This window comes from Sceloporus occidentalis, unplaced genomic scaffold (genome assembly GCF_023333645.1).
Source record: "Sceloporus occidentalis isolate IW3139 unplaced genomic scaffold, rSceOcc1.0.p SCAF_1, whole genome shotgun sequence".
NCBI lineage: Eukaryota > Metazoa > Chordata > Lepidosauria > Squamata > Phrynosomatidae > Sceloporus > Sceloporus occidentalis.
Genome location: NW_028316981.1, coordinates 201,505,397 through 201,577,485, shown reverse-complemented (window position 1 = coordinate 201,577,485; position 72,089 = coordinate 201,505,397). Strand labels below are relative to the sequence as shown.

General features: G+C 41.0%; 1 protein-coding gene across 3 annotated transcripts; it reads right to left on the bottom strand.

Annotated features, from left to right (window-relative positions):
• Positions 1–27,706: 27,706 nt before the first annotated feature.
• KLF4 (KLF transcription factor 4) lies at positions 27,707–39,363 on the bottom strand. Of its 3 annotated transcripts, XM_089488616.1 has the most exons (5): positions 38,696–39,363; positions 37,760–37,910; positions 32,586–33,516; positions 32,328–32,492; positions 27,707–29,304 (listed from the first exon to the last, which is right to left on the bottom strand). In XM_089488616.1, exons 1-5 carry the CDS (start codon positions 38,698–38,700, stop codon positions 29,129–29,131), a joined length of 1,428 nt encoding a protein of 475 aa, XP_089344742.1. In that variant the 5' UTR covers positions 38,701–39,363; the 3' UTR covers positions 27,707–29,128. The 3 variants fall into 3 exon arrangements, with proteins under 3 accessions (XP_089344742.1, XP_089344740.1, XP_089344741.1); XM_089488614.1 differs by having other exon boundaries at positions 32,328–33,516; XM_089488615.1 differs by having other exon boundaries at positions 32,328–33,513.
• Positions 39,364–72,089: the final 32,726 nt, after the last annotated feature.

The window sequence follows — 72,089 nt, the reverse complement described above, 5'->3', positions numbered from 1 at the left end:
TAAACCTGTCTGAATAAACCTTGGAAGGCTTTCTCCCATTTTCACACCAAAGAGAACAACAGAAACATCATTGTGTCCATCTATGGGTTACTTCCAGTAGGTGGTGCTGGAGGATTGCTGCTCTGCCCCACAGGAGTTCTGCTATGGACTTCTAAAGATTGCCTTGCATCTTGCCTGCCATGTTTTTTAATATACAGCTTGGAAGATGTGAGTTATAAGCAAAGTTACCTTTGCAACTAGTTACTTTTCAGGTAACAAGGGTATTGCAACATTGCATTTCAAAAGCAACAAAATGAGTAGGAAGGAATGAACTTTATAGGTTCAGTGAGTAACAATGTCTAGTTATTTTCAAGCTACTTTTAAAGAATATTTTAAGACATTTTAGAGACTCGCTTATCCGAAATGCTTGGGACCAGATGTTTTGGAGATTTTTTTAAAAATTGGAATACCTGCATTTGCATATATGTCCATAATGAGATATATTGGAATGGGAACCAAATCTACACACAGAATTCATTTATGTTTCATATCCACCTTATTTTGTTACTGTTGTATACCTTCAAGTCGTTTCCAATGTACGACAATCCTATCACGGGATTTTCTTGGCAAGATTTCTTCAGAGGGAGTTTTCCATTGCCATCCTCTGAGGTTGAGAGAGTCTGGCTTGTCCATAGTAACTCAGTGGGTTTCATGGCCGAGCTGGGAATGAAACCCTGGTCTCCGTATGCATATACAGTAGCCTTTTAATAATTTTGTGTATGAAACAAAGTTTGTGTATACTGAACCATCCGAAAGCAAAGGTGTCACTACCTCAGCCACTAATGAAAAAGTTTTGGGTTTGGGAGTATTTTGGATTTTGGAATCTTGATAAGGAAACCTCAATCTGTAGTTTAACAGGACTTTTTCAATTTTTATGCTAGTGTTATCAATTCCAAGTGAAGCTGCACCCAAAAGGAATAGAAAATAATGGGGGGGGGGGGGGGAGAGAAATAACAAGCAGCAGACTGAGCAATGAAGAAAGTTACCTTCCTGCTTCTTTCTTCTTTTCCCTCTCTCCCCCTTAATGATTTGATTTTGATTGCTCTTTAAATTCATCTATTTTTTTAGTGAGCTTGTTTTAATTCATTTTACAGATAGCCACCTTCAGGTGGGGTATAAATCCAATCCAATAAACCAATAAATTCATCCATTCATTCCAGCAGGGCTCGGATCCTAGTGTTTTTGCCATTTGAAAAAAAATTGCAGGTCAGAGAATTCTAAAAGGCTTGCACTGAATGTCCTTTTATTCTGAAGACAGCTTCAAGTGACTTTACTGGATCCCCTGTTTTTATCTGGAGTGAATCTGAAAGGTCTTTTCAGGTGAAATACTTGAAAGAATTTTGAGAAGCGCCATCAGAGCTTCAAAAATGCTAGCATAATTTCCCATGGGACTTTATCACTCCTATCGCTGTTGCTCAGGTTATGGCCAATTTTCTGTGTGAACAAAGAGTTCAAACTTGCCTTTGAAAAAGGAAATTCAGAGAGAACCATTTTTGGTAAAATAAAATGTTTTGCATGGAGGAACTTTTACTCAGGTACCTATTTATGAAAGTATACATATACATGAGGCAGCAGAGCTCTCTGACAGACCAGGCTGAATACTTCACCAAACTATAAATCCCAGGATTGTACAGGATGGAGCCATGACAGTTAAAGAGATATCAAACTGCTTTATTTCTGCAGTGTGGATTAGCTCACAGTGTGCTCTAAGGTTCAGAAACAAAACTCTTTTGAGCTATAATCCCATGCACACTGGGAATAAGCCACACTTGAACACAGTGGGACTTAATGCTGAATAAATACGCACAGGGTTTCACTGCACACATTATGCTACTTTTTTAAAATGCCTTCATGTGGACTCCAACTTGCGGAAACTCTTTCATAGGATGTTCTTGGCAAGATTTTTTCAGAGGAGGTTTGCTACTGCCTTCCCATAAGGCTGAGAGTTTGATTTGCCCATGGCCACTCTGTGGGTTTCTGTGGCTAAATATTAATTACAATTAATATTTTCTTTGTTAACAATACTCCAAAGGGCAGTATAGAGTTATTCTAACATTTGGCCCCAGTTCTTATTCAGCATTTAACCTTTGGGCTGACCAAGCAGTCTAGTTCCTTCTGAACCTGTAAGTTCCTGTGGTGCTTGGTCATAGTAATAGACAATTGGATGGGCAAAAGTAGATGACAATTTGATTCTTTTTCACAAGTGGTTTTCCCCATGGCTCTGCAGCTTAACGTGTGTGACCCTCAAGATATTCTTGGCCTCCCATCCTCTTTAGTAATACCTAGTCTGGCCAGTGATAAGGGATGATGAGGAGTAATACTCGACCAGTATCTGGAGGGCTGCTTGTTCTCCACCCTTGTTTTATTCAAACTTTCTCAATCACTCCCCATTTTTATAAATATAAAACTTCCTTTCAAATCTGCCTCTTGTCATTTTTAACTGCTGACAAGTTGATTTTGACTTATGGTGACCCTTATGAATGAGATAAGTCCCACTGTCGTGAGGTCTTGCAAACTCAAGGTTGTGGCATGCATGACTGAGTCTATCCATCTGCAATGCAGTCTTCCTTCTACCTCACCAAGCATTATTTTCTTTTCTAGTGAGTTGATTCACTAGAGTCTTCTTATGATATAGCCAACGTAGGATAGTCTTGGCTTGTAGGGAGAGTTCAGGCTTGATTTGCTCTAATAGCCATTGATTTGTCTTTTAACAGTCCATGGTATCCATAGAACTCTTCACCACCACTATATTTCAAATGAGTTGATTTTCTTCCTATCAGCTTTCTTCACTGTCCAGCTTTCACAACTATACATAGAAATGGGAAATACAATGGCATGGACAATTCTGACTTTAGTATTTAGTGATATTTCTTTGCACTTCAGGATCTTGTCTAGTTCCTTCATAGCTGTCTTTCCAAGTCCTAGTCTTCTAGGACTTGCCTCTGCTAGCACTTGTATCTGAAATGTGAAATAGCACAACTGAAAACAAAAGGAAGTATTTATGAATTTAGAAAAAAACAGCAACCTTTTCTTCATCCCCAACATCCCATGAACTAAAGTGTCATAGGAACAATAGCAGTGTAATTATTTTCCTGGCTTCTTATTTTTTTAAAAAACAACAACCACAATATGGAAATATATTTGAAAACTATACATGTCTTTGTATGTGCCTTCAAGCTGTCAGTTGACGTATGGTGACCCAAAGAATTTCATAGGATTTTCTTAGGCAAAGAATACCCTGAGCTAGTTTTGCCAGTTTGCGCTAATGGGAGCTTATTGATGGGTTTTGCCACACTTCCAAGCATGGTTAGGTGCAGGCTAACCATGCTTCCAGGACAAGGCAGCAACAAGAGGGAGACAGTGTCATGCAATACTTACCTGTATTACCAAAGCCCCTATTATCAATCATTTATGGTGGTTTAAAAGTGGCATGTGATAAAGTCCCTAGTTAGACTATCTCCCCTTCCAAAGCTGAATCCTGTCTGTGAAAGCCTTATTCTTTTTCGCTTTTCTGTTTCACTCCGCAGAGGAATTCTGCATCATATATGAATGCATATAAATACCTTGCATGTACTTATGTATATCTGAATACATTTTCTGGCTGGACATTTATAAATGCATGTATATGCTAAAGGAACATCTGTTCTTGGAATTTAATGTATCAGAAGTGATCACTCCTACAACTCATATTAAGGAAAGATGACATGAAATAGCAGGCAGTTGAGTTTTTACAATCTGCAAACAGCTGTGTGCATTTTGTGATGGGGGAAGAGAGCCTCAGATATGCAAATGCATTCTCTTAAAATATGCAAGTTCTTTTCTTCTCCTCTATGGGGGAGGCCTGAGGTGAATGCAGACAGTCTCTGTTATCAGATATACAAAAGTAGAAATTTCATATGGCTAAAATCGGTTGTGTTATCAGCGCTCAGCTCCAAAATATGCCTGCTTTTCCCCCCAAATTAAGTCAAGTCGATCATTAGATACAGGATTGCTTGAAGGAGATCAGGGTGCAAGGAAGACAACATTCCCACCCACCTCTTGCCAATGAAGAAGGGTGTGACAAGGACTTGCAACAGGAGTTCTGCTCTGATAGTCTCAGCATTGCTAGTGGGCAGGACTGTGGAGGAGACATCCTTTTCTTTGTGCCCTGACCAGACGTTGAATGGACCTACTTCACTTGATTTGGCTGTTGGAGCTTAAAGACGGACCAGGGTGTCACTTAGGCAATTTTCCACGACAACTATGTAGTATTAGTGAAGCCAGACCATTGTGCATCCATAGCTCAGGTTTATGTATCCGTAACTGTAATCCTGAATACCAGTTAATGTGAGTTACCCTCTACAGACTCATGCAACCAGATGTGTGTGATTGCAACTCCCATCATTCCCAGCCTTGACCATGATGGCTGGGGTGATGGAAGTTGCAATCTCCATGTATCTAGAAGGCACCAAGTTGGGGGAGGCTGGAATATATCATGATTAATTTTTAGGCACTGACGAAGTGGGGTAGTGATAAGGACACTGCCCTTGCACATTTGGTGGAAAGTGCAACCAAACAATTGGTACATAGATTGCTGTACATAAGAAGCATTCTTCCTTTGACTTTATGCAGTGAAGTTTCCCATTCCCATGAAATAGCTGTGTTCATACTGCTGTGTATTATTATTATTATTATTACTATTATGATGATTATTAATTTATATTCTGCTTTCCCCCAAAACTGGGAGTCAAAGTGGCTCACAATTTAAAAGAACAATACAATGAAAAGCACACAAAGAGCATTAAAACAGAATGAAACCATTATGCTTAAGCTTCTTAGCTAGGGTTTCCTGAGAATGCACAGAGGTTGGGCGCAACACTGGTGATGGCAAGAGAGCCAGTGGCCATGGCTCTGTTCAGTGAATGCAAATACAGCCCTTAAGCTTACTACTTGGTGTTACTGCTGTTGTGTGCCTTCAAGTCACTTCTGACCTATGATGACTCTACTGTGAACCTATCACAAGGTTTTCTTTGTTCAGAGAGGGTTTGTTCAGAAGGGATTTGCCTTTGCCTTTCTCTAGGGCTGAGAGAATGTGACTTGCCCAAGGTCACCCTGTGGTTTCCTATGGCCAAGTGAGGATTGGAACCTTGGTCTTGAGAATCATAGGCCAGAGCTCTCATATTTGCTTAGTACTACTGATTTTATTCCTACTCCATCTTTTTCTCCAAAACTTGGAAAGAAGGCTGCTTAAAAATTAAAATGATTACAATATAATTAAAACTATTACTAAAAATATTACCTGTGTTAAAAACAAGAAAGTTTGCAATGTATGCCAGATGCACACACACCCATTGACCAAAGGGAATTTGTGACTTTGATATGCTTTAGCATCAGCAACAGAAACCAGGCTGAAAGAATCAACATTTTAACTATTAAGTAGTTCAACTGCAATGATGATGACAATGATGAAATCATTAGCAGCACTGAGGAAAACCACAGTGCAACAAGCATTAAACATAATTCTTGAAAGTACTCTGAAAAAATAAGATTTTTAGATATTTTAGTAAGATAGCAAGGAGGAGACAGTACAAGTTGCTTTCCTGAAGAAGAAGAAAATCTCAAAAGGGCAAAAACTGTGTGAAAAATTTTAAACTCTCAGAAATCTTACATTCTCTTGTACTGGGGAGAACATTACTGAAGATGCCAGCCACAGATGCTGGCGAAACGTCAGGAAGAAACTCTTCTAGAACATGGCCACATAGCCCAAAAAAACCCACAAAAAACTATTATTGAAATTATTTGTTCTTGTATGTCCCATAACCCAGTGGTTCTCAAAAGGTGAGGCCCATCTTCCAGGGGGTGTGAGAGTTGTTAAAGGGGTGTGTGAGACTTGGAGGTCCTGATCCTTTCTTCTCCTCCTCTTCCCAAACCTTTTTATGTGTAAAATTTACACATGCATTCAGTTAAATATTGAATTCGCTTAAAAACAACTGTTCTAAATTGAACAATGTTATTTCCTAACAAAATGTTTATTCACACATACACATATACACACATGAATGTTAAAATGAAAATGCACACATTAAAAAAACAAAATCTTTTTATTTGTATAAACCTGTTCACATGTAAAAGGGAGTCCAAGGGTAAAATGTTTGAATACCACTGCCATAATCCCCACCACTCACAGACTCTTGCAGAGAAAGAAATAAACTTAGTCAGGCATTCCATTAAGCAGATACAATATCGTAAACTGACTTATGATATCCTAACTGGTGGGGATTCACATTTGCACTCATGAACGAGCAAATGTGACTCCCCAAAACTGATCTTTGCAGTGTGGCAGCCCCATGTGTTTCTGAAGCGCTGGCGATCAGAGTACGGCAAAAAGATATCCACAACATGTTCCTGGTCACAAAGGGCTTTGGGACAAATAATTAAGGCAGAAGCCCAAAGGTGGGCTCTGTTTTCAAGGCACCCTGTGACCAGGAGTATGCTTCAGACGCCACTTCCTAGCGCTCTGATCTTGTGTTCTCGGAATGGTGTCTCAATTTAGAAGAGAATGCACTTGCACATTCTTATACAATTTGGATAATGAGGTGTTATGTGAGTGCATATTTGGATACAATCTCTGCCCAGGGAAAATAAATGTTTTGTGCGAAGGTGACCTGTGCTGTGTGTTTACATCAGAGTGGTAATTTAGATGCAAAGGGAATTCCAGCCTCTGCCCACTCATGTAATTAAGGAATTGTTAGATTCCTCAACAAATGCCTAAGGCCCAGCAGAGCAATGCCGACAGAACTGACTGAGATGTACAACAGCATGGAGCAGCATGGAGATAGTAGGGAAAAAATTCTGAGCGGTGGGATTAAATGGCTGAGAGAGGATATGCATTTGATTTCTGTTGGCTGCCTGGCTGCTTTTCATTAGACAACTCTGTTGACAGTCCCAAGATATCAGAAAGACATCTGATCCATGGGTTCAGGACATGATGTAACACTTCTGAGTTCAAATATCAGTTTTGTCACAACGTCTGTTGACAAGATGCCAGTTGATACCAGGATGGAAAGTGAAAATACATTGAAATGTAATTTAAAGAGAGAGAGAGAGAGAGTGTTGGTGTGCAAATTCAGAATGCCATTTGCACTTCAGGTGCAAATGTATCTTCAATGCTACCCTTATCCCACAGTTTTCAGAGGGTGGGAAAGAAATGAAAGCTTGTGTTTTTGAGAAGTAAAAAAAACCAAACCCACAAAAACTGGTTTACAAAATTGCTTATAAAAACCAGTGCAGAATCAAGCTCTTGTTTAGAAAGGATGGGTGAAAAGGAACATTTTGCATGCTGCACAATCAAGTCTCCCAATCTTAAGTTCTTTTAACTTGGGATATGGGGCAAGTTTTTTAACTATGACATTGCACTGAGCCTTGTGATCTTCACTGCAATCTGAAGGAGAACAGTAATTTAGCATGCTTCAAGTATGACTCAAATCGGATGGGTTCTACAAATTGATCCTGGACCATGTGAGGCCAGGCCAAGACATTTTGCAGCCTGAGATGAAGAAGGCACTTCCTCTGCCATTTGACATACAGATGGCTTGGTAGCAGATTGTTACTTCAACCCGGTCAAAGGGAGACTGTCCCCCAATGCAGCTAAGACATCAAGGGGCTCAGCATCGAGGACAAGTGTCTCCTCACCAGCATCTGCTGTCTAAGGTGATCACCTCACTTGCAATAGAAGAGTTGGTCCTTGCTCCAGTTCATAAAGGAAATATGTACCCAGATGTTTCTACAACTGGTTTTGATATGTTTTCCACCCACTGATTTTCTTTCGCTCTATTCTAGGAATAGTTAAATGGATGAAGAATCACTGAACTCTCATGCAGCCTATGTGACACCATATAGAGAAGAGATGGGCTTGAAGGACACATTAGCTATGAGAATGCCCCCCACACTACATCTCTGCACAAAACAATTCAATTTTTTTTGTCCTGAAATATCTTTTAGAGTTCATGGTGGCATTTTTGCCACGTTTTTGCACCCCCGGGGCCATTTTAAACCAGGAAAGCCCCCCCTCCCAAACAAGTGATTAGAAGTTGCTTCCTATTCAATGCCTTGAACCTGGAGGACCCTGAGAGTTATAAAAATATCCCTGGGGGGCCCACTTATCACCCATAGGCTCGCCCCTCATATAGAGTATCATCTCATGTAACAGGCATCTTCAGAGTTAACTTGCAAGAAAGATGCTACCTAAACATTAGGAAGAACTTATTGAAAGTAAGAGCTGTTCCACAGTAGAACAGACTGCCTTGGAGAGTGGTGGATTCTTCTTCTTTGGAGGTCTTTAAATAGAGGTTGGATGACTATCTCTTGAGAGTTCTCTATGGTGTGTCCTGAATGGCAGGGGTTGGAGTAGATGGCCCTTGTGGTCCCTTCCTTGACTTCCATAAATACAATTCTGAGAATTCCCTCACTGACACTTCTTTTTTCATGCTTCTGTGCATCCTTTAAAAAAGAAGAATTACGATGGCACTTGGGCTTATTGAGACTGAGTTCACTTTTTCTGCTGTTCATCTTAGGATGCCTTCTTTTTGGGGCAATGAATACTTAAGTGTATGCATTTCACCCACAGCTTGGGAGAGTTACTTTTGGGACTACAGTTCCCAGCCTCCTGCAGCCAGCAAGGACACCAGATATTAAACGTCATGCTGATGGTGATTCTGGGAGTCATAGTGTAAAAAAGTAAATTTTACAAGTAGTTCTGTTTCAATAAAAAAACAAGCATGCCAAATGCATAGATTCCTTTTTGGAAATGCTAGCAGACCTATTTGAAGTAGGTGAATAGGTGGAAGTATTAAAAAAATCCACGGTCTCACACACATTTGCACATTCATGGCATAATGGGGACACACACGAGCAAACAGGGAGACCTGCATGGATGCAGCACACCTTTTTGTTTTCCAAATTTGAACTGAGAAGAGTCCGTAAGAAAACCTAACGGCTGTGAAGTGAGTGAGGAAAAAAATGCTCTTGGATTGCTTTTAATCAGAAAAAGAAATAATTCCTGGCCTAATTATACTTGGGATGATTTGGATTTGCTCCATCTACCTCATTTTCCCAGGCTCAAATCAACGGTAATCTTCACATTTATTCCAGATGTCTGTTTTACCTGACTAGTTTAATTTAATTTAGTAATGAACCGTTCAAATAGCCTACAGTCAAGAGAGCTAAGAAGTCATCACTTCTTGAGTTAATTGGTCATCTAGATGTAGGCTGTCAGCCACAAACTCAGATAAAACATAACAGCTTTGCTGAATCACACTTTGTACCTATCTAACCCAACAGTGGTCAGCTAGATGCTTTTTGGAAAACCTCAAAGGAGGGAAGGAAAGCAACAGTCCCTGTGGGAGGCCAATGGTTCCCATGGTAGGCCTCAGTGACTCTGCTTTGGCTTCAGTTCATATTTTAAAGCAGCTGTCTAAACTATTATCTCCATAACAGGCTCAGCAAAACAGATTCAGGCTGCATCCACACTATAGAAGTAATGCAGTTCTACACTGCCATGGCTCAATGCTATGGAGTGCTGGGATTTGTAGTTTTGTGAGATAGTTAGCCTTCTCTATCAGAGAGCTCTGGTGCCACAACAAACTACAAATCCCAGTATTCCTTAGCATGGAGCCACAACAGTTAAAGTGGTGTCATACTGCATTATTTCTGCAGTAGAGATGCAACCTCATAGTGACAGCTATGCTGCTACTGAATATTGGGGTTCCATTAAAGTTTATGGCTAATAGCTGTCAATAGACAATTTCCATGTGAGTTGGGTGTAAATATTTTAAGCCCATAGTCATTATGATAGATTGTGGACAACACAGTCCAAAGGACATTAATTCTGTCCTTTCACAGTCGTTCCTTTCACAGAAATACAGAATACACTTATTTGGGGGTAAGGCCACTGAATATGGCAAAATGTATTTCTGAGTTAACATGTATAGCATTGCAGTGCTAATGACCTTTCTGTTTTAACAAGATTTTTGTGTGGTATAGTGGTTTGAGAGTTGGACTCTGGAAGCTCAGGGGTCAAATTCCTGTTTGGCCATGGAAATCCACTGTCTGGCCTTGAACAAGTTCCACTCTCTCAGCCTGAGAGGAAGGCGAACCTCCTCTGAACAAAACTTGCCAAGAAAACTGCATTCTCTTACGGGTTGCCACAACTCAGAAATTACTTGAAGGCACACAAGTGTAAAGTCTACTACATTTAAAAGTTTTAAGACATCTGCTTGGAAATTGGTTAGATTGTCATGTTGCTTTTCAACAGGATTGTTTTCATACTTTTAATTTCGTACATAATTTTGTATGCGATTGATCTGGAAAAGCAAGGGGAATGCTAGTGCTAATACAGCAATAATAGCAGCGCATTATTACTACAACTCCTAAAAACATGAGATTTCTTTCATAAAGCCCTGAAATTAACTGTAGTTTGCCATTCAGGAACAATCCTTTACTCCCCTACTCCAGACTAAGGATCATTTGGTACACAGAATTTCCACCTATGGAAGCGTGCATAGGATTTCATGATATGTGTCAGAAGGAGCCACTTGCTCCTAAATGAACTTGCATAGCAGTTAAGATTATTGGTAAGGTGGCTACAGAGTAAGGACCTTTTCTGTGGTCGCACCTTATTTATTCATTTGTTCTCCGGGGTTGTTGCTGCTGTGTGCCTTCAAGTAGTTTCTGAATTATGGCAACCCTAAGGTGAACCTATCATGAGGTTTTCTGAGGCTGAGAGTGTGTAACTTGCCCAAGGTCACCCAGTCAGTTTCCATGGCTAAGTGTGGACTCAATCCCTGGCCCCCAGAATCATAGTCCACTACTCAAACCACTACACTGTGCTAGCTCCCTTGTACTCACTTTGTAAGCCGATAAATTAAACAAAATATACTTATCTTATTTTTCTGTGTATTTAGCAGCAATGGAATCACTGAATTTTTAAAAAGTTCACGATTAGTGTGTTCTACTCAGTTTTCATACTGATATACAACAATGAAAAGGTGGCCAATTCGTACCCACTGTGCCTCAAAAGTGCAGTTTGGTTTGGATTTTCCCCCCACAAGAGACATGGCTACATTTACATCCCACCTTCACCTTGAATCTATCCCCTCAACTTTCTGCACATTTTAAAAGTTGCAAAAGATGTTTTGCAAATGACAGATTTGTATTAAGTGATGGTATAAGCACTGTGCGATAGCAGCCCAACATGCTTGAAAATGGTATATTCACTTCTTTCCAAAGTTCGCTCTAGCAGATAAAGATTCCCAAGGTATTTTCAAAGAACCTCTAATAGACTTATCTTTATCTTCATACACATTTACAGTGTTCTATGTTTAGTGTTTCCTGGTATTCTGAAAGAAAGAAACTGCACGATGTGGGGAATAAGCTATCTTTTTACAGATAGGTAAATATATAGATGGAGAGCCAGCATGGTGCAGCGGTTTGAATGTTGGACTACAGCTCTGGAGAACAGAATCTGATTCCCCACTTGAGCATAAAAACTCACTGGGTGACCGTGGGCAAGTCACACTTTCTCAGCCTCAGAAGATGGCAATGCCAACCCCCCTCGAAGAAACTTGCCAAGAAAACCCTATGATAGGTTCACATTAGGCTTGTCTTATAATGACTTGGAGGCATAGAAAAATAATAACAACAACAGAGAGAGAGAGAGAGAGAGCAGGAGAGATAGAGAGAAATACAATCACAGATATATCATATATTCATATATATGTGTGTGATATATATATGTTTCCATATCTATTCCCTATATCTATATGTGTATTTGCATCTATCTACCTAGCTATATGGCTGATCCAATTCTTGTTCCACTTTCTTGTATGCCAATGAAACAGGACAATGAAAAGGCCAGTGGAAAAACGCCAAGCATGAAGTCACATCACATTGGCAGGAGACATGCAAAGATGCTAGAGGTTAGTAGCAACCATGTGCTTAAGGTAAAGGCATAATTTGGTATAGAGGTAAGCCACAAAGTTTTTTTGATTGTTATTATTTTGGCTTTGGAGTAAGGTATAACTGTTATCAGATGGAAATCTCTTTCTGTGATCTCTACCCCCCAAGCAAAAAGAGAAGGAGAAGGCAAATACATATATTAATTAATACACAATCTTAACAATGATCTTGCGTGAGACAGTTTCCAAGGGTACAAAGCCTCTTCTGTAGGTTTTACATTATGAACATGGGAACTTGGTCAAAGCAAACGTTAGTAGGGGGAAAAAAGCTGTTTACCAAAGGAAAGGCTGTTAAACATCTTATACAGAAGGCTGTATTGTTATCACAGATCAATAAAATGAGAGGAACAGGGACAACAGTGCAGCTGTAAATACCAAAACATGACCAGAGGTCACTGTTTGAGTTGCCATTTGTGGGTAGTATCTTCTGATGATTTTCATAGTTTTAGGAGTTCAGCTGCCTTAAGCAGTTTAAATGCTTGCACACCTCTTGTAGTGGAAGTGATTAAAATACTCTGAACACTAAGACTGAAAATTGCTGTTAAGAGATCAGTTTACTACCATGGGTAGGAAATAAGAGAAAGATGAATGACTCAATCTGAGTATTTGGCACAGATTGCACAAAAAAGCATAGTCTGGGCAAGTGACAAAATCCTATCATGCTTAATGAAGGCAAACATTTTTCAAAGTGGCTTATCAATTCATGAGTGCTGGCTCTGGTCAATTCTATTGGAGTGAAGACAGCAGGGGAGAGAAAGGAGAAACTGCCAAGATTATCATGTCTTCTACATCCAGATATTAAACAATGAGAAAAGGGTAATCCACTCACATAGTCGCCAAATGATAAATTCCTGTGCCCAGGAACTTTTGGCAAACAAAGTCTGCATCATAAAAGCTCTCACTTGTGGAGAGAAGGAAGCAGCAGAAGATCCATATCCTCTGTCATTCAGGGCACTTTCACACCACAAAAAGATAGCACTATGGCTGTGGCCACACTGCAGCATTAATGCAGTTTGGTGGCACTTTATCTGTCATGGCTCAATCCTATGGTATCCTGGCATTTGTAGTTTGTTGTGGTATCTTGAACTGTCATGACTGCATCGTATGGAATCCTAGGATTTGCAGTTTAGTGAGGGCCGTTTAGATTCGCTTGGCCCTGAAACCCACTGGGTGACTTTGGGCAAGGGAATGAACGTTTCATAAGAAAAAGGAACTTCCAGGACAAATTAAAATGATACTCATTTTGGGGATGAAGAGATTACTGAAAAGCACGTTAAAAGCAGAAAATGGTAAGGAGACAAGGGAGATTATTGCCCAAAGCTTCCCTCCTGAAGCTGTTGCTCCTTTTTAAACACTCAGAATAGTGACGATTCTTTTCACATTACCACACAATTACATGGTAATTGTGATAACTGGTTGGCGAAACATTTTATTGCACTACTGTTCTATTTACTCACCAGCTATCAAAGATTAAATAAGTAAAGTAGTCTAGCTTCATTGGGAGTGGAATGTGTTTAAATCCCCTTTCTCCTGCCCAAGATGAAATGACTGCCTACTCAGGAGTCAGAAGTCTTGCTTTCATTGGGAATGGGGTATGTGCAGTGAAACTGGTTTAAATCCCCTTCTCTCTGAATTGCCCCTAAATGACCTATGGCACATACTTCAATAAGGGGTTAACTGCATGACTGACAGCGATTCATGGGATTTTCCCATTCATTAAAAGCAGTGGCAGAAGCACAGATTGACTATAGGATACCTACTGCCTAGCCATGACATACTTAGATAAGATTGGGCAATTACAGTTACAATCCCGCTTCTATCCCACTGTTTAAGAAAAATACTATAATCTCTAAACTTCACATACTGTGAGATGGTAACTGTTTATTCGTTGTTGTTGTTGTTTTAAAGTCCAATGTGTTTTTGGCTTCAATGAGAAAAGGCCTTCTTCAGGGGCCTTCAGCAAATCACTGGAGTTGGGAACACTCCAAAACACAGGACCATTGAATATGAAAAGCTTTATACTGAGTTATATTTCATTTAATAAAGCAGATGTGTTTTGGGGCTTTAATTTTTTAACAGAAAATTTAGGTTCTTAATATATTTCAGCAAACGTTTTAATCAAAATGAACAGTATGAGAATTTGAATGAAAACAGCTAGGTTAGGTAAGCCTTGCATAAATAAAACGTACTGAACCTTCTAGGGAGCATTTGAAGGCTTCTTCCAAAAATGTATTCAGACCTTTTCATTCACCAGTCTCCACTTTTGTTATTATTTCCATTTTGGTACTCAAATGTATGGCTCTGTACTTACTGCACATGCTGGGTGTACCTTTGGTTTCTCCAACCCTCCTTCACCATCCTCCTAGTGCCAATGCCATTTTGAAAAGTCCTTCTAAACAGAGAATGAAGATTGAAAGGTGGCTGAGGCATATAAAGACATTGTAAAAAGGATCTTCATGGTCATAGGCCTGTATATGCAAATTTGGAAACCATCACTTGTCACAGGAGCCATGCTGGCACATTGGTTAAATGCTGGTCCTGCAGCCACAAAGTTGTTAGTTCAATCTTGGAGGGCTCCAAACTCAACTCAGCCTTCCATCCTTATGTAGGTTGGTAAAAGTAGTACCCAGCTTATTAGGGACTTATTGGCTTACATGTTATAAACTGCTTAGAGAGTACTAGTTCACTGATAAGCAGTACAGAAATTTGCTATTGCTATTGATCTAGAATCTAGATCTAGAAATACAATCCAAATTTACTGTGGAAATGTAAAACCATGGATGATAGTGAGCCCTATTTAAATGAATGACTTCTGGCAGAAGCTGATCATAGATCTGTACTGGGGGAGCCTAGAGATTTCTAGATAGAACACCTTTCTAGGCATTTCTAGATCCTCCAGCACAACTCTATGGTCACCTTCTACCAGATGCATAGTACAGAACATAGTTGTGACATATGTGATGGCTACTTCCATGTCTCTAGAAGCCTCCAGATGCAAGTAGATGGTCTTGGTCTTGTCATGATTGCTTTTGCCATCCTACAAGGCCTGCTGTTTCCTGGGAGGAGAAATGAAGTTGCAAACAAGGTAACTCAGAGTTCCTTCCTTCCTTCCTTCCTTCCTCCCTCGCTGCCAGAAGTCGGGCACTGCAGGAGCAAGAGTGAGTGGGCAGCAGTGCTGACACTATTTATTGCAACATTTGGAAGGAGCTTTCTGTTCATCCTTAAGCATGACACTATTTTTGAGACAGAATCATACCAATGACCTCCCCAGTTTCCAGTGTGTTATAGCAGCAACCCTCCTCTTTGTGAGGGAAAGTGGATTTTCTGAGTGGGTTGCAAGTTGTCACAAAATATACACTTGTCCTGAAATAGGAGGGGATTCTGTCATCTCCTAATGTAAAGAGGCTGCTATTTTGTTGAATGTCTGAAAACTCAATAGCAAAGAACTTGAATAACAGGATTTAGCAAGCCTCTGCATGCATTGAAAACAAGCTTGCTGAGTCCAAAACAAAAATTATGCAAAAAGGAAAAAAAAAAAAAAACAGACAACATCCCAGTTGCAGCTAGGTGCCTCAGTCGATAGAGCACTTTTTTGTTGTTGCCGTTATTACCTTGGCAATGTTTTTAAAACTTTAAAAACCCCTTGTAGTCTAGTTCTTTGTATTTGTTTTTTTTTACAAGAACTTTAACTGCTCATTAACAATCCCACATATTCATTTATGAACTCATGTTTCTCCAACAAAATGGGGGCTGTAGGTTCATGAGGCTTCCTACTTAGGAATCCCATCAAAATTTATCTGATGTCCTGGATCTTCCTTCCAGTCTTTCTACATACATTTCTCTTTTTCTAAGTGGTAATTCCTTCAAGAGGAATTTCTTCAAGAGGAGCACTCCGTATTACATGGAATATTTGGCTGTTGCGACAGGTTTCCCAAGGGGGCTGGAACGGCCCCAAATTCATTGCAATGTGGAAAGCCACCTGCAACATTTGCACACAAGCTCACTGATGTTATCCTTGGCCAGGCTTCAATTTATGATCTGACAAAATGTGGTGTGCATGCATTTGTACCACACTAGTTTTTAATTTCTAGTAGATTGCTGCCAGTGAGAACATGCATTCATTTTACTGAAATACCCTCCAACATTTCACAGATGAAAACTGGGAGATATGTAGCCAAGAAACATTAGAAGGGATCAAGATGACAAAAGTTAATGTTGATGAACACACAAATTAAGAGAGGCTGCAGTAGTTTTGCTTTTGCCAGAGCCTACTGGGAAATGTAAGATTCTCCTCTTTTCTCCCTCTTCAGAGTTAACTCAATGCACATTACTTTTGCAATTTGAATTCAGTTTGCAGGAACTGTAATAAGCTGAGGATGCCGGGGGGAAGTGGGAGGAAGAAAGAGAAGCTGGGGCATTTTAAAACAGCTGAAAAAAGTGGGCCAACAGAGGAATAATAAGAACTGTCGCTGCCAAAGCTGGACAGTTGGAGGGTGTAAGTGTGCAGGCTAGATCTGAAATCCCATGATGGGATGCAAACTTTGGTAACTTTCTTGAGTATCTCTGCCATTATTGTTAAGGCCTCTTGTTTATGCATTACACAATTCTGTAGTATCAGTAATAGTATATTTAATAGAGTGAGAGCCATTTTGAACATTTGATCAGCTGGCACTGGTGTTGGCTTCAAGGGAGCACTTGTTAATGCTCTTTTGCCATACTCAGGGGAAGAGCAACAAAATTCTGGGAAAAAGGGACAGGACACTGGTTAAAATGTCTGTATGGGGGAATATAAGGGGTGGAGGAGTCTGAAAGTGGGACACACTTTATGGAATATCCATGGCACCTCCAAGCTACGTTTGTAAATATTAACATTACGTTATTATTTATCTATTTCTATCCCCAGTATAAATGCATAAATAATGGATATTGGAATTGGAGCACAAGCAAGCTGTGCAAATTAAAACATAGTTAAACACATTTACAAAAAGAGAAGTAAATGTAGAGAGTGATTGTTAAAATACAGTTAAGCAATGAATTAAAACTCTTTTAAACAAACCCATTACAAGAGAAGAGATGAAAATCAGCAAAACAGCACATCATTAAAAACCGTTTAAGTATACCCTGAAAACCCTCTTATAGTCAATTCCTAAAAACTTGTCCAAACAGAAAAGGCTTCATATACAAAAAGGTCAGTAAGGAGGAAGCCATCGTACTTCAGCATTGCAAAGCTTAGGAGGATCCACCAAGGAGGCTTTCTCCTGTGCTCCCATTTGACATACCTGGGAAGGTACCTGGGACTGACACAAGGGCCTTCCTCCAAAGATCTTACAGCGTAGACAAATATTCACATTCGACTGCACCATCAGCTATGTAACCCTTGCCTCCAAGGGTTTCCTCCTTGTCCAGGCAAGAAAAGTGTATCAAAATAGGTTCTGTTTCTATTTTTGGCCACAGATGATTGACTTTTGTGGACCTTTGCCATCTTGCTTTAAGCAGATGAATTTTGAAAGCGCTGAAACCCTGTTTGTTTTCAGTTATAACTTTTCAGATCTCTATAATTTTATGATGCACGCATCTTCCCCTGCCCCTGAAAAATGGGTACAAAATAATTTGTACATACCAGAAATAGGAGGAGGCAGTAGTTAAAGGACTGAAATAAACACCAGTCCAAAAAAGATACAATTCATTATATGAACAATTTCCCAATTTTTACTGTGTTGTGACAATATATGGCTCTCCTTTTTGCCCCCAAGAATACTTTTGACTGCTGGAAGTCAACAGCAAGATTAATATTGTTCCCTGTCCTCAGAGGCTTAAAGTGCCACATAATGAGACGTGAAGCTTTAAATAAATATAACAACAGTAATAAATAGAGATAACAATAAATATAACATGAGGTTTAAGGTCTTATGCTTGTCGACAACAGAATTTTCCAATCTGGTCAAAGAAAGTATTGGCCTGAAGTTTTGTTTAGGTCAGCATGTTTTATTTAGGCTTTTTTGGGGAGGTAAGATGGTCCACAATTTTGCTTTCCTTGTTTCTAATAAATTAACTTTATGTTAACCATGATAAGGGAGAATCCTTGAAATAGCAATAGCATTTACATTTCTGTATTGCTTCTTACTGAATTAGTCTCTAAGCGGTTTACATGTAGATTAATTGCCCCCAACAAACTGGGTACCGAATTAATGTCTGAATTAAAATCATATTCCTTTTATGCTCTACTATTAGATTTGTATTCCATGAAGATAGATAGATAGATAGATAGATAGATAGATAGATAGATAGACAGACAGACAGACAGACAGATTCTTTCCTTCCTGTGTTAGTTTAGAGATGCCTTTAAATTTGCAGTCTTCTCTAGAAAAAACCTTTGGACTTTTGTCTTTCTGGTTTTCATTGTAGTCTTACAAATGATTTGAAATGTGAGCATGACTTATCCATGGAAGTACATCATTTTCACCCATTTAAACAACTTTCAGTGTTTCAATGTCTTCAGCATCTTGTTGGCATGATAAAAGAGAGAGGTGCTATGCAGATAGATGTTGATGGCAGTCCCTTGTATACAGATTAGAAAGTGGTTTGTAAACTAAACAGTTTCATATGTGTTGTCACAATAATCCTGATAACAGTTAGGTAAGATAGATCAGTACTATGTGTACATTATAGATGGGAGCAGGAGGTGAGCTGAACAAAGGATGTTCTCCGAATCTGCCTAGTGAGTTTATTATTGCAGTACATAAGGAACTGGAGAAACACGACTCATTTTGATAAATATCTAACATTTATGGCATTCTTATGGAAACATTAAAAACTGGTAATATTCTTACCTAAAGACAACATGCTAAAACAGGGGTGAGGAACTTGTGTGATTCCAGCTCCCTTCAACCCTTGCCAAGATCAGGGATGATGGGAGATGTGGTCTAGAAAGACCCCCTAATGGTGCCAGGTAAAGACAAGAAAAGCACCATATCAGCTTTCACTTAGATGTGGCAAGTTACATCTTTTTTGTAAGGGAAATCATTTTTAGGTAAGTGTTAGTTTCCTGCTCTTGAATATAATCAATATTTAATTGCTGCAAAGAGCATTTATTGGACTTTTGAAAATACTCTATAATATCTATAGCCATAATAACAATCAAGGACCATCATTCTTCTTTCTATTCCTTTTAAAATCAAGCTTGTTGTATCTTTGCAATTATACCTAATGTATGTGAAGTCGAAGGCTTTCTTGGCTGGCATCCATAGTTTTTTGTTGAGTTTTCGGGCTACGTGGCCATGTTCTACCTAATATAATTGATTTGACTGGACCTAGTAAATGGGTTCTTTCTCTTTTTATATATATTAGAAACTTTGTAACACAACAACAATTTGGTTGTATAGGTCCTGGCGTCCGAGGACAGCTCCATTCTTGAGTAGCTGTCATTTGTTGGTTAAAAAGCACCAAACAAAACAAAACACAAATCCTTCCAGCAATTAGGCCTGTTATTTCATTTATCCTTGCAAGCCCTAGTAGTGTTTCCCTGCTTATTGTACTCCTGTGCTGATTCACTCTTTTGTTCTTTACCCGTGTTAAAGTAGAATTAGAGGCAGTGAGTGATTCACACTGGCTTAATTAAGTCTTTTTGGTTCATGTCAATAGCAGCAGGAATCCATCTTCTTGAGAGTAACAGAGCTACTAGGAAAGAAGCTGATCTGATTAAGACTTAGCATTCTGCCTGGCAGGGAAGAGCCAAAGGCGCTTAAGCCGAGTTACAAATAATTAAATTGTTTTAATACGTATGGGATTCCTCTCCAGGCTTTGTACCAGACACACAGAAAAGGTTAATGAAGAGCAATGCTATTCATTGCCTTGGGTTTATTTTTTAGTAAATTGCCACTTCATTAAAAAGAAAGAAAAAAAACGTTGGCACTTTCTAAACAGACATGTGCCATCCTGCAATGAAGACCTCACCTGTCCTTGCAAAGTGTGCGCTCTGTGTGCGTGTGTCCGTGTGTGCATGTGTTCTTGCTTTCTAGTGGCTGTTTATGTGGTTTAGCAATACTTTCTAACCTGGATGTGTCAGAGATATGAAAACTGTACTTTAAAACTAGCCATTGATACAGATGGGTTGAGTTCAAGGCAGCGAATTCGTATCACTTAATCAGCTAAAAACTTACTGATTTTAAAAGTTATTTTAAATGTAAGCTTTTTTAAAACAGCAGATGGCAGACCTTGTTTCTTCCACATACGAGATACCAACTCCACACAGATATTTGACTATAATTTATTTAACTGAGTAACAGCTCTGGTTATATTTTGTTTAATTTCTAGCCCATTCCTTCCCAAGGGTTTGGGAATAGCAAAAGAGCAAAACAGCAAAATCCAGCACCATTAAAAGATGCTTACTTTTGACATAACCCTTGTTATTGATTGCCACTCCAGAGAATTTTTAGAGGTTGTCCAAAAAGAATTTAAGCTTGAATTACCTTCAAGATTCCTTCCTTCCTTCCTTCCTTCCCTCCCTATCTCTCTCTCTTTCTTTTTCCTTCCTTCCTTCTTTTATTTGTTCCACCTTTTACCTAATGATAGGATTCAAGGCAGCTCACAATTTATTAAAAACAGTACATATTAAAAGCTATACAAAAATATAAATATAAAAGTTATTTAAAAAAAACCCTAAATTATCTATAAAGATAAATTTATTAAACTACATTTAAGCTCATATAAAAACGATCGAAGCAGCACACTACACATTAAAAGCCTATCCCAGTCAATTTCTAAAAGCCTGAACGAATAAGAATGTTTTTTTTTTAAGCTTGCTGGCAGTGAGTAAGGCTAAACATCCCCTAAATCGCTCCTTTGAGGACTGAAGAAAAATATTGTGGTGATGATGGTGGGGGAAGAACTCTTATTTGGGGGCAATGCTCCTTCCCATATGCATTTAGCAGGAACTGAAAAAACCATTTTTGACTACCTGAGTGAAAGGAAGGCTAGCCATTTGACTAGCCTCTCTTTGCCCAGCTTTGTCTCTGAGGGTTTTCTGAAATGCCTTGGATTCCAAGCTGCTTAGTTCCACTCCTGAGCCTCCATCCTTTGATGGCTGCAGCATCATTTTTTTCCTTGAAACACCTTGCTTTTGAGTCTTTCCCCACTTGCAGATGGAGGCATTCAGCAATTTATACAAACATATACTGTATAGTGTATGTGCATGTGTATGTGTGTGTATACACACAGACAACATATACAATAACACACACACACACACACACACACACACACACACACACACACACATATACACACACAGAGGTCCCGAACAGACAGGCCAAAATAAAACTGCTTTGGGTCACTTTGGAGGTATGCTGTTTAAATGGTATATGCATCGTAAGAGGCCGGAAGCTGTGCTCCAGTCCTTAGGACTGGAGCATGGCTTTGGCATGGCTTCCGCCCTCTTAGGACGCATGCATCATTTAAAAAGCATACCTCCAAAGTGACCCAAAGCAGCTTTATTTTGGCCTGTCTGTTTGGGCCCATACATACAAACATATATAGTTGAACCAGCCCTTCTCCCCCAACAATCTTCCTTAGCAAGCTCTTTGATATCAAGGACCTGAACACCAGGGTAATTTTTTTTTGCCCTTTAAAGTTTTTGTGCATCAACATAATGTGATACTCTCCGCTGTCCCAATATGATGTGTTTGCTCTGCCGATGTATTGTTATTTTACCTCTATTGACGATGTTTTTGCTCCAGGAGCCACTGCATATAATAATGGAACAGGTGGCTAACACAGCAAGTTATTTTTAGCTACGCTTGCCTTTCAAACGACAACTGCTTGTTGTGATATTCTTCTACCTTTCTCAAAGACCTCCTAAAGAACGAGGCTTCCCTCTGTAGGGGCCTCCCTTGGAAGGTCTGTTTCTACGCACATTAAGGAGTGTTAGCTGGCACTCACCCAAAACTATGTGCAATAATGCTATTTTTTAAAAAATAACTTTAAAGACACAGTGGAGTACTTAATGTATAGTGAACTTATTGGGGATGCATTTCCCCTTTTTAACCAAGTCACATTCTGTACCAGAAGTATGAAGAATCAAAGAAGAAAAGGCCCTAAATAGAGCAAAGATTTATTTTTTTCACACTGGGAAAAAATGAAATCAAAGGACGGCTTCTGTGCAGATAGAAAATTAGGGCATAACACAGCAGGCAGATAATGATGCACATATCGTTTGCATTAACAACCAGCTGTCATCAAATTAAAAAAAAGAAAGAGAAAGAGACTTGAAGTAAACTGCTTTAATGTCATAAGCAAGAATCCACTTGCAGTTTTCGAGAGCATCAAAAAAAAAAAAAAAAAAAAAAAAGCCAAGATATCAGCATCTCATCCAACCGCACATTTGAGCTAGTTCATTCACCTGGATTTTAATAGCCAACTGTCTTATATTATGAAATTATTTAAATATTTGCAACATTTGGTGCCAGCACATCATCTTTAGATAAATGAAGGGATTTTCTGCAGATCGGATGGCTTTGAAGGGGCCCCCTAGCTACCCAAAGGCACTCTTGACGTAATGGCCTCAGAACAGGGTGAGGTGGGTTTGCACTTCAAAGTACCCTGATCTTTAAAGCTGAATCCTGTAGCACGCTTACCTAGGAGTTATCTCCATTAAATGCCACAGGATTTAATCCGTGTGTAGGAGCATTCTTGCACAGCAAATGTCTTTGGGAAGGTTTCTCTCAATCTCGCCCATTTCACAAGATGATTGTCAGGATAAAAGGAGATCACTGTCTTCACGATGAAAATATTCCTCCTCCTATGTGAACAGAATAGAATGGAATGTGATTCAGAAAGGCGTGAGGATCTGTAGTTAGAAAGGGTTTTTCACTGAAGAAGATATGGTCCAAATTCCACCAGAAAGAACAGAGGTATGGAAGATCTGGACCTCCCAATATTGTTGGATTGCAGCTGCCAGTATTCCTGAGCCTCACCTATACTAGGCAAACCACAAGCTCTCAGCCTCAGGGGAAGGCAACGGCAAACCTCCTCTGAACAAATCTTGCCAAGAAAACCCCATGATAGGTTCATCTTAGGGTCGTCATAAATCAGAAACAACTTGAAGGCACACAGCACACAAATATTGACTAGAAGTAATTGGAATTGCCCCTTCATTTCTATCTAACCCACGGCGTCCAGTCCCTTTTAATGTAAATCTCCTCCTCCAGGATTGTGATCCTATCGTCAGATTAAAAACAGCAACATTTTAGCAGCTGCGGCTCGAATAAGGGTAGTAGTTAAGCCCTGAGTTTTAAGCTGCCCAATTACACAGGCTTACTTAAAAAAGGAGAATTTAGTTGTTTTATTTGCATCTTAAGCCCTTTTAGCTATACTAATTCCATTTGTTTTACTATTACAGCCATATTTTAGAATCAAGATTGTTTTGGGTATTAGTATTAGCAAGCTTTTTTTCCAGATTATGTTTGATGGAATGTATTGTATTTTCTTTCTTGTAACTGCAATGGCCATTGCCTCATTGCAAATAAATATTGACTTGACTGGGGAATTACAGTCCAATAACACCTGGTTGGCCACATTTGCTGTTCTTGTTGTTAACTGCCCTTGAGCTGATCCAGACTAATGGTGACCCCGTGGATGAGACATCTCCAAGACTACCGATCCTCCACTGCTCTCCTTAGGTCCTGCAATTTCATGCCCGTAAGCTCCTTGATATAGTCCATCCATCTAGCTTGTGGCCTTCCACTCTTTTTACTTTCCTCCACTTTTCCTAGCATTATTGTCTTTTCCAATGAGTCATTCTTTCTCATGACATGACCAAAGTATAACCTCAACTATATCATCTTGGCTTCCAGGGAGATTTCCAGCCTGATCTGTTCTAGAAGCCATTTGTTTTTCTTTTTGGCTGTCCATGGTATCCTCAACATTCTTGTCCAACACATTTTGAATGAACTGATCTTTCTCTTATCTTCTTTCTTCACTGTCCAGCTCTTGCATCTGTACACAGTAATAGGGAAAACAACGGCTTGTACGATTCCCCATCCCTTAATTTCTGAAGGGAAGGGAAAGAAAGTAGTGTTTGGAGGCATCCTTAGTTTGGCAAGAATTGCTTCTAAGTGGCCTTCCAATGCATGGTGAGAGAACCAGTCTGTGATGAAGCAAAGAGAATGGTGGAAGGAGAGAGATATAATGTAGAAACAATTACCATTGGGTTCCCTCAAGTGCAGTGTAAATCCAAAATGTTGTAAATCCAATATTCCTTCAGGCTGATCACATTGGAACGTTTCAAACACTGGTTCAGTCATCTGTCTTCCCTCTTCTCTCTGCTTGAAGGCAGGCTGCTTTTGTGTTACCTATTTATTTATGTTGCACTGCTAAATTTACACATGAGGAACATGGTGGAATTTACCAAGTAAATAGAACTGCTGATACTAACTTCTTATTAATATCACATACATTAAACATGTGTCCCTTATACCAGAGCAATTTCTTTCCTCAACATAACACCAGGGTTTTTTTTAGAGCATTTTTTTCTAGCTGCACAAATGCCCCACCAGGAATCTGACACACACGAAAACAAACAAAAAAAAGTGTCCTTTTCTGCTTGGTCATATATCATATTAATAGGGTTTTCTCCTTATGACTCAGTACTTCTTATCAAGTACATAATGGCAATTCATTTGCAACCATGACAAAGTTCTTCTCTGTGCTGCCTTCTCCAATTTTTGCTGCCCAACTGACACCTCTCAAACAATTTTCATACAAGTCATAATGATCCTTGCGTGCTTGTAATGTTTACTTAAGGATTTCTTCATGCTTGTTTGTGGTTGTTGTGTGCCTTCAAGTCGCTTCTGACTTACAGCAACCCCAAGCCTATCATGAAGCTTTCTTGGAAAGATTTATTCAGAGGTGGTTTGCCATTGCCTTCCCATAAGGCTGAGAGCATGTGACTTGCTCATGGTTACTCAGTGAGTTTCATGGCCATGTAGGAAATCAAATCCTGGTCTCCAGAGATATCATCCAACACTCAAACCACTACACCATGTTGGCTCTTCTGCATGCTCATCCTGTTATCGATTTCCTTTCAAATACCTTGTCTTCTGTGCATAATGTATGTTTGATGTCGCTGTGGTGTGCCTTAAAAACATTTCCAACTTACACCGATCTTAAGGCAAACTTATGATGGGATTTTCTGGGGCTGAGAGTGTGTGACCTGCCCAAGATCACCCAGTGGGTTTCCATGGCCAGGCAGAGAATCGAACTCTGATCTCTAGAGATGTAGTACAACGCTCAAACTATACCACACTGGCTCTTGTCTGGTTATATGCCCACCCTAGTTTTTCTACTTACTTATTTTGTATGCCACTTTCCCCTCTGTTTCCAAATTGGCATGTTCCACAAATATTCACTCGTTGGTACAAATCTCCCTTCAGTTATGAAATGGTCAATGCCTGCACACTTTCTTAATTATATGGACCCTTCTTCACAAAGTGGTGAATGTATATAGCATGTTTTTTACATTGTATGACACCTGGAAATCCCAATATAAAAGCTAGGATGCAAATATTTTAATAACTGAATAGTGTCTAAGATAAAATGGAATAGCCTTGATTTTCTGGAGGATGATTACAAGAGCAAAACACAGTTTAAAATTACATTAATCTTCAATAAGCTAATTTTCAAAAGACTGTCTGCTTACTGCAACTACTATTTCTTTCTTTCTTTTTTTAAAATCCGCTCTCCAAGTAAATGCTCTCTTCAGACCAGGAAAACTACACTACTAAAAAGCAAAAGTATTTGCAAATCCAAATCCACTTTGGTGGCTGCTGTGAAGCTCAGCCAAATAGATCATATTCAAATAAAACATAAATGTCAGATGGTAGAGCATTCCTATAGCACACTTGAAATGATGGCATTTCTACTGAGTCTTGCTTTATCAGCAACTGGGAAATATGATCTGAACCTCTCAAGAAAATCAATCCCCTGCTTGTATGTACCTGTACATGCAAGAAAGAAGCCTTTTAAAGAAGTTAAACCTTTCTGGTGGTAACGTATTGTAGACCTGGTTCTATAAAGAATCCTGAAATCAATCTTTAGTTTGACAAGATCTTACTTGGGAGCTAGGATGACAAAGTAGCTTAGAGACAGAGCTGTTGCAATATGGGGAAAACTTAGTTCATATGTCCTTTCAAATACTCACAATCCACTACAAGTGGTTTCTGGAAGTGCATTCAACTCATCCACTTTCTGTAAAATGTGTGTGTGTTTGTGTGCGTGCATATACATACATATATACATATATATTAAAAGACTGTCTTATAGGTTTGTCAGGTCTGACATGTCAAAGGCCGAACATGTCAAATGCTCAAGTAATATTAACTTAGCAATATGTAGAAAGATCTTGTAGCACCTTTGACACCAATTGAAAGAAAGAAGTTGGCAGCATGAGCATTCATAGACTTAAGACTACTTCCTCAGATGCATTTGGCACAACTAGGCCATGTCAGCCGTCTTGGGGACATTTGGTAATTATAATTTGGTTGGATAATCAGCATTAAGACACCTACTGGAACATGGCTTTCTTCTCTCCTCTCCACAACAGTTAATACATTTGACAGGCTTATGCTAGAGTAATTGAAAAATTGTGGGTATGGAATCAAGCCATATTATATACAGAAATATGTATTTGTAAATATTCTACCTCTACCAGAAAACTATAATTTTCTTGTATTTTTTTTTTAATGTAGACCTTCAAGGCAGCTATGCCATACCTTCCAACTGTCCCAATTTGGCTGGTACAGTCCTGATTGATCCTGTGCTATTTTAGCTGCTTTTAAAAAGTCCCAGTTTCTTTCTTCTCCTCCCACATTGTCCTGTTTACTTCAATTGCTGCAAATGGAGTGCCAAAAGAGTTTGCACTCAATTAACGTAATAAGGGGGCAAGGAAGGGGGCAGAAATGCCCTCCTCTGTAGGCTTAGGCAAATGCAACTGCTGCAACTAGCTTATGTTCCCTTTCTTCTTAGTAACCTTTGACATGTAGACCACACTCTGATGTTCATGGGCCACACTCTGAAATGTTAAAGGATGTACTATGTTGGCTTAGTTCCTACAACTATATAATTATGTTATAGAGAAAGTCCTGTAGCTGATGGCCAGCCCATGAGTTTCCTAGATACATCTGGCTTGTCACTATTAGAAACAGAATAGTGGGCCCTTTGTTTGGATTCACAAAACATTAGAAGGAAAAGATTAGTTTTCTCTCTCTCCTCCCCACAAACCAGATGCGGTAACAGCAATTACGCAACATTTATGACATTTGCTTGTATTTGATAACCTGGAAACAAAGCTGACTGAGTTCTGTAGTGCTTCCTTATAGTGAGCATACTTAGAATCACAGTCTAGAGCAAATTATATGTTATACTTCACTGAATTTAGTGGCCGTGGCAGATGAATAGTTATACAGGAATGTGCTGTGAGTGCTAAAACAACAACACAATAAGCAAGAGGAGGAGAAGAAAACAACAACTGCAGGTCTTTAAACATTATAAGTTCTAAGGCCAAACATAAATGCTCACATAAATTATGGATGCAATACATAATACAATGCAGGAAGAGGAGCTGGAAAAAGCCATTCAGATAAAATAGGTTTATTTAAAAGTTATTTTCAGCGAAGTGACTATGCAAAATACAAACTCTGACAAAATGTTCATTTTTCACTTCATAGTTTACAAATATACAAAATAGAAGTCTCCTTAAATTTATATTACATATTTATTAAGTAAAGAACTATATAGAAAAAAACACATTTGTTCTGCTTAAGGCATATTTGGGAATAAACAATTGTACAAATTATTGCACATTGAAACCACAGTGCATTACAGACTGTCTGCATAGAAGATTAAAAAAGAGACACAAACACAAATAAACCAGGTTTATTAACCTGACTTAGGTCATCATTAAATGTAGATCGGAAGACAAATGTATTTCCTTGTCAAATATGCAGCAGTTTGAGAACTTTGGCTTCCTTTTTTTTTTGGTACCTTAAGAACCAAAAGTCATTCAGCACCATTAGAATAAGACTTTTAACCACATCTCTGTACCTGAATTTCTTCTTCCCCATCTGACAAAAGTTCAGTAATGGCTTTTGGAAGGAAAAAGAAATTGCAAGCCTACAACGTGTTTACAATATTGCATTGAAAAGAAATCTTAAGGGAATTTGGGGTGAAGACAGATGCCGCACGTTAAGAGCAGTAACAGTACATTTTCTTCAGCCAAGGTGCAAACCAGGCTTATATCGGGCTTCAGGATTTGCATGGTGGAACTACCTTCTTGTATGTCAAATGGTGAATTTGGCTTCAAACACTATCTCCCCCTGTTTCTTTAAAGGCTGCAGCTTCCCTTTATTTTATTTCCTTTTCATTTAAGTAGAACTATGTTCTCTTGTTCATTCTTCCTCTTAAAAACAAGAGTTTTAAAAACTGTTGCAAAATGGCTTGAGGAATTTTATTTGGTGGAGGGGTGGTGGCAGCCAGCAAAAAGTTGTGTTTGAGCTCATCATGATCATTAGCCAAATAGTACTAGCTTTTGCTAGTAGCCTAATTTATTTTAAGCTTTGGAGACGAAAAAGCACGAGGACTGAATGTGATGAAGACGCTTCTAAAGTAGGCACACTGCTCTACAAACATTACACCTGCCTTCACCCATCGTCTCCCTACGTAATCTCCCACTGTCCCCTCCCCTCAACAGTTTATTTTAACCCTGATATCCTTGACTTCCAGTCAATCCTTGGCATTCTGTAGTCCAGAAAAGATTCAAGTTAAGATTTATTTTTTTAGTTTAAAAAAAATGGAATGATGATACAAGATCCAGTCATTGTTGTTCCCCTACTTTTTTGGGGGGGAGAAAACAAATAGTCCCATGATTGTTGTTGTTTTCTTTTTAATTGTCCATTTATTTCCATACTTTCAAATTTTCATTTTGGAAGACTTCTTTGTAGTGCTTTAAGTGGAGTTCTCCCCTTTTGTGGAAGACAGTCTTTTGTGCTGTCAAATACTGAATATCTCATGGCAGTAAAGGAAAATATAAGTTCATTGTGTCCTTCTCAAAAGTGTCTCTTCATATGTAAGGCAAGGTGGTCAGACCTGGAAAATGCTCTGTCACACCTTTGGCACTGGAATGGGCGGTGGCCCGTGTGTTTTCTGTAGTGACGCGTGAGTTCATCAGAGCGGGCAAATTTCCAGCCGCAACCTTCCCAGTCACAGTGATAGGGCTTCTCGCCTAGAAATAAAGAACCACATCAATTATGTCTGCATTTTTCTCAGATACTGGGACAATCATCACTACACGCAAGCGCCTATTTTAGTCATTAGCAAGACAGAGTTCGTCAAATGATTAGCTTTCTCTTACTATAGCTGTACATTCTAGTTTGGATGCATACAAGAAGTTGGATGGAAAAGTTAGAAAAATCTCACATTGGCTTCTTTTACTGGAAACACAAATTGCCCCCCCCCCCTTCCAGAGTGCTGAAGGTAGCATGATAAGAGTATAATTTCCCATGATGTGCATACACCTATCCCACAATCATTTCTATTCACTGGTTTTACAGGTTTCTGAAAAACCTGTCAAACTTGTTTGATCAGAGAGCACAGCATAAAAGAAAATAAATGTATATGCTAGATTTGTAAGTATGTACAGAAGCCATTTGCCTAGCCACCTATGGCTAAGACGAATTGCCTCTGGACAACCAGGAAAGACGACTTTACAAATATGGGTTCTCTTTTTGGCTACAAATAACTAGGACAGGAACATTTTTGAGGGGTACTAGAATTCATGGATTTATCTGCACAACTTTTGTTCACTACAGGCAATAGATCAACTTGCACAAATTATTGCCTACTGCCAGCCTGTATACATTTACAGGATTAACGCATCTAGAAGTTTTTTGACAACATTTCTATTGGCTGCACATACATTATGATTAAACATGAATCCAGTGATTTCTGAAGAGAGCTCAGGAAAGATAAAGTGGCATGTAAATATTCAAATTGCAAAGATAATCTGAACTGAATCGATCGGAGAGAAAGTGAATACACAGCTATAGAACTAGCAAAAGGTTATTCACTGAACATTGTTACAGCTGCACTTTTCAGGGAATGAGAGAAACCTCCGAAAGCTTTTCTTCACTATCAAACAAGAATGGACACCTTTCTTACTTTTTTTTTAAAGAAAGAATATCAAAGTCCAAACTTTGAATTCCATTTTGGGAGAAAGGCAGGATATAAATCCAATGAATAAATAAAACTTTGTTAACCTCAGCGATACTAACACGGATATCTCTTTGCAAACTGCTCAGTGAGAAAGTTCACTTTCCTAAGCCATTTGAAGAGACTGACAGTTTCATTTGTAGTAACAGAAGCTTCAAAGACAGTAACAACTTGATTTTCAATGCCCTACCGGAGCCTCTGTACTCATATGTAGGTGGAAATGTTTACAGCTAGGATGTCAGATCCTTCAGAACTTTTACAAGGCAATACAAAGCTTTCCAGCTTAAAAGTAAATGTTGTCTTCAGTGGCGCCTACTCAAATGTACACCTAATGATACTTTCACAATACCCTATTATTTTTTAAAGAGTATTTTTTTTGGGGGGGGGCAGGACAGAGTTCACATTGCAGCAGTGTCTCAGTGTAAACTGGAAAACATGCATCATTCTGCCATTTCCCCCCCAAATTACTGTAATTTTGATGTCCCACTGAAAACAAAAAGACTTGCTTCCTTCCAAGTAAACATGGTTTAGAGTCAGGGCAAGTGTAAAAATGTAACTTCACACTAAAGTGAGTACATAATCTTCAGGAATAAGAAGCAAAGTAATTGCTGTTTTCTCACTTTATAGAGACGGCTGGAAAAAAATTCCAAACTGGGCATTTTCTGAGGCTAATTAGCCAGGTTTGTTGCTGACCAGCAGCTGCTTTTAACAGCAGAACTGAGAAGAAATCCAACTCAACCACTTGTAGGAAGGCTGTCCTGCAATCCATCAAAGTCAAAACAGCCCTAAATTAGGAGTTGGTTTCCAAGATCATAGCCAATTTGCCAACATTTTTTTTTATTTACAGCACATCAAGATGAGATCAAGATCTTAAACAAAATAAAGCAACAACATAAATGAATTACGTGTATTTGCAACATCCATTCCAGCCAACACAGACACACTGGTAGTGTTATCAGGATAAACATGCTTAATTCACTCCGGACTTGTAGCTACCTTATAATTAACTAGCCACATGGCCATAGCTAAGAGAGCAGTGCTCACGCACCTGCAAACAATCCCTTTGCCATGGCTGAGTCATTTTGACTAACTCCTCCAATCTCCAAGCAAAGAGATACTTTTAATGCGTTTTTGATATTTCAGCTCTTATCTTGGATAGAACCACAACCCATTACTTAGCACTTGGGGAGGGGGGAGTTATTGCTTATCTCTCTTTTTTTAAGTGTGCTAACTCATTGTACTTACCACAAAGATGCAGAAACACCTTTGTGTTTTGTGGGGGAGCTCTCGCTATGCAGTCTTGGTACTGCCTTTGTTTCTGATTGAAAGGTTTGTCAGGTTTATTTCAAAAAACCACAAAAACCCAACCAGAACATCAAGTGGGACAAAAGATGCTTGCATGTGGTGCACATGCACAAACACAGTGTGGAAAACCAACGCCACCCTCACCAACCATCTCCAAGTCACCTGGGCTAAAATAACAGTATTGTAAGGCTGCAATTCTAAGTTCACTAAAAACAGTAAAATACTTCTGAGTAAGGACTGCACTGCAAGAGATTTAAGAGTGGTATGAAAGAGGCATTGTGCTTGTGGCATACATTATTGTCCCACTATTGGCTCTTCTCAAACCGATCTCACAAGCATTTGAACAGCTATACAGCTTTGCATAAGTTGACAGCGGGATGAAACACACACCCCAGGCAATGCCAACGCTTTTACGGTATGTTGAAGTCACTTAAAAGCAATCATCTTCATCCACATACAACATTTGACTGAGAATGTTTATAAAGAGCCCCATTTACCCAGAATAGGACTAACTATGCAAATTTGCTGACAGGTGACATTGGCCAAATTGCACACTCTTAGCCTAGGAAGACAGTGGCAATGGCAAACCTCCCCTGAAATAACTTGTCAAGAAAACCCCAAGATCGGTGTGTCTAAGGATCACCATAAGTCAGAGTCAATTTGAAGACATATAACAATAACAAGTCAGCTTAGATTTCTGGAACCTCTGTAGTATTATTGCAGTGACCTTACCTGTATGGGTCCGAAGGTGTGCTTTGAGATGTGAGCTCTTTGTGTATGTTTTACCACAGCCAGCATAGTCGCATGTATGTGTTGCGGTCCTTTTCCTGGGCCATGACCTCCGTCCCCTCTTTGGTTTGGTCTCTTCAGAGATACAGCCCCCCGAAGGCATGAGCTCTAGAGGTGAAGAGGGCGGAGTCAGCATCATCCCTTGAACCACGCGAGGCATACTTAAAGGCTCTCCAAAAACATTTAGATAGTAAGACTGACCTTGATACTGGAGTGCACTTGGTGGCAGTTGCTCTGGAAGAAAAGGAGGATATCCTGGGCCCGGGTGGTAGCCCGGGGGAACTGGCAGACCTGGGTGACTTAAGCTCTGTGGGGAAGGGTGGCAGTCTCTGTTATTCATAATTTCCTCTGGAGTCAAGGGAGGGTTAGTCCTACTAGGCAGTGGCCGCCCCAAAGTGAAATCGTGCTGCTGTGCCCTCGGAGTATTCCCGTGGGATTGGCCAATGGTGCAAGAAGGGGTGGCCTCCTGCTTGATTTTGGGGCACATCGTGGGCATGTGGTTGTAGACAGGAGGTGGCACGGGGCCATCCGTGCAAGGGGAAGCGGCAGCTGCATTGTTCTTGCTGCTAACACTGATGTGGTTATTGTACTCCCCCATGTTCACTGTGGCTTTCACCACAAACTTCCCATGCAGGCTGCCCAGTGGGGGTGGTGGCTGTTGCTGCTGCTGCTGCATATAAACAGGGTCCAGATCTGGCCTCATCAGCTCAGCTACAAATCCACCCGAAGGGGATACATCATTGATATCGGACAGGTTGAAAGGGGCAGCTGGGGCCTGTTCCCTGTTGTACAGTATACCACCACCTCCTCCAGTATGATCCCCCCTTTGCAGCTGGTAGGTGAAGTCACAGGTGGTCACAGCAGGGCAGCTGTTGCTAGTGACAGAGGGCGAGGAGCCAGGAACAGAGCTCACAATGGCTGCGGCTGCTGTGGGCTGCTCCTGGGGCATGAGAGAGTTGGAGAGGATGAAGTCAAAGTCCAGAAGCTCATTCAACTCCTCCGTCTCTCGCCGTGACATAACGCTACTGCTGCTGCCTGTGACGGCGTTTTCCAGTTCAGAAACTAAGTCGTAGGGCCGTCCTGTTAGCACAGGGGGGATCCTCTTGAGATGAGACAGCTCCTCTCTCCACTTCTAGGGGAAGAAGAAGAGACAGCACAATGTTGGTTAAAAATGTTCCTTTTATTTCATGGACATTTCCTGGAGAAAGCACACTAAACTTTCAGTTTTCAGGCAGGGAAAAGCATTACGAAACCTAGAGGCACCAGTGAGAAAGAGACACACCCCAAATAGTGTCAGAGGTAGTTAGTTCAACCAAGAACTAGTTAGTGTACCCAAACTTTTGGACAGATGTAACTTATTTAGTAATCCCTGTTAGTCTAAAATGACACTCTCATTAGTAGTCATCACACAGCTCCCCAAAATACATTGGGAATACTTTTGACTTCTAATGTATGAATTTCTAGGGCAAAGTATAAGCTGTTTGGAAGCCATGACATGTTGCAGAGAACGTTTTTACTTCTGCATTTTGTGTTACGTGATTTTTAGGGGGCATTAATTTATGGATTTAATGGATTGTGGGTGTTTTAGTGAAGCCTGAAACTACTGGTCTTAGATAAGATTGTATTCAATGCCTGGTATGAAAACCTCTTCTAGTAATAAATCACAAAGTGTGATAAAATTGTAAACATCAATTTGCAACCTTGGGGTAACCATGTTACAGACTCAGTTATTGCAACATATCGTCTCTCAAAAGCCATATATATTCACATTTCAATGCTTGTAGCCAAGTGGCATTTACATACTTATTGGGGTTATTTTCTAGGTATTGCTGAGACACGTTGAATATACACAACAGTAAAAGAAATCATGAAGTCACAGGTTACAGGAAGATTAATACAAATGAATGGGTTTTGAAATAACTGCATAGACAACATTCATGTATTAGGGTGCTCTCATTCACTACTGCGCATGTGTAGGCGTTTTCTAAAGCAGCAAGCATTATACAACAGCAGCTGTAGATGCAAGACACCAGCTTGAGATGATAGAACCAAAAGCTAACCTAGGCACATGTGTAGGTGTGTATATTTCCAAAGCCTGCCTGGGCATTCAAGATCAGCATCCACACCCATGATTTTGGTTTGTGATATGCCATATGTTTCAGCTTATTTACTGCAGCCTATGCACTCCTGGTATAGCTTTCGGTTTTTCTCTCCCCACCCTGCCATAGCATATGAGCTTGCCATCTGAATGTCAAGCTACACCCTTGCAAAGGGCAGAGGGGTTCCCCGACATTTCTCCACATGATTCACCTCATTTGTGCGTACAAATAACAAGGAAAAGCAAGGTGTGTGCGATTACTCTGTGCGTACGTTTAAGATGAAGGTGTTCCTTTGCTTTCTCTTTTAATCGCACTCAGGTCGTGCCTTTGTTCATACAAAACCCCTCATGCTCATCTGTATTTTTGCTGATGTTGTGTGCTTTCAAGTCATTTCAAATTTACAGCAAACCTATAATGGGGTTTTTCTTGGCAAATTTCATTCAGCAGGAGTTTGACATTGGCATCCTCTGAGGCTGAGAGAATGTGACTTGCCAAAGGTCACCAAATTAGCTGGGACTTGAATCCTACTCTCCAGAGCCATAGTCCAATGCCCAAACCACTACGTCCCACTGGAACATCTGTATAATGGCAAACATCAAGGTTTGCTTTTTGGAATTTAAGTGTGTTTAAAATAGTTTCAAGCCATGGATGCTTGAACCCATGGATAAGAAATCCATGCGTACAGAGGGCTGACTGTACTTTCAGCCTCACATACAATTTATGTAATTGCTGCATACTGAAGACTTTATCACGCCAGCCTTCTGTCCTTCCAACATCATTAGTCTGAAACTGGAGGCATACCGGTTTGCCATCATTTCTTATCACACTTTTCCATTTTTAAAACATTTTCAACCAATGGATGCTTGAATCCCTTGGATTAAAAAAATCTGTGTATATGGAAGGCCAAATGAACCTTTCACTGAAACTTTGTTCAGACCTGATCACTTTCCACATTTCATGGGATCGTGGGAATGCCAACAATAACCTGAACTTGAATATCTCACTTCCATCTATTTTGATTTCAACAGGAGACCTCCAAGAGCCCCAGTCATCAACTTTCCTCTTTCCAAAATGGGGGTTGTTGCTTCCCAGAGTGAATCAATCCACCTGCTGTGTGGTCTCCCTCTTCTCCTACAGTCTTTCGTTCACCAAACATTATTGCCTTTTCCGAGACCCAGCGTGGTATAGTAGTTTGAATTCCTCTAAGGCTAGAGCCAGCATGGTATAGTGGTTTGAGCATTGGACTACAACTCTGGAGATCAGGGTTCGAGTCTCTGCTCAGCCATGGAAACTTGTTGGGTGACCTTGTGCGAATTACACTCTCTCAGACCCAGAAAATCCCATGATTGGTTTGCCTCAGGATCACCATAAGTCGGAAATGACTTGAAGGGACACTACAGCATAACAAACGGCAGAATCCTTTCAGCTGCAGAGTCTTTAATAAGACTAGGGTTGCCATATTTTGAAAAGCAAAAAAGAGGATCAATGGGAGCTCAATGCATGACGGCACACAACAACAGCCATCGTCTTTTCCAGTGAGTCCCATTGCATCACGATATGTCCCAAGTATGGCAACTTCAGTTGGGTGTTAAGGCTAAATGATCATCAACTCCGCTCCCAGCCACACCTTTGACCATTAGCAAGTGGTTAATTCTTTTGAAAAGCAATGTTTTGACTGTCTGTAAAGATCATTCTTTAACCTGGAAGTCCCATGCCTCAGATCCTGAGTTTGGGAATGGGGAAAGAAAAGGGACTCTGCACCTGTTCAGGAACACTTGACCCTCCTCTTCTGTGACTCCTTTCAAAAAGAGCTATCGTCTGAGGGTTTATTCTGGGGAGGTTCACCATTGCCTTCCCCTGAGGCTGAGAGAGTGTGACTCACCCAAGGCAACCCAGTGGACCTCATGGCTGAACTGGGAATCAAACCCTGGTCTCCAGAGTCCTATTTAAACCAATGCAACGTGCTGGTGCCTCACAAAACCTCTTTCTCACAGCAGAAATAAAGCAGTTTGATACCACTTTAACTGCCGTGACTCTATCCTAAAGAATCCTGGGATTGGTTGTTTAAGCTTCCTGACAGGCCAGGCTGAATGCTCCAACAAACTACAAATCCCAGGATTCCACAAAGTAGAGCCATAACAGTTCCAATGGTGTCAAACTGCTTCATTTCTGTAGCGTGGAAAAGCTGTGAGTCCCGCCCCGTCCCAAGTAATATCCCAAGGAGTGAAAATACATTGTGGAAATAATGCTGTTTGACACCACTTTTAACTACCATGGCTCCAGAATCCTGGGATTTGTAGTTTTGTGAGCGCTTTCTCTCTGTCAAAGAGTGCTGGTGTCTTACAAAGCTACAAATCCCAGAACCCTATAGCATTGAGCCAGAGAAGGGTAAAGACCCTGGAAAACTAGAGATCCCAAGAGTCGCTAGGATGCATGTGTGCTGTAGAAATATTATTATTATCCTACAAAATCTTGGAATTGGTAGTTTTGTGTGGCACCAGTGTGGTTTGACTGTGACTCTGGAGACCAAGGTTCGATTCTCTGCTCAGCCATGGAAACCTAGTGGGAGGCCTTGGGTGAGTCACACTCTCTCAGCCTCAGGGGAAGGCAATGGAAAACCTCCTCTGAACAAACCTTGCCAAGAAAACCCCACGATAGGCTCCCCTCATTTCTCCATAAATCAGAAACGACTTGAAGGCCCACACAACAAACAACAATTAAGCGTTTTTCCAACTGAAATTTTTAAAACTATTTTAAGCTCCATCCTACAGAATCCTGGGATTTGTGGTTTCTCGAGGGCAAAGAAAGTCAGAAGACCACAGTCCAAAACACACCACTCTGGTTTGAGACCACTATAACTCCCATAGGTCACGGCTATGGGATTTTGGGAATTGTAGCTCGTGGTGGCCCCAGAGTGCTCTCAATGTCTCACAAAACCTACAGTTCCCAGGATTCCCTAGCACTGAGCCAAGGCAGTTAAATGTCCAGAAATAATCCTGTATGAGACTGCTTTAACTCACATAGGTCAAGGATTTTGGGAATTGTAGTTTACTGTGGCAACAGAGAAGGCTTAAATGTCTCACGAAACTACAGTTCCCAGGACTCCCTAGCATTGATCCAGGACAGTTAAAGCAGTCTCAAAACTGGGTTATTCCTGCAGTGTGTGTGTGTTTTTGGACCCATGTGAAAGTAGTGGGCTAGGGCAGCGGAAGCGGCGTAGAACCGAGTTATTTCCACAGTGTGGATGCCCCTGTCCTCCTCCTCCTCCTTACTCACGTTGTTGTTGTTGCTGTTGTTGGCATTGGGGGCCCCTTGCCTGAGGGCCTTCTCCCTGGTAGGGTTCCCTGTGGCGGCGGCAGCAAAGGTGGAGATGGAGGGCAGGAGGGTGCCGCTGAGCGCCATCTCGAAGTCTCCGGGCGGAGGTTGCCTGGGCAGAGAAGGAAAGAAGGGGAAGGGAGCAAAGGGTGAAATAAAGCATCTGAGATCCACTTGGCAGCCCTGGGAGACCTGGGTTCGAATCCTGCCTCAGCCATGGAGACTCACTCTCTCTCAGCCTCAAAGGGAAAGCCATGGCCAACCTCTTCCTCTGAACAGACCTTCATGATAGGGTTTGTCCTCCTAAGAGCCAAAATGAGCAAGTCACACTCTCTCAGCCTCACCTGGAGAAACTTTTTTGTTTTTAGAGACTTGTTATTTTGCATGTTTTGTTAGTGTGATTTGACTTGGGATTGTTTTAGGTTTGTTAGATGCCTTGTTGAGTCCCTACAGGGAGGAAAGCGGGATATAAATAAGTATAATAATAATAATAATAATAATAACAACAATAACAACAATATTTAATATCAATATTATTTTAATAATAATAATAATAATAATAATATCATTATTATGATATTATTATTATCGCCTCAACCCTAACCTGGATCACACTGGCCTAGAAAACCCCATGAAAGGTTTCCTCTTTAAGCAAGTCACACTCTCTCAGCCTCAGAGGAAGGCAATGGACGGCAAACCCCACTCTGAACGAAACTGGCTATGATGATAATGGTAATATTGATTTATAGTCCGCCTTTCCCCATTGGGAATCCAGGCGGGTTACCATAAATCGGGAGGCACACAACAACAAGAAGAAAAGCGAATCTTTAGAGAAGGAGGAGGGAAGGACAACATAATAATAATAATAATAATAATAATGGGATGTAAAATACTCACCTCATGGATGTCTCCAAGGGTCCAATGCTTGGTCGGAGGGCGCAGCAGGAGGAGAAACCAGGAGGAACCAAGTTGGAAAAGATGGATATATATATATATATATATATATATATATATATTGCAATGTGCAAGGGGAAAATTGTCTCTCTGGAAAAAGGAAGTGTCCTCTGGAAGTGTCAAATCAAGAAGGTGCCAGCCCTTGTCAAGGAGCACCAGCAGTAAAAGCCGCTTTGCAAACGGGCAGCAGCAGCAGCAGCAGCAGCAAGAAAAAGGGAGAGGAGGAGCGCGAGAGCCGGCGGGCGCGAGACCATTCCCGGGGATTCCCTCCTCGCGCCAACGTCGCCGCTGATGCTGCCATGAGGGGAGTTCTGGAATCTCTCCTGCAGTTGCAGTCGCAGCCGCCGCCTCGCGCACTTCAGCCGGGGATGCTGCTGATTGACGGGTGTGTGCGCGCGCGCTCTATCTCCTGCGCTTTCTGCGTTCGGGCTCACGCTCCGCTCCTGCTTTTTATCTTCATCCCGGAGGGACCCAGTAGGGCTCTGCGCACGCGCACTGCCCTCTCTTTCTCTCTTTTTCCTCTTCTCCTGCTTCTCCAACCGTCCTTGAGAGCTGTCAAGCCGCGCGCCCGCCGCTCTCCTCCACTTATATGAACTCCACACTCCATGGCCCCGCCCCATATCCTTACAACGTAAAACCCCGCCTACTCGGATGGGGCGGGGAAAGGAGGAGGGAAAAAAATTCGCTTGTTGCCATGGCGACGGGGAAACAACAAACTTTACTCCCTCTAACACGAGGAGGAGGAGAAGGAAGAAAAAAAAAGTAGGGATGGGCCGTGACGTCAGCAGAGCAGCTGGCTGGCAAGCTGGTGACGCCAGCTAAGCAGCCGCCGCCGCCAGCCAATCCTCGCGCATGCGCGTTGGGTTGGGCCGCACACCTGAAAAGTGGCGGTTGGGGATGAAAAAAAAAAGGGGGGAGGGGGAGGGTCTGTGAGGGAAAAACATGGCGATGATTAGAGGAGGGTTTCTTCCCGCGCTTTTTCCCCCTCGCTCATGTTTAGACCTCCTCAGAGTCCTCCTCAGTGCCAGGCAATGAGGATGGCTGGCTCCCCTAGAGGGCCCTGTGTGTATGTGGAGGAGGCATTTCCCTCCCCACAGAAGGACGCAATGAGAGAGAGCGCCTGTGTTTATTGTTATTAGTTGCCTTGTTGCTATTTGGAGCAACCAGCGTTTGCTTTCTCGAAAGGCAAGGAACCCCTCAGGCTTGGGAAAGAGCCTTGAGAGAAACTGAGCGAGAGCGTGTGGAGCCTTCCTCCTCCTCCTCCTCCACGCTCCTTCAAGCCTTTATCCACTTAGGGCGACCCTGAGGCGAGCCCTTTCATGGTTGCTTCAGACTGAGGAGGAAGTTTGCCATTCATTGCCTTCCCCTGAGGCTGAGAGAGTGTGACTTGCCCAAGGTCACCCAGTGGGTTTCCATGGCTGAGGGGAGATTCAAACCATGCTCTCCAGAGTCATAGAGTGATTGTTGTTGTTTTTTAAATCTGTGAGGCACCTTGTGTCCCTTCTAGGAGAAAGGTGGCATGCAAATGAAATAATAACCACCATAATAATAATAATAATACCCTTTCCCCCTGTAGCAGGATTTCTAAGCATTTGCGCAATATAAGCCATACCCCAAAAACATAGACCCGGCACGGAAAGGAAAGGAGATGGGAAGGATGGAGCGGAAAGATTAGGGCCAATGCTTCTAAACAGAATGGAAAGTTCTGGGTCTGGAGAGTTATGGCGATGTTCCAGAAGAAGACAACGACTTAACTATATTTGAATAAACGTAGATGGTTGTACCATACTTAATGAAAATAAGACATCCCTGAAAATAAGCCATTCAGTGTCTCTTCTTGAGGAAAAATAAATATAAGACAGTGTCATTTTTTTAGGGAAACAGTGTAGTCCAACACTCAAACCACAACTCCAAGCTGGCTCCTAGGGAACGGACAGGAAAGCAGGATGTAAAAGATTATGGGGACACCCCACAAATTGTCAGAACCACACAGTTGCCTACACTGCACTATTTGAAACGAAGAATCGAACTCTGGTCTCCTAGTCCAGTGCTCAGAGCGCTATGCCGTCCTGGCTCCTTCACACAATGCTATATGTACACATTAATGTTGTCACCTGAAAACTCAGACATGGTTGGCTTCCCTGTAATTTAATGTCTGAGAGCCAGCGTGGGGTGTACTGGTTTAGGACTCTGGAGACCAGGGTTCAAATCCCAGCTTGGCCATGGAAGCTCACTGGGTGACCTTAGGCAGGTCACACACTCTCAGCTTCAGAGGATGGCAAAGGCAAAAACTCCTCTGAACAAATCTTGCCAAGATGGATTCTCCTTAGGGTTCTCATAAGCAGAAAACAGCTTCAAGGCACACAGCAACAAGCTTAATACCTGGTCTAGTCTGAGCCTGACTATGATGCTAGAGGCCAGGGTTCAAATCCTGGCCTGTCCATGGAAACCCACAGGATGACCATTGGCAAATTGCATGCTCTTAGTCTCTGGAGGGCAATGGCAAACTTCCTCTGAACAGATCTTGCCAAGAAAACCCTATGATAGGTTTGCCTTAAACTTGCCATAAATCAGAAATCACTGGAAGGTGCACAACAATAACAACAACAAAACAGCCTGTGTACTCTATATCAGGGTTTAGAGAGAAGGGCTTCTGCATTAGAAGTCATTGGTTCCAAGCAAGTGCTGTGCCCTTATTTCCCAGTAACCACTAGGAGAGTAGTAGCCTTATTTCTCCAAGGAATTCAGGGTGATAAATGCCTGGTTATCCCTTTTATTTAACCTTCCCAGCAAGTGTTGTTGTGTGCTTTCAAGTTGTTTCTGATTTATGGCAACCCTAAGGCGAACCAATACATTTTATTTATTTATTATTATTGTACCACAGTCTTCAGAAATGCTCTTACCTATCATGAGGGTTTCTTGGCAAGTTTCTTCAGAAGGGTGTTGCCATTGCCGCCTTCTGAGGCTGAGAGAGAGTGATTTGCCCAAGGTTGCCCAGTGTATTTCCATGGCTGAGCTGGGATTCGAACCCTGGTTTCCAGAGTCATAGTCCAACGCTCAAAACACTCCACCGTTCTGGGCACTCCCAGCAATACTGAAGCGGATTCAACCATGACATTTGCCCAAGGTCCAATTCACAACTGAGTAGGAAGTTGGTTTCCTTAGTCCTGAGCCAGCATTTTATCAATTACAACCACAGTTAATTCAGATGCTTTTCTTTACTGTAACCTGTCCCACATGTAAAAAGTTTTTAAAAGTTTCATCACTTTGCACTTCTCTCTCAAACACACACACACACATTTCCAACTTCAGTGGAAGCAACCTGGGTGTGATGTGCACACACTGAATCTCAGGTATAGGGTTTAGGGCTGTGTCACTCTTAGGAATGTTTACTCAGAAGCAATTCCCAATAAATTCAGTGGAATATGTTTCCATGTAAACATCCATAGGATTGTAGCCTCAAATGCTAGAGCAGGTGAGAATCATGTGCTCCAGATGTTGTTGGTCTGTGAGTCCAAGTAGCTCTAGCTAGCATATCCCTTGGTGAAGATTGATGGGAATTGGAGTCTAACAACCTCTGAAGGCTGAGTGTTTGACATTCCTCGTAATATGTATGTAGAGAGACCTTGTAGCACCTGTGAGACTAAATGAAAGAAAGAAGTTGGCAGCATGAGATTTTGCAGACTTTAGTCTACTTGCCCAAAAGCATCTGAGGAAGTAGACTGAAGTCTAGGAAAGCTCATGCTTCCAATTTCTTTCTTTCAGTTAGTTTCAAAGGTGCTACTGGATCTCTCTACATACTGGTTCTACAGACTAATATGGCTATATCTCTGGATTTCTCATAATATGGTTTCCATTATTGACCATCCTGCTGGACAGTTTCTGTAATACAGGGCAAAACATATATTTAGTGTTTGGACTGGATGGCTGTTGGAAGAATTGTAGTGCTACTATACACACAAACCATTGTGCCTATACCACATTAACTCTTTCTAATGAAAGCTTATGCCACATTTGCTGAGTTAGGGCTTTAGGTACCCTAAAATTCCTCACATCCCAGACAAATTTGAGGAAATCCTCCTTTTGCATTGTGCCATACTGGGAGGCCAGCCTGGTGTAGTGGTTTGAGGACTAGGACTAGGACCCTAGAGACCAGGCTTCAAATCCCTGCTTGGCCATGGAAGCACATGAGGTGAGTCACACACTCTCAGGAGTTTATCACACTAGTGACTAGTGTGATCCCATGGGAAAATGGGAGTTAAATGTGATATAATGCAAAAATAACCTGGAAATGCCCAAAGTTTATCACACGACGTTGCAGTTAATGTGAAATAATGTGAAGTTAATCTGCAGTTAAAGCGGAAGAAACCAGCAGCTTTTAAAATTCAGAACAAATCAAATTTAAAAAGCTGCTGGTTTCCTCCACTTTAACTGTGGAGTAACTTCATGTAATTTCGTTTTAGCAACAATTAGTGTGATAAACTTTCCAAATTTGCAAGTTCTGTTTAAATTCAAATTTAACTTAACTCTCGTTTAACTCCCGTTTTCTATTGCTAGTGTGATAAACTTCTCAGCCTCAGAAAACCCTTAAGGTCATCATAAGTTGGAAATGATGACCTTGGGCAAGCCACACACTCTCAGCCTCAGAAAATTTTGTGATAAGTTCGTCTTACGGTCGTCGCCATAAGTCGAAAGGCGCACAACAACAACACTTGAAAGTTAAACCCAGCTTACACCTTTTGCATATTAAGAAGAATCTCTGAATCCTTTGCACATTTTATTACGGTAACCCAAAGGATGAGCATTAACCCCAGCTCAATTTTTCCCCAGCAGTGCTGCAAGGGAAAGATGGATGGAGCAGCAGGAAAGAAAGAGAGGGTCTGTGATGAGAGAGTATGTGTGGGAAGCCATGACAGAGGAATTAAAAACCAGAGAGAGGCTTTTCTGTTATAGCAGCTTCAAATCATTTGTGTCACAAGTTCGTAAATGTCACTTAATTGCAACTAATTGTCCTGCCCTTGATCTAGCTGTTGAAAGGGAGAAGGAACATCTTGTCTCTTCTCTCGCTGACAGACACTTCACTATTTCATAAGGAGAGCCTTTACTCTTCTGTGCTTCCTAACCTGGCAGCACTAGCATTTGTCTTTCCAACATTATATTTGGCTGGAGTATGCTGCTCTTTTTCCTCGTTGGAGTTGGAATGGATATTGTTTTATTATATTTTACAATTCCTTGCCTAAGAAAGCCCTGTGAAATTCATGGGGTCACCATAAGTCAACAGGCAACTTGAAAGCACCCACGCTTAGATCTATACTTTTACTATAGTGGTGACACTTAACAGAATATCACAACTATCACAACTAGTAACTTCACTTTTAGAGCACAGGAATTACTACATTTTAAAACTAGCTCTAAAATGCAGAGAATCACTAACCTTCAGAGAATCATTAACCATAATGAGTGACTGCTGGGTTTTGTTGCTCTGGAGGGTGATGGCCTAGCTCCTCATTTATTTATTGGATTTCAATCCCACCTTTCCCCCAAAACCATACATTTATTCATATAGTTACGGCAAAACATAAAGAAAAGTAGTTTTTTCAACTCAGATCATTGAACTCTTTCAAATGATGTCCCATGCTACTCTGTATGAATGATGTAATAATCGCTTTGCCTCCAATTCCCTCAAAGTGAATTTCATGTATCCTGTGTAGCCTATAATTTCAGTTTGAGCATGTCAAGCATACCTTCCAAACTTGCTTAAAATGCATGAAAATAAATAAATAATTGAGATGTCTCCTAAGCCACTCCTCCAGTGACTTTCATGTACATGGCTTAAATTGGACCCTCCCAAATATCTACTGTATAATGGAAATTTGCCCATTTTCACATGGTGTTGTAACACACATACACACAGAAACTGAGTTTTATTTATCTAGAAATGGACACTGTGCATGATCCTGATCATATTTATGTGGAATTAAGCTGAGGTGCTACATACACCCCTAAGCTTACGTCTGAGAAGATAACTATATGTTGAAGCCTGCTAGGCTTGATCCTATTCATATTTGGAAGAGGAATTGTGATAATGCATATCCATAGAACTCAATGGAAAGCACCTGGAACACTAATCAAAATCAAGTTTAAGGAATGAATTTTGCCTTTGATGTTTTAGCCAAAAATTTAACAGAACTATATAGTACTATAGACTCCCCCAATACACATATTATGCACCAATTGCACTAATTCTTCACTAATTTGGTGAAAGATTCGAAAGTGGTGCTTTTCCAGTTTGTGGTTCATTGATATGTGGCTTAAGTTCCCTTTTTTTGTAGATGTCTTTTACAGTGCAAACATATACATAAATTATAGTGAAAGAACCAGGCAAAAAAATGAGCAAGCACATAAAACAATTTATCAGATAGGATGTTTTCAATCTGTCTTCAGTTTGGCTATCAGCTATGATGTTCCGATACTTTGTGTAAAAATGCACTAAACCCCCTCAGTTGCAATCTTTCCACACAGCTGTTGATATTTAGATGTTAGAACAGCACCCACCACATTAATCCAATTCTTTTGGAATTGTAGAAAATGCCAGAAACGTTAAAAAGAAAAATAATAATCTGAAGGCTGCAATCCTATCTGGTATGAAAGTAATTCTCCTTGAATCCAATGGAATTTCTTTCTGAGTGGAGGTTCACAAGGCTGTGAGGTAGGAAAATTTAAAAAGAAAGAGACAAATAAAACCTCTCTGCCATAAATATGTATGACTTGCAATGCCATAATGGAAATCAGGATGAGTAAGCTCGGACTTTAGTACCCACACATGATATCTGCAGGCATTTTGTGTAGAAGATAGGTATTTCCCCAAAATGTGTTCATCGAAATTCATTTGCTCCACAACACCTGTGGGAAATGATTTGTGTTTTCTATCATTTATGGAATGTGAAATTAGTGTTTATTTTCAGTGTGATCCTAAACAAATTTACTCAGAAGCCCTAGTGGCCCCTGGTCCAAATGTGGGGGACAGAGGCCTCATCCCAACATTACAAGTTGATATGCGGGTTTTTCAGGCTATGTGGCCATGTTCTAGAAGAGTTTATTCCTGACGTTTTGCCAGCATCTGTGGCTGGCATCTTTCTCTGAAGATGCCAGCCACAGATGCTGGCAAAACATCAGGAATAAACTCTTCTAGAACATGGCCACATAGCCCGAAAAACCCACAAAAAACTATGGATGCTGGCCATGAAAGCCTTCAACTTCACATTACAAGTTGAGTATCGCTATCCCAGGCTGCTGGTGCTTGGATGTTTACACACACACATAATTGCATGGATGTTTACACACACACACACACACACACACACACACACACACACACACATATATATATAGTAATGCATAGTAAATATGCTTATGATGTCTCTGTGTATCATAATCACATAGAACACTCATATCTTGTATGCTAGGCAGCAATGACTGTGTGCCCCACACAAGTCCCCAATTTTAGCTATGCCAGTTGTATGCTGTAAAATGTTGCCTTCCTCCAGGTGTTGTTTGAGCGCAACTCTCAGTGTTCCTACACAGTACTGCTGATGGTGAGGAATGCTTGGAACATCTGGAGGGCCACTCTTCGCTAATCTTTGCCCTAAAGCAAGAGGCTTCTAGGAAGTGGGTGCGAGAGGATCCTGATGTTAGCATACCAGACAACCTGTCTTCATTGTAAATGGTTTATAGACCTGTACATCATTATTGTAACTTAATCAAAGGCCTTACTCTACAATGTTTGAAGCTTTGAAATTCTGGATACATTCAGATGCTTTGCTGGCTTCCTTCCTTGTTAGGCAAACCTTCAAGGGAATTTTAAAGCCATATGCCAGAACACTAAGGCCCTATACCAGGGGTAGGCAACCTTTTTGAGTCGGGGGCCGGGTTGCTGTCCCTCAGACAACTGGGGGGGCCGAAGCCGGAGGGTGGAGCTTCCACCCTCCGGGGGCGGAGCCGCACATGGGGGTGGAGCTTCCACCCTCTGGGGCGGAGCCACATGCCAGGGCGGAGCTTCCACTATCCGGGGGCGGAGCCACATGTCAGAGGCGGAGTTTCCACCCTCCAGGGGCAGAGCTGCATAATATTTGCAAGAAGCTACTAGGGCCGGCAATGCCATAACACAGGAAAAACGCATGCACACTGTCTCAACCCACAAAAGAGCAAGCAAGTCCATGTGGGGGGATTTTACAAAGAGAATACCAAAGGAGAACAACAACAATAATAAGAGCAATATTTGCAAGAATGGAAGCGACTAGGCAAGGCCACAAAACAGCAAAAAATGCATGCCACTGTCTCAACCCACAAAAGAGCAAGCAAGTCCATGTGGGGGGATTTTGCAAAGAGAATACCAAAGGATAACAACAACAATAATAAGAGCAATATTTGGAAGAATGGAAGCGACTAGGCAAGGCCACAAAACAGCAAAAAATGCATGCCACTGTCTCAACCCACAAAAGAGCAAGCAAGTCCATGTGGGGGGATTTTGCAAAGAGAATACCAAAGGAGAACAACAACAATAATAAGAGCAATATTTGCAAGAATGGAAGCGACTAGGCAAGGCCACAAAACAGCAAAAAATGCATGCCACTGTCTCAACCCACAAAAGAGCAAGCAAGTCCATGTGGAGGGATTTTGCAAAGAGAATACCAAAGGAGAACAACAACAATAATAAGAGCAATATTTGCAAGAATGGAAGCGACTAGGCAAGGCCACAAAACAGCAAAAAATGCATGCCACTGTCTCAACCCACAAAAGAGCAAGCAAGTCCATGTGGAGGGATTTTGCAAAGAGAATACCAAAGGAGAACAACAACAATAATAAGAGCAATATTTGCAAGAATGGAAGCGACTAGGCAAGGCCACAAAACAGCAAAAAATGCATGCCACTGTCTCAACCCACAAAAGAGCAAGCAAGTCCATGTGGAGGGATTTTGCAAAGAGAATACCAAAGGAGAACAACAACAATAATAAGAGCAATATTTGCAAGAATGGAAGCGACTAGGCAAGGCCACAAAACAGCAAAAAATGCATGCCACTGTCTCGACCCACAAAAGATCAAGCAAGTCCATGTGGAGGGATTTTGCAAAGAGAATACCAAAGGAGAACAACAACAATAATAAGAGCAATATTTGCAAGAATGGAAGCGACTAGGCAAGGCCACAAAACAGCAAAAAATGCATGCCACTGTCTCAACCCACAAAAGAGCAAGCAAGTCCATGTGGAGGGATTTTGCAAAGAGAATACCAAAGGAGAACAACAACAATAATAAGAGCAATATTTGCAAGAATGGAAGCGACTAGGCAAGGCCACAAAACAGCAAAAAATGCATGCCACTGTCTCAACCCACAAAAGAGCAAGCAAGTCCATGTGGAGGGATTTTGCAAAGAGAATACCAAAGGAGAACAACAACAATAATAAGAGCAATATTTGCAAGAATGGAAGCGACTAGGCAAGGCCACAAAACAGCAAAAAATGCATGCCACTGTCTCAACCCACTTTCTTTCTCTCCCTTCCTCCCTCCCTATCACTCCCACCTTCTCACCTTTTCTCTCTCTCTCTTCTCCTCTCCCTCCCTCCCTCTCCTCTCCCTCTCACCTTTTCTCTCTCTCTTCTCCCCTCCCTCCCACCCTTTCTCTCTCTCTCTCTCTCTCCTCCCCTCCCTCCCTCTCTCTTCTCTCCCTCCCACTCTCTCTCTCTCTCCTCCTCCCCTCCCTCCCTCTCTCTTCTCTCCCTTCCACTCTCTCTCTCCTCCTCCCCTCCCTCCCTCTCTCTCTCTCTGCCTCCTCCTCCTTCCCCCCCACCCCTCCATTTATAGGAGGGAGGAGGGCGGGGCCAGGAGGGAGGTGGGTGGGGCCCATTTGAAGGCCCGGTGCAGCTCCTGGAGCCCCGATTCAGGGCTCCAGATGCCGCATCAGGCCTCCCAGGGGCCCGGTGAGGCTGCTGAAGCCCCGTTTCAGGGCTTCGGCTGCCGCATCGGGCCTCCCAGAGGCCCGGTGCGGCTCCTGGAGCCCCGATTCAGGGCTCCAGAGGCCGCATCGGGCCTCCCAGGGGCCCGGTGAGGTTGCTGAAGCCCCGTTTCAGGGCTTCGGCTGCCGCATCGGGCCTCCCAGAGGCCCGGTGCGGCTCCTGGAGCCCCGATTCAGGGCTCCAGAGGCCGCATCGGGCCTCCCAGGGGCCCGGTGAGGCTGCTGAAGCCCCGTTTCAGGGCTTCGGCTGCCGCATCGGGCCTCCCAGAGGCCCGGTGCGGCTCCTGGAGCCCCGATTCAGGGCTCCAGAGGCCGCATCGGGCCTCCCAGGGGCCCGGTGAGGCTGCTGAAGCCCCGTTTCAGGGCTTCGGCTGCCGCATCGGGCCTCCCAGAGGCCCGGTGCAGCTCCTGGAGCCCCGATTCAGGGCTCCAGAGGCCGCATCAGGCCTCCCAATGGGCGCCGCCATTTTGCCCTTCAAAATGGCGGCGAAGTCTCGCGCGGCCTTTATGGTCGCGCGAGACTTTGCCACCATTTTGAAAGGCAAAATGGCGGCCGGAGCGGCTGAAATCGGCGGCGAAACAGGTTGCCGACCCCTGCCCTATACAGACAGGCCAAAATAAAGCTGCTTCGGGTCACTTTGGAGGTATGCTGCTTAAATGATGCATGTGTCCTAAGAGTCTGGAAGCTGTGCCAAAGTCATGCTCCAGCCCTTATTTTATTATTATTATTATTATTATTATTATTATTATTTCCCACCTCTCCCTGCAGATTGAGGTGGGATTACAGCAGTCAGCAAATTTCAACAGTAAAAACATAGCATAAAAAGTATACATTACTATCAGTACAATGCAATACAGTTAGTCGACTCTCCATAAAAAACATACCATACTAGCAGAAGTGAGATATTTTACAGTAGCTTTGGTGGATAGGCTCACCAGAAGAGATCTGTCTTCAGTGCTTTCTTGAAAGCATCCAGGGTGGTAATAAGACGGATCTCTTCTGGCAAATCATTCCACAACTTGGGGGCCATGGCAGAAAATGCTCTGTGGGAAGTGGACACTAGCCTGGTTTTCACATAGTCTAGTGATTTCTTCCCAGATGTTCTGAGAGTGTGGGGCGGATTGTGTAGGGAGAGGCGTTCCCTCAAGTAACTCGGGTCCAAGCCATTTAGGGCTTTAAAGGTAATAACCAACACTTTGTATTGCGCCCAGAAACTAATCGGCAGCCAGTGAAGAGATTTTAATATTGGTGTTATATGGTCAAACCTAGATGTCCCGGTGACCAATCTAGCTGCTTCATTTTGAACCAATTGAAGCTTTTTAGGTGATTTTAAATGTTTTATATTTTACTGTAATGCTTTTTAAATCTGTGAGCCCTCTTGGGTCTCTTCGGGGAGAAAGGCAGCATATAAATGAAATAATAAATAAATAAAGTGGTCAGGAAATGGCCGAAACCTGACGCAAAGTGTCTTTACTTTAAAAAAGCCCACCAAATCAGAGCGCTATCCGGATCATCCCTCTGTCAAAATCCTTCACCTGAATTCTTTCTGTCTCTGTCTTCATAACAGAGGCTTTTTTAAATAATGAGTTTGTTTGCTATAATTCAATTAAACCTCCTTAAGATGCCCTTCTCCTATTGATCCCTTTGTCCTATTCCATTCCAAGTGTGCCCAAAGTTATTTTCCTTTTGTATTCTTAGCTTGAAGCTAATGGCTGTCTTTTGAGTTATAGGGTGCAGGAATTCCTCGAATGTGGAGCCCAACAGAGGGGAAGACTCCATGTTGCTCCAAACAATCTGTGATTTATCTAATGACAGTCCATTCCTTGTAGTCTGTTCTAGCACTCTCTTATTTTAATACCTAACTCACATTTTCAGAGCTGAGAGTTTGTCTCCCAATTTGGCTTGACCTGCTTGGTTACCTTGCATTCTTCCACATTATCTTACAAAGCAGGATAAAGTCAAACAACCTGGATAAACCTTCACATCCATTGCTTATCACAAGAGGTGCAGAAAGGGACCTCTGTTTGGGGAGCATAGCTGAAATTGCAAGGTTCCAGACTTCTTGGACCACAGGGCAGCCTCTCCTCTCCTGAAGTGAGGAGAAGATGAGGTTGTATAATTTTCACTCACTGGGTTTTTCAGTGAACAACTCACTGAAAGATGTATTTTGGGGTTGGAAGCCAAGATAAATGCACACTTTGTCCAACTTATTACCTTTACTTCATTATTCTCTTGCCTCTCTCCATTCTCCTCATATCAGTTTCCAAAATGAAGCATGGCTTTGGGACTTTCCATTCTAATTTTGACCAGTATGTACCATTATTCAGGTCTCTGAAGCCAGATTTTCAGATTTTCCATTGTTTTAAAAAACCTTAAGTGTCCAACTAGTGCTGGATATATAACCCTTTTGGGTTCTCTTTAGATAATGTGATGCCCCAACTACAGCCAACTCCAGTGTAGGTTTTTCTGTGTGTACCTCAGTAAAAGACCCACACATTTCTCAGTGCATTTGTATACATGTGAGAATTCAGCAACATTATGAAACTGACAAAAGAATAGCTTCAGTTGAAACAGTGTGAACTTTTTTCCTTTTCATTGTGTAAAATGAAATTTTATTATCAGTTACAAATTCTCAAAAAAAAAAAATGAATCTTTGCCTCATAAATCATCTTTGGGTTGGTCAGATATTTAAAGTTCACGAACCTCCCTTCCCATAATCTATTATTTCCAAACAGGTTAATCTGGGGGAGCTAAATTCTGTTCTGTATAATTTACTAACGTGTGGGTGACTAAGCTTTGATGACTAAATTAAACCATGACATTATAAAATGTGTAACTTTGTTGCAGCAATCTAGTATTTCAAGTTGTTCCATATTAGTGGTTAATATCTCTGGCCCCAGTGAATATTGATTTTGCTATACAAAGGCCATTCCTTCAGAAAATGTGTTGAGAATCATTAATAATGAAATGATTAATGTAGAAACATTTCACCATACATCACATTGCTAATGTAATAGAAGGTAAACCAAAGGTACTGGTCTGGGGTAGAATTCATAATTCTTTGCTCTCTCTTTTTCCTTTCCCCTTTCTTTTATAAATAATGTATTTATTTGGGTGGAAACTGGGCAAATTCAGCATTTAAAGACAGACTGTACAGTCTTGGTATGAAAAAGGCATGTATGTGCCTATATATGTATCCAAGTAAAAACAGTGAGTGAGAATAGTGTAATTATGCAAGGTTGATGATCAGAACATACTTTCCGACTGCAACCCTCAAGTGAGGAATACAGGTTGTTCTTCTATTCTCACTTATCTAGGTGAACATTGTTATGAATCATAATTACTTTTGAATTAAGGTGCTTTGGACAGCAAGGGAAAAAAACCAAATAACTAAATTCTTGAAAAAAAAAATCAATTCTATTGCAGTAAATAGAGATAATGAACAAATAGATGTAATTTTGATACAGGTTACATACATTGATCCCAAGTGGCTCATGCTAAATGCATTAAGGATACCTTTGGCATTATGATTCTAGATTCTAGAGTCTAGAACAAGGGTAGTCAACTGTGGCTCTCCAAATGTTGGACTGAAACTCCCAGACCTAGCTAGCATAATTAATGGTGAATGATTATAGGACATGGGGAGCAACCCTCCCCTGGGAGGACCACAGTTTCCCAGCCATTATGCAAAAAGACAAGTGCCACAAATGGGTTAGCTGCCCCCCACTTAGGACTAAGAAATCTGGACTCATCACCAGAATGAATTTCATTTTCAAGCAAAGACAGCACCATTATTTTCAGTTGAGTAAAAATTCTAACTTCACAATGTCAAAGGTTGCTAAAATTAGTAACAGGGGGTGCATGTAATTGCTTCCTTTCCAGCTTTCCACCCCTTCCCTTGTGTCAAAAGCACATGGTGGCTCCCATGTCAGTCAGGTGGTGAATCTATCCTGGGTTTTAAGAACTGACCAAGGCTCTGAATTAGGGGACTCATTGAAAGTCTTTACTTAAACTCCAGAGTGGATTCACTTCCCTACTGCATGGAAGGCAAAAGCTGCCACTGGAAATACAGACAAGCTGTCTGGTGACAACTTGGGCCCAGGGCTATCAGAATTGTTGGCTCACCCGCTTCCCTCTATAGCTCCTTACAATACAGTCCAAGCACGTGATTAGCCTCTGTATCTGTTTGTACCAAACACAGGAGCTACCAGGAAATGCTGCCTCTCAATTTGGTCATTGTTCCTCCTTAGAACCTGATGTTAGCATTATATATGCATTATGTATGCAGAGAAATTTATGGTGGAGAGATTTTTTCCAAAAAATAACACAGCTTTTTGTAAGGATTCCTTTTCAAAATGTTGGCATTTGGGATGGTATCTAAATTTTGAGAAACAAAATAATGGGACATTTTATGAAACTGTCCTCATATGCTTACCACTTTGGCTCCTGTTTTCTCCAGATAAGAATCATGCCCTGTTCAATAATTTATCGCCTTTCTTGTTATGTAGTCATATTTACTATTGCAAAGACAGATTTGCTACTTTTATAAAATGGGAAACATCTGAAAGATTTGGATTGCAGTGTTTTGGTTTTGTTTTGGCTTTTTTTACTGAATGGCTGATTTTAAAAATATTGCATAGTGAGAATCTTATATAATATGAATTGATCAGATAGGGTGACCTTTATTAAGACACAGAACAGACAGTAGGGCTCTTCCAAAGGCTGCCTCCCGGGTTCAACAATTCTCTGCCTCCTTGCTGTCTTTCTATTGGCGGGCAAATACCTTTTCCTTCAGATGGCCCTTTAGCAGCTGATCTGGGTTGCTCTGGAAGAGATTTCTCACTGTGTTTTATCATAGTGTTTCAAATTGAACTTTCAATGTTTTGTGTTACTGGTTTATGTTTTAGTTGCATGCTCTTTATTCAGTTTTTGTGGGCTGCTTTGAATCTCATGTTTTGAGCAAAGGATGGGATACAAATTCTGTAGCATGACAAATTTGTTTTTCGGGGAATACATGTAAAGTTTTAAGTAATCCTTTGCATTTTAAGATCTTTTAATCATACAATCATTGTTCTTTGCAGTAGTGAAATTTGGAGACACAATAGTTCCTTCATAGCAAATTAGCTGACTTTCATTCTTTTTTGTTTTTGCTAGCCTCCTTTAAATCCACTTTTTTTTTTTTTAAATGAAAAACACTTTTAAGCATATGCAGTCAGTTGGATCCTCTGTCCTGCAAATTCGTGCTGCTTTCTACAGTCTAGCATCTGTATTGGATATTTGTAAAATAAGAATTTCTCTCTATCTCTTTCTCTCTGTACCATAGAGATTATAGACACACCTGGGGGGCAAATGTAATGAGAGAAGAGAAGAAATGAATGCAACTTTTGCAACTGTGTACAGCCCCCCCCCCCAAATATTGGTGAGTATACCCTCCCCAATTGATCTGGCCAAATCCCTTCATACTGAGCTAATCCACTCTGAATCCAAATCAGTCTGATCTGACCTGATATGAATCCTTCCAAAATTGCCTGATTGGCTTAAAATTTTAGATGTGTCCAAAGCAGTTGTACAGCCGGATGTTTGCAGCATTGTTTATCCCTAATTATTGTGTATCTGGCATAGATGTTGTCTGGTCTCTGGACAAGATGGAATCAATTTATGTATTTGAAAAATATTTATGCTACTCTACAGTAAAACTCTCCGTGCTGTTTATGGCAAAATAATAGGAACATGAAACCTAATTACATCAAACAACAAAGTCAACACCAACAATAATCATAAAGGCAGAGAGCAGCAGCTAAAAGCAATAATAAAAGTCAGCAGAACACATAAAACAGAATATCGTTAGCTTACATTAGAGGATAAAGAAGACTGGGGCAAAAGTCTTAATCTGGTATTTAAATGATGTCAAAGTTGTCACCAGTTATTTCAGGAGAGCATTCACTGGGTGGGTACAATGGCTGAGAAGGCCTTTTCTTTATTCTTCACATTTGAACTTCAGATGAATAGGGAAGGATCTTCAAGTTTACTGCAAAGACTGCAAGGTTAGGGCACTAAAAGTGTTTTTAAAGAAACTTTTAAAAGAATAAATTTAAAAATTAAATTAAATCAAATTAATCCTGGGATCTCTCCTTTCTCCCCGGACAAAGCCTGTCCCCACTTACCCATCTCTTCAGACCTTTAAAGGTACACAGGCAACAGCCCATTGCTGCCAAAAACAAGAGGAACAGGGGTGTCAGCCCCATTTCGGGTGTCAGCTGGTGCAGTCCAGATCTCCCACACTCCCCTAGTGATTATACTGCTTATCTACAAGGCTGACAAAATCCAGATTTCTAATATATAAGTCCATATACAGCAATCCATGTTATTCCAGAATCCATGCAACAACGGGTAATAGCACTGTGCTTAACAGATCAGTGAAAAAGGCAAAGGAAACAAGAAATAGTTTTAAATCAATAAATTTATTTTCCTTTTATTAGCTCTTATTTCTCATTATGTTGGATTTAGTATTTTTATTATCTTCACCATGATTTTTTAAAATGGATTTGAATGTGCCAATTAACCTCCCAAAGTGACTCCTGCTCAGTGCCCAGGGGAAGGCGAAAAACCTCCAGGATCTCAGGCCAATCCGCCCTGGAGGAAAATTCCTTCCCGACCCCAAAAGTGGCAGTCACCACTAGCCTGGGCATGCCATGAGCAAGAGCCAAACACAAGTGCCCCCTGATACTCCTCCCCATTTATATATTATTTGTATTGCCTTCTTTAAATGATATTATTTACTGAACTGAATATGCCAACTAACCTCCCAAAGTGACTCCTGCTCAGTGCCCAGGGGAAGGCGAAAAACCTCCAGGATCTCCAGCCAATCCGCCCTGGAGGAAAATTCCTTCCCGACCCCAAAAGTGGCAGTCAACACTAGCCTGGGCATGCCAAGAGCAAGAGCCATGCCCAAGCGCCCCACTGGTATTTCCTATTCCCTATCTCCATCCCTCACTTTGTTGTACTGTAGCGCAAAGAACAGCCTTGAAGGCTCTGTTGCTCTCTTCCACAGAAAGAAACAACCTAAACAGAAAAAGAACATTCCTTATTCATAAAGCTATGATTCTTCTTCCTCAGCTGGGGACTGAACTGGTTTCCTCATTTCAGCATTGATTCCTTGAAGGTCCAGATAATGTCTTCTTAACCAACCGTTAGTAAGGATCCTTCCCATTTTTGATCTTTTGAGCTATTTCTTCACCCGTCATGGATGATCCTGCTTTCCTCTCTTGGATATCCTTTTGGAGTTTTATCTTCTGCATTCATCACTATTGGACATTTTACTCAATTTCTCAAATTGCGGAAGAGTTCCAGATTCACCTTAAAAACAGCATACATGCTTCTTTCTTTTGGAAAAAGATATGCCATTGGGTTTAGGGTGTTTTCTAAGGATGCTTCCCTGCTTGATTAACACATTATTCAATAAGATACACATTTAGTAAGTGGACTAAGGCCTGATTTAAATGGGCGCTATGAGGCACCTCTGTCACGTGCGAGGGGCGGCACTTTCAAACGCCCCCGCCTCTTGCATGTGATGAGGGTGTCAAAATGGCGGCGCCTTGTACATATGGGCACTGCCATTTTGACGTGACAGATGCCTAGAGTCGGCACGTCTCAGCGCTTTTATGACGCTGCAAGTGCACCAATGGTGCCTTGCGGCGTCACAACGGCACTGGAAAAAGAAGCCGCTTTTTGCGGCTTTTTGCTGCATGAGGGAGCCGCGCAGTTTGTCCGCTGCAGCTCCCTTGCGCAGCAAACTAGGGCAGTGGCAGACCGACCTTTTGGGTGGTCTGTATCCCGCCTAAGAGACTGATTGACTGGAGGTATGAATTCCTTACCACTCATCTGTCTGCAGTTTGTCTCACTCTGAATGGCTTCTATAATCGAAATAAATGTATTGTTAAGTTCCCAAATATGCTTTTCCCAGGTTGCTTCAATCTAACCTTTACCTTTCCAGGCTATTCCTAAAGTAGGGGTCAACTTATTTGTTTCAGTTTGTCTCCAGTTCTTTCCTGCACCAAAAGGTTAGCTTACTGAATGGAGAAATAATATTTAACTGCTGCAGTCAGTACTGACAAAATATAGTTGAGAGAGCCAGACAAAGAAATAAAATGACAGACATTAGCAACTGGAAGCAATGAAGTGCTTACCTCAGCCCCTCTTTCCTTTCTTCCAGTCTCCCGGAAAATGTACAACTGTGATAGTAAACCAGGCAAAGTAAGGCATAGATTTTGGTCACCATGAAATAGTTCAGCAGCTGGATTGCTTTCTTTCACTCACTGTCCAAATGTCCAAAAGGATTGGCTGACAGTTCTTTAAAATGGGAAAATTCCCTTTCAAGTGTGCAAAAAGATTATATACATTATTAAGAAATAAACCTTTAACTATATTTAACCAGCTTGTATTCTTCAAAATATGATTTTCCCCCTTTAAAAAACGTACCTTGTAAAGACTTACCATCATGTTGATGAAGTTCAGCTGAGAGGCTTTTCACTTTGCTCTTCTTGAAGCAAGTCTTGTTCTTTACCTTACATCAGAATTTTGTTACATGTTTGCTGGGTTCTGAAGCTTGAAATCTAGGGGATAGACTTTGGGAATTGGAGATACTGAAATACTTTATATCATCTGCTTAATTGCTTTGTTCCCATCTCTTTAAAATATCGGACTTGCTGTTCTAGAATGGAAGGCTGTTTCTTACCTTTCCACTTCCAACCTTACCATATATTGTGTGTGTAGAGTTGAAGGAGTACAATTTCTTTATTTCCTGGTAAACCATATATTCTTCCCATAATTTATTCCAAGTTCCTTGACTGGTCTGAGTGGCAGGACCTTTCTTTTCTTTCCTTTTCCCTAATAGGAAGTAAATAAATGAGAAATATGGAAAGCTCGCCTGGCAAGCTGTTTTGGCTATATGTTGTTAGATTACATATTATTATATAACATACCTTATTTATCTTTTCTTCTTTCCCATTTTGTACATTCAGTGTTTCCTTCCATCAGAGGAACTAAGCTGTTTCCATGAAATTCCTCTATCGCTCTCTGACTCCTCTGACATTATTGAAAAGACCAAGGAGGAAAGACTCCAGGAAAAGTAACCAAATCTTTGGTTTTGGTAATCAACACAAATTTGTGATTTTTAAAAAATGTATTCTCTTTAAGAAGCAGCAATATAAGAAGTAATATTTCTTACCTCATGAGACTTTTTGTTCTGATTCACTTTCTTGAACTTGACAAATGATAAATGTAATGATTCTCTTTCACCCGTCTTCAACGAATGGGACAACGGCAGAGATCTTCACAAGGTTAATCCCTTTCAAACCTGGAAAGCGGTCACTAAAGACGTATCAAGAAAATGCTGGACCTACCTTGACATTGTTGTTTCACACTTCTGTCTTCTTGAATCATTTCAACAACTGTTATTCCTTACATCACATGAGATGTTTTTCTTATTATTCATGGTTTACTTTTTAAAATCTTGGGAAAATCCAACTCATTTTCAACTCGCTTGCTTTAAAAAACTTAACTTGTAAAAAAATTTCAAAGCTGGAACGAAATTCACACATGATCAAACAAATGTTAAACAGCATAGTTTGAAGAGAACATCTAGAAGGAAAAGAACAACGACCGATTATCTGCTTTCTTTCCAATAAATGACTAATTGAATGGATATTAATTTTTTTAAAATGAGAATCTAACCTTTACTTTTCCAGACTATTCCTAAAGTAGGAGTCAGCTTATTGCTTCAGTTCATCTCCAGTTCTTTCCTGAACCAAAGTGTTTGCTTTCTGAATGGAGAAATAATACTTAACCGCTGCAGTCAGTACTGACAAAATATGGTTGAGAGGCAGACAAAGAAATAAAATGACAGACTTTAGCGATAGGAAGTAATGAAGTATTTACTTCAGCTCCTCTTTCCTTTCTTCCATTCTCCTTGAGAATGTACAACTGTGATAGTTAGTAAACCAGGCAAAGTAAGGGATAGATTTTGGTCTCCATGAAATACTGCAACTGCTGGATTGCTTTGTTCCACTCACTTTCAAAATGTATAAAATAGATCAATTTACCCCTAAAAAATGGATTGATTGACAGTTCTTTTAAAATGGGAAAATTCCCCTTCAAGTGTGCAAAAAGATTATATGTAAAATTAAGAAATAAACCTTTAACTATGGTGGGATACAGACCGCCCTTTGGGGCGGCCAGCAGTTGCCCCTTTGCGCCACGTATTGGGGAGAGGGCAACCACAGCAGCAGCCCAAAGGCCCCAATCCGGCGCTTTTCGGGACCAGGGAGAAGCGGCAAAATGCTGCTTCTCCCTGGTCCTGAAAAGGGGTGTCCTTGGGGCTTCAATCTGAAGGACACCCTGGGGAGCTTCTGACAGGAGAGAAAGGGGCTGCTTGGCCCCTTTCCCACGGCTTCGTTCCCACAGCCGTTTTGTGGCTGCGGGAACGAAGCGCTCACCAAGAAGGAGATCTGTTTCGGAGCTCCTTTTGGCGCCCTGTTAGGGGCCGGACGCAACACAAAAACATATCCCATAAGGACTTACAATCATGTTGATCAAGTTCAGCTGAGAGGCTGCTCACTTTGCTCTTCTTGAAGCATGTCTTGTTCTTTACCTTATATCAGAATTTTGTTTCATGTTTGCTGTGTTTTGAAGCTGGTCAGAAGCTTGAAATCTAGCAAAGTTGGGGAAAGCCTGGCAAATGGAAATACTGAAATATCTCATCCCATCTGCTGAATTGCTCTGAAGCCATCTCTTTTCAAACAGTCAGACTCACTGTTCTAGAATGGAAGCCTGTTTCTTGCCTTTCAACTGCCAACCTTACCATATATTTTGTGTGTAGAGTGGATGGAGAACAAACTCAGTATTTCCTGGTATTCCACATATCCTTCACATCATTTATCCCAAGTTCTTTGATTCGGGCAAGTGGCAGCGCCATCCAAACCTAGACCAGACTTTTCTTTCCTATTTTCTAATATGAAGCAAATTAATGACAACTATGTAAAGCTTACCTGGAAAACTGAAGTGTTGGAGTCTTGGCAGGAAAATAAGCTGTTTTTGCTATATGTTTTTAGATTACATATTATTATATAAAGGACCTTATTTATCTTTTCTTCTTTCCCATTTTGTACATTCAGTTTTCCTCTTCCTTCAGAGGAAGTAAGCTGTTTCCATGAAATTCCTGTCCCTTTGACTCACCACTAAAAGAATCATGGCTGCGTCATAGCAGAAACATCACAGGTTGCCTCACAATCACCACATCCAAGTGGGGTGAACATGGGGGTGGGAGGAAACGAGGGTTCATTATAATCGCCACATTTTAGTGTTGTAGAAGGCAAACTGGGTTCACTCAGAATCACCACATTCACATACAGCAAAGAAATAGAGGCAGTCAGCCTCCTTGGGAATAGTGAGGCAGAAGGGGGACAGAGGGTGGGAAGAGACACTGAACCCATATGAGTGCCAATATCACAACTGCCCCGACAGTGAGCCCATCTCATTTTGTATCCAGGGACTAGTGTGATTGGGAAGTTATTGGTTTGCTTTTCTAGACACCTCAGAAAGTAGCAGGTAAGGATGCAATGGTTTGATGGTAATTTTTTATTACAATATTGTATCTGTAACCTGCTGAAAAACAAGCAAGAGACATGCAGGGTTTATTTTAGGATACTTACTGATGAACCGAAAAGAGGTTAAGATTCTGGTCCTAAGGTATAGTTAAATGCAAACTAGTTGCACTATTTTCCATGGGGCTTTCTTGCATGTAGATATGTTTGGGAGTGGGCCTTGAACTCTTTAATAAAAGATGGAACAGTGAATAAATGTATCCTGTTCAGAAGATAAACATTTTGTTTCATGAATTTGTCTTAAATGTCTCCAGCTTTGCTTTGGCATTTATGTAGCAGCAGGAGACCATTATCCTATGATAACATTGTGTTGCACAGACATGATAGTTTAATTAGAGCAATATGGAAACAACATTAGTATCTTTGACATAGGCTCTGTGTAGTGAGTCATTGATACTATAGCTAAAGACAGACTTCTGGCTACAGTAGGACAAAGGTTTGGGGATAGGACTTTTCCTCCACTGCAGTGGCAGTCTTTCAGATGGTGGCAGCTACACATGCTCCAGACCATGTCTTTAGGTATGGCAAAGAGCACAATATCCCAACAACAGTACTACTATTCTCACTATGCATTGGGCACCAAAAAAGGCCAGGAGCTATATGAGAGAATCCCTACTTTCCCCCAGTTTTTTGGGGGGGAGGGCAGAGGAGGGACTTTGCAGAAGGACTATGCAATGCTGGTTAGCATAGTCTAGAAATGTGCTTTAGCTCATTTGCCCCGGATTCGCTAAGCCGGTACCAAATCTCCCTGGAAAGAAGTTCCCACTGCCTCTACCCTGATTGAAATCCCTCGGTGCAATTTGCCCGGCTGATGTTCACATTTCAAAAAATAGCACTTTAAAATGGAGTCTTCTTGTTGTCAATCAAATGATTTCTAAATAACTTCCACTCTTGTCATTGGTGACATGTCATGCAGCCATTCGCCAATGGCATGAGTGTTCCCCCCCCCTTTTCAAAAAAAAATATCTGGTGACAGTTCACATATTCTGTCAATTTGGCACATAAAAAAAGAGAGAGACACGGGGAGCCTTGGCCATTGGGGCACCTTTGCCTACAGTGTCTTTCAAAAATAGTGCTATTAGTGTCTTTTTTAAAAAACCCAGTGGCAAAGTTCACCAATGGAATGAGTGCTTCCCCCCCTTTTAAAAAAATCTAGCAGCATTGTTCACAAATTCTGTTAATTTGGCACATAAGAAAAGAAAGAGAGACACAGGGAGCCTTGGCCATTGGGGCACCTTTGCCTTTAGTGCCTTTCAAAAATAGTGCCATTAGTGTCTTTTTTCAAAACATTTCAGTGGCAATGTTAGTTAATGGCATGTGTGCTTCCCTCCCCCCGCGGTTTGGCTGCTGCAGCTCCCGCGCAGAGCAAATGACGCCAGCAGGGGAACGTCGCAAAGCGGCAGTTTGTATCCCGCCTGTATTAGCAAGTTCTGAAAATAGGCAACCAGTGTGGTGTATTAGTTAGCATGTTAGAGTAGGACTGAAGAAGCCCAGGTTCAAATCTTTTGTCAGCTGTGGAGCTCATTGCATGACTCCCACTGGTTACTTTCTTTCAGTCTAACTTATCTTAAAGATTTATGGTAAAGATAAAACTGAAGCGGTTGGCTTCCATGTATGTTGCCCTGAGCAACTTTGAGGGAACAAATATGTAAGTTAAATAAATACATGAAAATGTAGTCTGTTCTCAAACTGTGTACATTACTTCTTCGCTGCAGGTATGAGTTGGTAAAAGTGAAAAGAGTGTCCCTACATTATGTAGAGTAGAATAGGTGCATAGTAGTCTATTTCTGCCCATTTTGATCATAATCCCAGTTTTGGTATGTCCAAAAGATACATCTACCAACAACCCAGCTTCTTGCTTGTTTCCTCATTGATCATGTGGTTTTAAGTATGTTTAGGATTGGAGAACAAGCCTGCCTTATGGAAATGCAAAATTGATGGAAGGAGCCAGCATGACATAGTGGTTTGGATGTTGGACTAGTACTCTGGAGAGCAGGGTTCTCATCTTTGCTTGACCATGGGAACCCACTGGGGAACATTGAGCAAGTCAGACTTTCTCAGCCTCAGAGAAAGGCAATGGCAAACCCACTCTGAATAAATCTTGCCAAGAACACTACATTATAGGTTTATCTTAGGGTCAACATAAGTCATAAATCAGTAGAACAGCAAAAATTTGGTGTGCTGTTATTACTTTTGTTCCAGATTTCCCTTTATAAATAATCATGCAGGTCATCACAGAAAGGTAAATTAGGTGCATGCTGGAATGTTAACTAGGAAAAAATGGATCTATCATATGAACCTCCTAACTTCACTGTGGTTAATTATTCTAGGAATGCACTGTGAGACTCTTATGAGCAACCAAGCATTGTGCCAGCTGAGTCTGTGACTTTTCACTCATATTGAATCTTGATTCCTTAAGAATGCTTCCAACTCTATGCAAATATTTCCACTTTATTTGACAATCACTTTTGATATTGTTACAACATATGTCATCTTGCCAACGTCACAAATTGTCAAGACTGGTATTTTGGGCAAGAGGAATGTCTAAAAGAGTTGGGTTTGTAAAGTCTAGAAACTTCAAAGTAAATCTGTCATCCAAATAGGCCAACTTTGTTATGCCCACAAATCTCTTTTTTGCGCTTTATTCCAAGTCTTATCTGCTGACATTTGGTGACAAGAACTAATCTCATGTTGATGTCAAACATTCTTTTTGGTCTCCCTTCTCATTTTCAGTTACATTCTCAGAGTTCAGATATTTCTCCCTGCCAAACTTGATATAACTAGCAGTAAAAAATAAAATAAAATCACATTGATATTCAAGGTCCCCCTCCTTACTTCCAACTCTCCTGCCTAGCGAAACCCATTCATTTCAATGAAATCTGCTGGTCTAACTCTTTGTGGGAATCACTTCTACCTTAGCATTAAACCCATCTTAATTATTGTTCATGTCTATTAATATGAGATCATATTACTTATAGACAACAAGATGAACTATTATGGGCAAATGTTTATTAGGCTCTTGCTGCCATTTGGTATGAACCTTGCATAGATTTTCCAGTGGAGGATAATAAAGGGAGAGCCCTTTATTTTTCACTTGGCATTTTTAAATGGTTACTGACAGTGAGATTCTATGCATGTCTACTCTGAGCATAACATTTAGCAGTCTAGATGTTTGTCCAGAAGTGATACCATGAAGGTGAACAGGAATAGTGATCTGGAGAAAATATGTTGCCATTCAACAACAGACCAAGACAGAGATTAACATCACATACTCTCAACCAAGGGTCACAGTATATATACAGGATACCCCACTCACTCCCATGCCAGCATTCTCTGAAAATGCCAGCCACAGATGCTGGTGAAACATCAGGAATAAACTCTTCCAGAACATGGCCACATGGTCCGAAAACCCCACAAAAAACCCTTTTGAAGACAGTATTTGGTTGGAATATGGGATAGACATTAAACAAATAAAACAGCTTCTCTTTCTTTTCATCCTTCCTTTTCGTTTTGACAAGCTCTACCACTACATGCATTGCTGAATGTGTTATTTCTCTGCAAGCCCTCTTCTTTAAGTGGGAGAAGATGCAAAGGGCACTTCAAAGAAACCTTAGTTCCGTCAGAATTTTCCTCTTCTAATTGTGTCACCACCACACAGGCCAGTCTAATGTGTATTGTGGACTATATTCTAAGAAACAAGATGCTCTAGAAAGAATTAATAATTCTGTGGTAGATAGGAAATAACATTCTAAATCCATGAATCTCAGCTGTCTGCTTCAATACAATAGGTTCTTTGCCGTGAAACATTCCTCACAGTCTCCTTATACATTAATTTTCCACATTTTTCCCCCCTATTTGGCTATATTTCTCCCTGTTTTCTCAGATTTTAACTTCCTTGCCAATATATTTGTCTGATGTTTCTTGCTGTTTTGCATTCTCTCCTACAGTCTGCTCCCTGAAGGGAGATTATGAGATGTTTTATAAAGTGTCAATGCAGCAGTGAGAGTTATAGTAGGCCTCTCAGCAACAGCAGCTTTTGTTTTTAGAAAGTTGTTTTCCTCTGTTGGACACAAAACAATTGTTGTGAAAATATTGTCTTTCTTTATAAAGTTTAAGAACTGCATATACCTCGTACACCTAGGTGAGGATTTCAGTTTCTCAATAGGCATATTTGATTATGCAACGCCTTACAGATTTATGTGCATTAATAAATATCTAATTACCTAATTAGACCTACCTAATTAATTTGGTATATATTGTGATGCAGAAATTAGATTTCCCCAGTTCTGCTGCAGGCGCATTGATCAGCCAGCTACCAATACATCTTAACTGTTGCCGCGTTTGTGAATTTGTTTGAACCAATGGATACAATTACAGTAATTTTAAAACTTCTTTTCTATCTTTTTGGCTGCATGATTAAGGCAGTTTGATATTGCTTTAACTGCCATGGCTCAATGCTATAGAATTCTGGGATTTGTAGTTCTGTGATATATTTAGATTTGTCTATCAGAGACCTCTGGTATCACAACAAAACCGACATCCCAGGAGTCTATAGAATGCAGCCATAGCAGTAAAAGTGGTGTCAAACTGCATTAATTTTGCAGTATGGCAGCAGCTTGATGTATTTTTTTCCTCTTCCAGACTCACCTAGATTATGAGTGGGCAGAATGCGATGCATGGGCCACATGCAGTCCTTGAATTTCTCCAAAATACTGCTGGCTGAATTTTTTGGTAAATTGCTTTTTTTTTTTTTTTTTGCCTGAAAATCAGCCAAAGTCTTCCAAAACTGTCTAAAAGTGCAGCAGTTTGCTTTTCTCAAAGCCCCTCAAACATCACACATACTCACACATGGCTGAAAATCAGCCCAAATAGTTTCTAGAAGTGACAGCACATCATTTTGTGTGCACTACAATGTGTACCAATGTGTCCTGCTGGGTGGGTGCAGGGAAGAAATATAGCCTCTTCCCCCAGTATGCCACTGCCTTAGAGGGAGAGAAAAACAAGTTTTGAGTAGTCAACAATTTCCCTTAGTTTTATGAGAATGCTGAGTGCTGTTAAATGACTCTTAATTATGATTGCTATAGCTGTGTTATTTTTGTTGATTATTTGAAGCAAGACTTTATCAAGAAATTAGAGTAGTTTATTACAGTGGCCCAAAACTGGCTTTGAAATGTATGGTCATTTTCAAGACAGCTGCTTTTGAGCTTGCAGTAGAGTCATTATTTAATTGCAATCACTTTAAACACAGTACAGGATTTTGGGAATTTTCCCTTCTACTGTAATAGCCCTTTACTGCAACATGCAACTCAGCTCAGCTATTTGTGATATTGATATACAGCCCGCCCTCCTTATTGATGGATTTTTTATCCACAGATTCAAGCATCCACGGTTTGAAAATATTTAAAAAAAACATAAATTCCAGATAGGAAACCTTGATGTTCCATTTTATATAAGGGACACCATTTTGTTATGCCATTATATTTAACGGGACTTGAGCATCCATGGATTTTGTTATTCAAGGGGATCCTGGAGCCAAACCCTAGCAGATAACAAGGGCCCACAGTAATTCCTATAAAGTAAGATTTAACAATAAAGGCAGTTATCATAGAATCATAGAATCATAGAATCGTAGAGTTGGAAGAGACCACAAGGGCCATCCAGTCCAACCCCCTGACATGCAGGAAATCACAATCAAAGCATCCCCGATAGATGGCCATCCAGCCTCTGTTTGAAGACCTCTAAGGAAGGAGACTCCACTACACTCCGAGGGAATTTGTTCCACTGTCGAACAGCCCTTACTGTCAGGAAGTTCCTCCTAATGTTCAGGTGGAATCTCTTTTCCTGCAGCTTGCATCCATTGCTCCAGGTCCTAGTCTCTGGAGCAGCGGAAAACAAGCTTGCTCCCTCCTGAATATGACATCCCTTCAAATATTTAAACAGGGCTATCATATCACCTTTTAGCCTTCTCTTCTCCAGGCTAAACATCCCCTGCTCCCTTAGTCGTTCCTCATAGGGCATGGTTTCCAGACCTTTCACCATTTTAGTCGCTCTCCTTTGGACACGCTCCAGTTTCTCAATGTCCTTTTTTAATTGTGGTGCCCAGAACTGGACACAGTATTCAAGGTGGGGCCTGACCAAAGCAGAATAGAGTGGCACTATTACTTCCCTGGATCTAGACACTATACTTCTATTGATGCAGCCTAAAATCATATTGGCCTTGTTAGCTGCCACATCACACTGTTGACTCATGTTCAACTTGTGGTCTACTTGGACTCCTAGATCCCTTTCACACATAGGTTCATTCAGCCAGTTGTCCCCCATCCTATATCTGTGCTTTTTATTTTTCCGCACTAAGTGCAGTACCTTACATTTCTCCGTGTTGAATTTCATTTTGTTAGCTTTGGCCCAGTTTTCTAGTCTATTCAGGTCATTTTGAATCTTGATCCTGTCCTCTGGAGTATTAGCTACTCCTCCTATTTTGGTGTCATCTGCAAATTTGGTAAGTATTCCCCCAATTTTGTCCTCCAAGTCATTGATAAAGATGTTGAATAGCACTGGGCCCAGGACAGAGCCCTGTGGGACCCCACTGGTCACTTCTCTCCAGGATGAAAAGGTGCCATTGCTGAGCACCCTTTGGGTTCGGCCAGTCAACCAATTACAAATCCATGTAACAATTACCTTGTCTAGCCCACATTTTACCAGCTTGTTTGCAAGAATGTCATGGGAAACCTTGTCAAAGCCCTTACTGAAATCAAGATATATTATATCCACAGCATTCCCTTCATCTACCATGCTGGTAATTTTATAAAAAAAAAAAAAGAGATTAGATTTGTCTGGCATGACTTCTTTCTCTGAAACCTGTGTTGACTTTTTGTGATTATGGCATTGCTTTCTAGATGTTCACAGACTCTCGGTTTAATGATCTGCTCCAGAATCTTTCCTGGTATCAATGTCAGACTAACTGGCCGATAATTGTTTGGATCCTCTTTCTTCCCCTTTTTGAAGATGGGGACAACGTTTGCCCTCCTCCAGTCTGCTGGGATTTCTCCTGTTTTCCAGGAGTTCTCAAAGATTATTGCTAATGGCTCCGATATTACATTTGCCAGTTCTTTTAATACCCTTGGATATAGTTCATCTGGTCCTGGAGACTTAAATTCATTTAGATTAACAAGGTATTCGTTTACTATCTCTTTACTTATTCTGTGCTGAAATTCCCCTAATCTGTCCTCTGCTCCATTATCCTCAGGTTGAGCACCCTTTGCCTTTTCTGAGAAGACTGAGGCAAAGAAGGTGTTGAGTAATTCTGCCTTTTCTCTGTCTCCTGTTAGCATTTTGCCATCTTCTCCATGCAGTGGCCCTACCGTTTCCTTCTTCTTCCTTTTGCTGCAGACATATCCATAAAAGCCCTTTTTATTGTTCTTAAGCTCTCCAGCAAGCCTGAGCTCATGCTGCGCTTTAGCTTTTCTGACTTTATCTCTACACAGGCTCGCTATTTGTTTGAATTCCTCTTTGGTGATTTCCCCATTTTTCCATTTCTTATACATGTCCCTTTTTAATTTTAGCTCAGTTGAAAGTTCTTTAGTCATCCATCATTTGCTGTACATGTTTATAAGTCATTTTTGGCATTTCTTTTGTGGCAATTGCTGAAGTGCCCCTGTGCCTACAGCACATTTAACAATAAAAGAGATTGTGGAGGAAATAAGATGACGTTTCTGTGGCAGTGGTATCTATAGTCCACTGGCGTCTTCTGTTATCAGTTTCTTTCCACATTTGTGATTGTGTGATCCAAATGACTGGAGGAATTCCAACTGATGGCAATATGCTGTTTCTGTCATGGGTGCAACTATGACCCCTAAATTTTTAAGCTGTGCTATAATATTGATTCTTTACATTCTATTAGCCAACTATTTCCATGGCTGTATGTACTGTGAGAAAGTAGGTGGATAGATGGATAGAGGGGAAACTTGGCAAGAGGAAATGAAGTCTGTGACCTGTATCATTATGCAAATATACATAATTTATTTTGTCTAATTCATTTGGCAGTCTGTATATACTCTTTCTCAAATTAATAAGAGATGAAGTATACAAGACAATAGAGATCTATGATTGGACTCTAGTCTCTTTACGTTTGATTGGATTTTGGACTGGAGTACTGTGGAGAATGAAATTTAAGTGGATGAAAATTGCCATTCCAATGCTGCTGTTGGCCTTGTTAGAAACTTACATGCAAAATACACACAGCCACAAACAACACTGCATGAGGTAGAACCTGATCATTGCTACTGTTCCTTGCTATCTCCTTCCTAGTAATCGGAAATAAGTAATTAAAATCAATTAGGTTATCAGTTAAGTTAGGAATTTTCTAACAGAAAGGGGCAACTTAGGGGCGAAGCAGAAGGGCAGGAAGGAACAGCTAGAAGTTGCTCTGAGCCCAGTTGCCCCAGGGCTGTGGTTGGCACACACTGTGGCCCTGAAAGCGCCTACTCCTGTGGCCCCAAATAGGAGCAGATCTTTTCTCTGGCCTGTTTTGGGTCACCTTAAGTGGCATTGGCAAGCCCCAGGGTGGCTTCAGCCAAGCTTCCCATGGAAGGGAGTTGGAAAAGGTGAGATCAGCCACCAAGAAGTCACTCTCTTGTGCTTTTACTAAGCAGGCCTGTAATGGTGGTGAGACTGAGAGAAAGTCTTTCCCTGAAGATCTTAGTGTTCTGGCAGCCTCATATGGGGATGTACAGTTCTTTAACTAACCTGGATCTAAGCCATATAGGGCTTAGAAACATTGTTCACAGCTTTTTTGTGGGGTTTTCAGGTTATGTGGCAATGTTCTGAAAGAATTTATTCTTGACATTTCACCTGCATTGGTGGCTGGCATCTTCAGACAATGATGGCATGGAGGTGAGTGGGGTATATATACTGTGTAACCCTTGGTTGGGGGAAAGTGATTTACTCATTAATCTCTTTGTTGGTCTGTTGGTGAATGGCAAGGCCTCAGGGTGGGAAGATAGATGAAGAGGATTTGTGTAACTGTCTGCTGAGAAACCCCACGACCCTGGGTGGTTTTTATTTGTATTTGCTGAGTCTTGATTTTGCTGTTTTTCAGAACTGGCAGCCAAACTTTGTTCATTTTAAGGATTTCCTCTTTTCTGTTGAAATTGTCCAGGTGTTTGTGGATTTCAATGGCTTCCATGTGCATTCTGACACGATAGTTGTTGGCCTGGTCCAGAATGTCAGTATTTTCAAGTAGCATTTTATGCCCAGGATGGTTTATAATGTGTTCTGCTATGGCTAATTTTTCTGGTTGACCCAGTGTGCAGTGTCTCTCATCTTCCTTGATTTGTGTTTGAACACTGCATTTTGTGGTCTCTGTGTAAACTTGTCCTCAGCTGCGCAGTATGCGGTAAACTCCTGTGGCCGTGAGAGGGTCTCCTTTGCTGAGCGCAGCATTTGCTGGATTTTCTTGGCTGGTCTGTAGATCATTTGGAGGGTGTGTTTCTTCATCAGTTTCCCTATTCTGTCTGTGACTCTTTTGATGTATGGTAAAAATACTTTCTCTTTGGCTGGTTGTTTTTCTTCATTCCTGTGTTGTTGTTTTTCTGAATCTGGCAGCTCTTCTGATGTTTTCTGATGAAAAACACCAAAATCAAGATGCAAATGAACATCACCCAGGGTCAAGGGTTTTCCCAGCAGACAATGGATCATTAATTAGACACAAATCCTCCTTGCATATCCTCCCACCCTGAGGCCTTGCCATTCACCAACAGACCAACACAGAGATTAACATGTAAATCACTTCCTCTCAAGCAAGGGTCACACAGTATAAATACCCCACACACTTCCATGCCACCATTCTCTGAAGATGCCAGCCATAGATGCAGCTGAAACATCAGGAATAAATTAAACCACATAGCCTGAAAAACCCACAAAAAACTATGGATGCCGGCTGTGAAAGCCTTCAACTTCACATTGTTCACAGTGGCTGCTGCCCAGGATTGTCAGGATTGGGGGACTTTTACTATCCATATGTATTCCCTAGATGATTGAACACATGGGGATTGTGAATATGCATAATTCTAGGTTATGGTAGATTTAAAAAATATAGCCATGACAGTCTGGAATATCAGTATGCAAAGGGATCTTTAAGCACCTTTTAGACTGTGTGAAATAAATTGTAGCATAACTTGGGCTATATACACAGAAATAATCCAGGTTGACACCTCTTTAACTCCCAAGGGTCAACATTATGGAATTCTGGGAATTGTAGTTTTGTGAGACATTTAGCCTTCTCTGTCAAAGAGTTCTGGTGCCACAACAAACTACACATCCCAGAATTCCATAGCATTGAACCATGGCATCTGAGGAAGTAGACTATGTACGGGAAAGCTAATACTCCAATGTCTTTCACATAGTTAGTCTCAAGAGTGCTACAAGATCCCTTTCCTCTAGGTTACATATTCATAACTGCGATTGTGAATTCTAGCCTTTATTTTTTATTTTAGGGTTTGTTTTTTGGAAAGTTGATGCTGATTTTAGCTGTCTCCAGATGCCCTTTCCTTTCAGCATAATTTCCCCCAAACTGACAGAAGGATTGCTTAAACATTTCCAGACAACCAAGTGATGCTATCAATCTGTTTCATTTCATATGGGAAATAACTCTGGAGAGCAAAAAATAAAAAATGGACACATTCTATCCATCATATATTTTTCAGATGTAAGCCCAAATCTATATGGGAATGTTGGCAAAGATTATGGCCAACATTTGCCAGAGATTTGCCCCAGAGTGGATGGCTCACTTTACTGAATGCCTCCCTATGTGGTTTAACTGAGCACTTTCCAAAGACATATAGGTGCGTTACAGACCGCCGAGAAGCGGTGGTCTGCCGCCGCCACCGGTTGCAGCGTCCGGGAACCACATCAGCTAAACGGCACGGTTCCTGGACGCTGCCAAGAAGGAGCGTGAAAATCACGCTCCTTCTTGTGGCCCGGAAGAGACGCCGCAAGGTGCTAGTCACGCACTCGCGGCGTCACTTCCACCGCACAACGTGAGGACGCACAGCGTCCGCTACGTCAAAATGGCGGCGGCTGTGTGGAACGGCCGCTGCCATTTGTTACAGACTCTGTCCGTAATTGTATTGAAGCAGACAGCTTTTTCAAACTGGGACGTCCTGAGGACGTCCAAAATGGCGGTCTGTAACCCGCCATAGTTACTTTCCACCTCAATGTGTGTTAGAATTAAGCAACACTTAATGCCAGAAGAAAATCAACGATAAAAGGTAATTTTTATTGACTGGCAGACTTCAAAATCCTGAATTTTGTAAATGATGAATGAACATTGCTGGCAGTTTGTCAGAAAGGAGTAATGTAATTAAAGCAGCACCTGCCCAGATTTTGGAAGAATCTCTTTTACAGTTGAAGGTATAAGATGAAGGTAATACTTGATAAAACGCTAAATCTGAAGGGGTGTGGGTGCTTGTATATACCTCTGTAGATGGAATTATTTCTTATTGCTTAATTTACTGAATTGATAAAAAATAGGTTAAAATTTACTAGACAGACAACAATTTTTATCTTTTCTTAAAGTGAGACAGAGGGATATGTCAGATGAGGAAATTGGTTTATTCACTGCGATGTAAGAAAGTTCTGTTTCAATGGTATAAATGTCACAGAATTAAC

Bases quoted from the DNA above. Each gene is read 5' to 3' on its own strand.
- KLF4 (XM_089488614.1), bottom strand. The intron at 33,517-37,759 runs GTGAGTAAGGAG...TTCTTCCCCTAG, and splicing joins ACAACAGCAACAACAACAAC to AAGTGGAGAGAGGAGCTGTC. The intron at 29,305-32,327 runs GTAAGGTCACTG...CTTTATTTCTAG, and splicing joins ACACCTTCGGACCCATACAG to GCGAGAAGCCCTATCACTGT.